The 72,089-nt window shown below is 43.6% G+C and overlaps 1 long non-coding RNA gene across 1 annotated transcript; it reads right to left on the bottom strand.

The window, feature by feature from the left end:
- Positions 1–35,450: 35,450 nt before the first annotated feature.
- On the bottom strand, positions 35,451–44,143 carry LOC131591659 (uncharacterized). Its single transcript, XR_009280432.1, has 3 exons — positions 43,889–44,143; positions 39,554–39,621; positions 35,451–35,759 (listed from the first exon to the last, which is right to left on the bottom strand). It is a non-coding gene; the product is annotated as an uncharacterized LOC131591659 (long non-coding RNA).
- Between the last annotated feature and the right edge of the window lie 27,946 nt (positions 44,144–72,089).

Below are 72,089 nucleotides of genomic sequence, written 5' to 3'. Positions count from 1 at the left end.
TAGGCAGATAAGTGAAGAATGGGAAGAGAATGAGAGTAGGCACAGAATGTTCCCTCTCAGGGAAGTGCCTACTGCTCCGGGAGTGATTGGGTTTGTGAATGTACCCCTAAACTCAGGGGATGTGCGAGCGTTTAAGAAAGAGATGAGACGATTGTTAGATGACCCGTTTGAGGTAACTGAGAGGTTGGACTTTTTTTAAAAGTAGTAAGCAAGTTGGTATCAGGGATTGAGAACGGCGTAACCCACAGGGGATGCCAGGCAGAAAAATGGCCTAGCGTAAACCCGAGCTGGAACGGCCAGACAGAGGAAGGTAGGAGAAGCATAGTGAACAAAGAATAAGAGAAGCAGTCCCCCGAGGACAGAATATTAGCAAAGTATTTGAGGAATGCCAAAGAAAAGAGGAATCACCCACTGAGTGGTTAGAGAGATTAAGGAAAAGTCTGCAGATATATTCTGGGACTGATCCTAGCCCTTCAGTGGGGGAAATTTTGCTCAAAAACCAATTTGGGGAAAAGTCATGAGAGGATATTAGAAAGAAATTAGAAAAGATTAAAAGGTAGCAAGAGAAAAGTCTCCAAGAGCTTCTAAGGGAAGCTCAAAAGATTTACATGAGGAGAGAGGATGAGAAACAGAAACTCCAGGCCAAAATACTAGTGGCCGCAGTAAAAGAGGCTCAGAAAACAAGAACAGGCACAGGGCAAATTTAAAACAGCGCCGAAAAAGCCGCAGGAGTCTCAAAAGGACGGCTCCGCCCCGCGGAAGGATTCCCCAGAATGTTTTTACTGTAAGAAAGTAAGACACATTCAGCGGAACTGCCGTCAGAAATTAAAAGATAAACAAGTATTTCAAGAAGATTAGAGAAGTCTTGGGCTCTTTCAGATAAGAATGGTAACAGCAAAAGAACCCTTGATAAAATTAAAAGTAGGTCCCCATCACCAAGAAATAGAATTTTTGGTTGACACGGGAGCTGAGAGAAGCACCCTGCAGAAATTACCCAGGGGGTGCGTGGCAAATAAAGAAAAAGTAGTTGTAATTAGTGCTAAAGGAGATCCCTTCAAAGTTTCTGTAATAAAAGATGTGGAAATCGAATCTCAAAATAGAATATGCCTAGGAAATTTATTATTAGTAGAAGAAGCCGATTACAATTTATTAGGAAGAGATATGATTGTCGCATTGAGTATAAACATTGTTGTAAAGAATTCTGAATTAGTAATAAAGATATTCCATTTAACTCCAAGAGATGAAAGGGAGATTGATCCCAAAGTATGGCATTCAAAAAGGGAGGTGGGGAAATTAGATATTACCCCCATCAAAATTGAAATAGAAAACCCAGAGGATCCGATAAGGATCAAACAATATCCCATCCCAATAGAAGAGAGAAGAGGTTTAAAATTAGTAATTGAGGACCTCCTTAGAGGGGGTACCCTCGAACCCTGCATGTCCCAACATAACACCCCCATCCTGGCAGTAAAGAAAGCGGATGGGAGCTTCCGACTGGTTCAGGATCTCAGGGCAGTAAATGCTAGAACCCGAACCAGGTTTCCGGTGGTGGCAAATCCTTATACTTTACTTAACAGACTCTCACCTGAAGATGTATGGTACAGTGTAATTGATCTAAAAGATGCATTCTGGACTTGTCCTTTGGATGAAGGGAGTAGGAATTTCTTTGCCTTTCAGTGGGAGGATTAGACCCAGAAAGTAAAATAAAAGAAAAAAATGATAATGAAAAAGAGTAAGAAAAGGATACTTTTCTTTAAAAAAAAGTGTGAAAGTAACGAATTTTTAAATGTGATAAATTATTAAGTGGGGGACTGTAATAAATTATTGTTGTATTAAAAATTCGGAGTGTATATAAGAAAGATATGTTTTGTAGGAACAAAACAAAATATAAAGCATAGAAAAGCCTCTCCTCAAAGTAGGATGAGGCTTTTCTCCAAGGAGTTGCTGATTGCCAGCAACGCCCAAGATAACTAACCCAAACCGGCCCATCAACTCAAACAAACAGACAGGACACGGACCATCAAGAAGACAATGGAACTGGCTCGGGAAATTATCTACCTCCGGACCCAAGCAACGCCCTGCAGATTCCAGTGGGTACAGAAACTGATCAGTGAAAAAGACAAGCTCCAAAAAGAAAGACTTCGCCAGACTTAAACATTTCTGTGTTGAAAAAGCAATCAGGGGAGACAAAGGAGAAAACCCGGCCGAGATACCCATCGGCACCAGCCCGGATTCCACCACCCTGTCATGAAAAACCTAACATTGCAACACACACAGAAACTCCTTTACATATGAGGAGATTCTGGCCGGACAGTAGTTAATGTCTTTATTCTATGCCAGGAAATCCATTCACTGGACAATCAAGGACACTTGGTGAATGGAACCGGCCTGGAATTTTAGCCTGAGGACTTAAAAATCCTATAAAACCCCAAGCCTGAGAGCGCTCAGACGTGGACTTGGGAAACCTACACCTCGGGTGTAGGTCCTGTCCACCCAGCGCTGCGCTGATCATTTTTATTGTGGTTTTTTTCTCTGTTTTTTCCTATGTTGTTTATTAATAAATTTCTCTTTAATTTTATCCAAAAATTGCCTTTGCATTTATAACAGTTGGGACAAATTAAGTATTTCTCAGAAGCTCATAATGAGATAGAAGTCTTCTTAACTATGAAATGGAATGCAAGCATACTGACTTCTTGTAGGTTATCTCTTCACTTCCAAAATGACACAGAAAAGTTTCTCAGCTGTCTTTGAAACAAAAGCTATGCCTATAATTATGAATATTATGCTCTTCAGATCCTTATGATCAGTACAACAACTAAATCACCTGCAGGAAACTTAACAATACCTAAATTTTCCAATTTTTCTTCACAGGAGGTGTATACAAGTTTATAAAGCCAGGCCTGGGATATTGCAACTATATTAACATTAAATTCTAAAGTGGTTTCAAAAGATACTTGCATTCTATCAACTCACTGTACAGTTATTAAATCTCTGGTAATGTCCAAGATGTGCTGAAGAGTATTGTGAATGTGTGGAAGTTGTTGAAAAGCTCTGAGTCAGAATGTGCTGCAGGGTGAGAGGTTTACTGTCTTTAACAAATGTCAACCTACAGGCTTCATTTCAGTGTGAGAGGAATGACAGGTTTGTCTTTACAAACAAGCTGTGGGTCTGCTGATAAGATGCAGCTATCAGTGAGAGACAACAGAAACAATGGGATGGATTCCAGTAGAAGATGAAAGAGGCACTGAAAGAGCACCATGAATTCCACAAAAGTTAAGAATTAAGAAAGGATTATGCATGGGGGGGGAAAAGGTATCTCAGGTATCAGGCGTTCCAGGAAGCCTGTACCTCTCAAGTACCTCAGCCTATGGGGAAAGAGAGAAGGGACAAGCGGCCGGGAATTAGGATAAAAAGGAGGCTGCACCCTCCAAAAATTTGAGAGACCCCAGGGGAATGCCCCATGGCCTCTCCCTTTATTCGAATAAAGAAGAAGGACACTTCTGTCTCCTTTTTGGATATAAACCTCTGGTGTTTGAGGATTAATTTTCCTGACAATTTTGGGGGCTCGGTCCAGGATATTTCCACCGTCCAGGGTGGCGGGCAGCAAGGGGAGCTGAAGGCGCGCCTCATCCAGTTTTGGTGATCAGCTCCCCTTGGTGGCAGCCAGCACTGGGCGATCAATTGGGTTCCCGAGACTGTCCAGGAGACAGATGAGTGGCGGACCGGGGGAGTCCGTGAAGAGTCCACAGGGAAGGACCACTGAAAATCTCACTGGTGAGTAAAATGAGATCTTCGGGGAGGAAGCCTGGGAGGGCACCCAGGGAGGGTAGCACAGGTAAAATAAGGAACCCATGGAGGGTTGCAAGGGTACAGCCGGGAAGGGGTCTCGGCAAAAGGGATGACGATCCCATAATACCCTCGGAGAGTCCCTTGGGGAGAATGCTGAGATCTCGGGACAGATTATGCATTCACCCAAAAAGTAACTATGGAGATAGTGGTACAATATTGTTATTATGTATGGCCAGAGTATAAGTTGCTAAATGGACTTATATGGCCACCTTAGAAAACAGAATTCATTTGTGTTGAGTTCTGTGAAGGTATCTAGAGGAGAATTGGAAAAGATGGATTGAAAGGTAATGTGGATTGATATGGTTTAAACAAACAACAAGAGAAATCTATGTGTTAAGAAAAAAAAAGAAGAGGAAAAAGGGGGGGAAGAAGAAAACAGTAAAGGTTAAAATGTTTTTCAGCACCTTCCCCCGTCTTGTCCTCTGGTGTTACCAGCTGACCCAGGGCCAGCTGCAGGTCCCTGTATCCTCACCTTCCAGAGCAAAGGGATCAGGGAAATGCTGTTCCTACAGCTCCACCTGAGAATAACAATGGTGTAGGGGGAGGGGAGCAGCATATCATATCACCCCCTAGAACTAGAAGGGATCTCTAGAATCCACGCCCGGGGGGCGGCAATAAGGGGAGTCAAGAAAGAGTCTTTGACAACAGGGGATGGATGGATTGTGTTGGTGTGCTGGAACAGAATTGGTTAATGGAGAGTGTGGAGAGATGTGGTTGAAGCAGGGACCAGGAGTGGAGGTGCAGGACCAGGAGCACTGGCTGGTGGCCTGTGAGGCTGCTGGGACTCAGCACTGGGCAGTGCCTGACCCCACCGGCCCCGGGCAGGGGCAGCAGCAGCTGCCGGCCCTTTGAGGCTGCAGGACGCCCTGGCCGCCTGTGGTGCTGCTGGCCATGCCCGCCGGGAGCACTCGAGCAGGGAGGAGCTGTTTGGACAATGTGGCAGGACAGGAACTGGCTCTGGTATTCGGTGTGTGGTAAATAGAGTGAGCACAAGGAGGAAAGGCGAAGGTGATGGCCTTTTTCAGGCCAAAGAGGGAAAAACCGCAAGGTCCAAGGGGTCCCCCGGGACAGAGGGGACGGGATCGGCCACAAGGAAGTGGCAGAGGCTTTCTCTCCCCAGCAGGGGAGACCCAAGCCAAACAGCAGTTGGGAAAAGATCAGTGTGCTGTCTTCAGGGCATAGGACACTGAAAACGGCAATGTCTGCAAAAAAGCCAAAAACAGCTGGATTGTCGAGAAAGTCCAGAAGATAAGAGAAATGGATTGTTAAGAGTGTCAAAAGCTCTCATTATATCCACCAACCTAGAGCCGTTGTCAACTTTTAAAGTGGATCTGGATCGAGGAGAGGTGTGTGTCTCAGTAAAAACAAAGACCTCTCGATTCACCTTAATTTTTATCCCCAAGGGGGAAAATTGCCTAAAGAATTTTTTGATCGTTCAAAGGAGTTGTGAGAATTGTAGTTTCTTCTGTGGGCTCAGAAGTTTGAACACATCTTTCTCTGAAAGAATTGTAAAAATTGTAGTAAATTAATTTGGAGATTTAATTCATTTGTCTTCATGAGGTTTTGTGCCGAGCTGAATAGCTCCAGTTTGGAGGGGACCACACCCCACTGCTTTTTGTATGTTTTGTTGTAAAAAGCCAGAATTGGCAAATTTCAGTTATGAAACCAATGCTGCAAGTCATACCTTGTGCGGAACACGCCCACCAGTCTGTGGTTTGTTGTGGCCCTAAAGCAAATTCTGTAACTGCAACCTTGTGAAAATAGTGTCCTATGGAAAGCCTGGGTATTTGTCATGCACTTCCTCTGTGGATGTTATGGGAAAACGTTAAAAGAAAGTATTTTGTTTTCTTTCCTTAATAAAAGTTTTAAATGTTAAAGGTTATAAAATGTTATAAATATTAGAGTTTCCTTAATAGAAGTTAATTTGTTAGTCACCTCCCTATGCCTAAGAAGGACTTGATGCAAAAATTGAGATAGGGAGTGGTTAGCTACTAAAAAAATAAAGAAATGCAATGTAATTGGCTTGAAGCAGTGGCATTACTTGCTGCTGAACTAAATCATGTTTATACAAAGTCACCTGTTTTGTTTGGGCAAACTTCGCAAAAGAAAAATGTTAGGACAGTTTGCTCCACCCTCAGAAGTTAAGTTGTTGCAGTATGTGGATGATTTGCTGTTATCAGGGAAACAGGAGGAAATTGTTGAAAGAGCTACTGTGAAACTGCTTAATTTTCTTGCTAAAAAAAGGACTTAGAGTGTCCGAAAAGAAAGCACAGTTGGTAGAGAAACAGGTCAAATATTTGGGGCATATTTTAACTGGAGGGTTGCGGTGTATTGATCCAGAAAGAATACAAGGAATTCTACAAGTACCATTTCCCCAAACAAAAAGGGAATTACGGCAGTTTTTAGGGTTGGTGGGATACTGTCGAGTATAGATAGAAGACTTTTCTGTTGTGGCCAGACCTTTATATGGCTTTTTAACACAAGACAGTCCTAATGTTGTGGTATGAACACCAGAAGGAGAGCAAAGCTTTAAAAAATTAAAAGACAAATTGGTTAATGCCCCAGTTCTAGCTCTTCCAGATACAGAAAATGAATTTGAATTATATGTGGATGTTAAACAAAGTCATGCAAAAGAAATTTTGGTTCAAGAGCATGGGGGAACACAGAGACCTGTTGCCTATTTTTCAAAACTGATAGACCCGGTAGCCAGAAGCTGCCCCCATTGTCTGCAGAACTGTGCAGCCACAGCTCTGATGGTGGCTGAGGCCCGAAAGCTGACAAGGGGGGGTTATCTGATTGTTAAAGTTTCACACCAGATTAAAGCTTTGTTAACTGAGAGAACCTCTAAGTGGATGACCAGCTCTCGGTTATTGCAATATGAGTCTTGTTTATTAGAACAGGAGGATTTAGACTTTAAAAGCGGGGAAAGTTTTAACCCAGCCTCCTGTTTGAATGGCCCTGAAGAGGGGAGCCAAGGCAAAGTCCATGATTGTATTCAAGTAATAGATCTGCAGACTAGGGCAAGGAATGATTTTCGAGAATTTCCATGGCCTGAGGGGGAAAACGTGTTTATTGATGTGTCTTCAAGGGTGATAGAAGGAAGACGATTTACAGGATACTCTGTCTTGAATGGAAAGCAATTAAAGGAAGGGGGGAGGTTACCACCCACCTGGTCAGCTCAGACCACAGAGCTGTATGCGCTTGTGAGAGCCTGCGAATTATACCGAGACAAGACAGTAAATGTTTTTACTGATTCTAAATATGCATATGAGATAGTACATGCATTTGAAAAACTGTGGGAAGAAAGAGGTTTATTAACCTGCAGAGAAAAGATGTTGGCTCATGAGAACTTAGTCTCCCACCTATTAGAGGTGGTGAAATTGCCAAAAGAAGTAGCAATGATGCACATTAGAAGGCACCAGGCAGGGTGCTCAGAATAGGCAAGGAGAAGCAGACTGGCTGATAGAGAAGCTCAAAAAGCTGCATTGTTGCCGGAAGTTTCTGAAATACTTCCCTTGCTGCCAGTAACTGCCCCCTTGCCAGAGAAGCTGTCTTTTCCACCAGAAGAACTTGAGATAGTTAAAAAGAGTGGGGCAGAGGAAAGAGGGGGTAATTGGTTTACAAGGGATGATAAGCAGTGGATACCAAAAGCTCTAGCCTTACAGCTGTTAAAACAGCTCCACAAAGGGAGTCATTGGAGCTCCCGAGGGACAGCAGAAGCCTTCCTCAAAATGTATGCTGCTGTGGGTCTTTTTACTCTGGCAAAACGAGCTGTTGAAGGTTGTTTGATTTGTGCTAAGACAAATAACAAAGTTACAAAGAAACTTGCCAGGGGGGGAAGGCCTTGGGCTGTACGTCCCTTCCAGAGATGCCAAGTGGATTTTACTGAAATGCCCCGGGTGGGGAGATTTAAATATCTTTTGGTAATAGTATGTCAGTTAACAGGGTAGCCAGAAGCCTTCCCAGCTGTTTCAGCAACTACAGGGTCAGTTATTAAAGTATTTTTGGAACAAATAATTCCAAGATATGGGATGGTAGAAGCAATAGACTCAGATAGAGGAACTCATTTTACTGGAAAAATTCTTAAAGGAGTAATGACTGCTTTAGGGATACAATGGAACCTCCACACTACCTGGCATCCCCAAAGCTCAGGCCAGGTGGAAAGGATGAATGGAGAAATAAAAAAAAACATCTTCTGAAGCTGGTGATAGAAACAGAAATGCCATGGCTGCGGCTCTTACCACTGGCTTTAGCATGAATAAGGGCCAGACCCAGGGAAGATATTCAACTATCTCCTTTTGAATTGATGTTTGGAATTCCTTATCCTTGTAATTCTCAGCCTGGGGCAGGGGTAGAGATAAGTGATGTATATCTAAAACAGTATGTGGCTCGGATACTGTCTCTTGTGAAATCTCTTCGACAGGAAGCTCAGCTGACACAGACCCTGCCTTTGGACTTTGCTGTGCATAATATCCAACCAGGAGACTGGGTCCTAGTTAAGGAGTGGAAAGAAGCACCACTGGTGGCAAAGTGGCGTGGACCTTTCCAGGTGTTGCTGACAACAGAAACAGCCGTCAAGACAGCTGAACACGGGTGGGCCCATCACACTCGGGTCAAGGTCTCTAAAACTCCAGAGGTTTGGACATCTCAGCTGGAGGAGAAGGATGGGAAGCCGCGACTAACACTCCGCAGGAGTGGACTGGAGCAGTAGCCGTGTGTCGACACTGGGGGAAGCCCTGAGTGCCTACCCACAGACTGCCTGCTGAAATAGTCTGTATGGGCACCCCTACTCTCAAATCTCCAGTCACTGGGAGCCAATCCATGCTGTCATTGCTTTCCTTATGTTAAGCTGTTTCTCTGCCTTCACTTGCCACAAGTGGTGTAGAAGACAATGTAAAAGTGAAAATTAGGTTAAGAAATTAGATTATTACACTATTAGAATGTTTTTCTTAATAATTTTACCTTTGTATTTTCAGTTAAGTTGGAGTCTAAAGTGGGAAAATAATTTTCTTAACCTTAGGAGAAGAAGTAGCAAAAACCTTTAACCTTAGAAATTGTTGGGTTCGCGGAGGGCCACGGAGATCTGAAAACTGGTCATAGGTGGCCAGCCCGGTCAAACCTAAATGGTAGGTTAGCACTCTAAGTGAAGTCCATAATAGAACAAAATTTTGAGACAAAGAAAGAAGTCCATGGCAGCTTCATTCTTCTGAAAGAAGCATATATTGCCTAAATAGAACAGGAAGCACATATGTAGAAAAGAGCATTTGTGACTGAATTTTATCTTTGAGTTTAGATTGTTGGATCCCAACTTCCCTCCTTATGACTGTTCCAGTTGTGGCAACTCTAATCTTTTTACCATGCATTATCCCTTGCTTAACTCATTCAACATGTGATCAGAAGAATGCAGGTAGTAGCCGTGCCTACTGACCCAGAGATGGCTACAAAAGGGCTGAGAGTGATGCCACTGCAAATAATTGCAAGGCCAAAAAAGACCCAAGAAAAAGAAATTAAGTCAATGATAACTAAAGTTTGTAAAGACAATTATTAACAAAAAAGAGGAGGGATTGAGAGGAATGACGGGTTTGTCTTTACAAACAAGCTGTGGGTCTGCTGATAAGATGCAGCTATCAGTGAGAGACAACAGAAACAATGGGATGGATTCCACTAAAAGATGAAAGAGGCACTGAAAGAGCACCATGAATTCCACAAAAGTTAAGAATTAAGAAGGGATTATGCATGGGGGGGGGAAGGTATCTCAGGTATCAGGCGTTCCAGGAAGCCTGTACCTCTCAAGTACCTCAGCCTATGGGGAAAGAGAGAAGGGACAAGCGGCCGGGAATTAGGATAAAAAGGAGGCTGCGCCCTCCAAAAATTTGAGAGACCCCAGGGGAATTCCCCATGGCCTCTCCCTTTATTCGAATAAAGAAGAAGGACTCCTCTGTCTCCTTTTTGGACATAAACCTCTAGTGTTTGTGGATTAATTTTCCTGAGAAGTGGTAACCTTTTCCACATTGCAAACACTGGAAGGGGGGAGCAGCAGGGTGGAAGCTGGTCTTTCCTTTCCTTTGAGTGCGACAAATTCTCTGCAACTCAGTTTCATTAATTAAACAGGTATTTTGCAAAGAAAAACATTCGTGGATCAAGCTGCGTAGCAGTGGACCGGCTCCCTGTGCGGGGTGGGTGTTCGAGACTCCTGAGCAGAGCATGGGACAGGCGCCGGGGCCCACCTGCCCCTGCCCCCCCCCGCTGCCCTCTTCAGGTGATGCACAGTGAGAATGCAGTGCTGGGGGGGGGGGAGGGAAAAATATGCTGCTGTCCCTGGGCGCTCTACCAGGGCCCCGGAGACACCTGCTGCAGCTGTCGCTGGGGAAGGAGAGGGAGGGGGGAAAGCGGCTACGGCGCCAGAGCAGCCCCGACACAAAGTGCAAACGTTTCTCCGCTAAGCACTGGAGGTTCCGGATACGGGGGGTAAGGGTCGTTTTAAGGGAGACTACAGGTCTGGCGTCTTTCCAAGAGTAACAGTAGCTAACAACAATACATCCTCCCCTGGTTCGTTATCAGTATCCTTTCCAGCACTCCCTGCCACAGCTACTCATGAGTTTTTAACATCAAAGCCTCGCTCATTTAGGAAACAGTTACAGGGTTCTTTAACCCGTAATAAAAGTTTCTCCAGAATCTGTTTGTTATAAATACATATTGTGATATTGGCTTATCTCAAGTATTAAGATGAATGTTATATGCATAATGTTAGAATAGCTTTTGCTATGTCTTTTTCTCCTGCTGTTAGCTAGAATTTAGTTGTAGGCAAGAAGAATTTTGGACTTTAGGGTTAAGTCCTGCCTGAACAAAGCAAGGTAACCTCCAGTGAACAGATGAATGGGGCCCAGGCTACTCAACATCGCTATCAATGCTTACCGCCTGTGGAAGAAAGAACCCCAGCCCAAATAAAAAGTTGATAAAAGAGAAATTAAAACCAAATGTGCATGCTCGTAAAAGGCGGACCCAAGGAGTGGCCTTGCAAAATAGTTCTTGGATGTCGCACTATATTAGGAACGGCGAGGGAGTACGACAGAACTCTCTTGTGAGTTGAACAGGAGAGGGAGGTTTATTACCTCCGATCTTCTTTTATAGACCAATATGCGAAAATACAGAAAGGTAAAACTCTTATTGGTTAGTGAACTAACACCTTACCATCATTGGTCAGTGGCATACACCACCCTTCGACCTTCTCTTGCAAGAAAACAAGAAACTGACAAACAGCACCTACAAGGCTGTCTTCTATCTCTGAGGATTGTTTTAATTCCTCCTTATGATTTCCCTGGCCACTTTCAGGCAAGACTGAGAAAGTTATGCAGCCTGCTTTTCCACAGGCACTGTGCTCCCTGCTTTCTGCTGACATTTAGCAACCATACTTGGAAAAGTTTGAATATGCATTAAACCCATATAGCAAAATGGTATAAAAGGAGTGTTCCCAAGACACCAGGTGTGCTCTTGGCAGAGAGCCAAGCACCCAGCCATTTTAACCCTTTGCTTTATTATCTTTGTCTCTTATTGTTTTTTTTTGTTTATATGAAACCTTTTAAATTTTATCAGGAGAGTGAACCTTGTTTTTCACATGCTGCAATATCTTTAAGCTGCAGTGACGCTCCCGAGACACCTCTCCGGTCCCAGGACACTCACAATCCTGTGGTTTGTTGTCCAGCGAATACCACAGACCTAATCTTAAAAGCTGTGATAGTACAAGGTTTTAAAATCATAGAAAATTCAGGGACTTAGAAAGAAAGTTAGACTTGGCAAGCTCTGGGAAAAGTAGGCCCTGGGAAATGTTAGGCCTTGTGCTTGCTAAAGATCAGGTGAAACTGCACCTGTGTAATCCGTATATGACAAATGATACAATTGTTAGATGTGATTAGATATAATTATTGTTTAAAGAACATGAGGAACAATGTTAGGGGGTTGAGAGGGGATCACAAGAAATTCATGCTTGGGTAAAAACAATGCATACAATAGAACAATGTAAGTTTAATAATTAATATGTAAGTTATATAATGATAGAGTATAAAAACATGTTCAGCTTAAAACCAAGGTGGGTCAGATTTGGGTATGTGCACCCCTGACACCCAGAGCTCTTAATAAAGCACCTTCATATAATCATTCCATGATTATGTGTTCCTGAATGTTAACATTTTGGCGACCCTAGATGGGACCTTGTGAGTGCTGCTGAGAAAGCTCATGACCCGATCACGCTCCAGCCAGCACTGAGGGATTCTTGGGGAGCCCATTGGCTGTGACCATCTCCGCTGCTCACAACGTCCCCGAGGGAAGAGATAAGGTGCTTTTACTTTGGTTTGGTTTGTTTTGGTTTGGGTGCCTGCCAATAAGACGCAGCGAAAGCTACGCTTGGTTGGGCTAAATGAATTCCTGTTGGTATTGTTTAGGTGCCGTCCATCAGACGACTGCGAAAGCGTCGCAGGTTCGGCATTTGTGGTGTATTGTTATAAAATGGAGAAGATTAAAGGGGTTTTGGGCAGCAATGCTCCCATACCAGGTACTTCTCCTTTGGGGTGCTTATTAGCACATTGGAAACAAGGTAACTTCGGGGAAGAATTACATACGACTAAATTAATTTCGGCGAGATCTCCCTATGGAAGAAGACCCCAGCGACCCTGTCTCATCCGTTGATAGGTATAACTCCCTCTACTCTCTCTCTTTACTTTGTTTTCTTTATCTCTCCCTCTCTCTCTTCCTCTCCTCTATCGCATAACCCTTGTTGTTGGCACTAAAATAAAGGTACATTATTGCTGTTGTGAATTAAACTGAAATCCCTTTGTATCCTTTTTGCACTCTGAGATCAAACGAACTTCTCATGACTCCAAATCACATTAGCGAATCGTGACATTTAAACTGGAGTCACAGACAGGATTTCTGACAGACAGAAGGGGCTGAAGGTTTGTTGTGCAGTCTGTATTAGGGGAAAGACGTTTTACTTCAGCTGCACCTAGCCCGACACTCCCAAAAGAGTGAGCAGTGTCTAGAAAGCAAGGGGGGGTGACTCGAATTTCCCGCAAACTGCACACACTGAGGTGAAAAGCACCCCACACTCGCTTGAGAGCTGTCTGCAGAATTTTGCAAAAGATCTCTTAGTGCAAAAGGGCGGGACTGTTTTTTGTTGTTGTTGTGTGTATGAATTTTGACTGCTTGGTGTAGCGAAGAGACAACGAGAATTTTAAACTGAAAGAGTGCCTCCCAAGCAGATTTGGTCTTTTCACCCATACAGGGAAGCAAAAAGTTGTGTGTGTGTGTATAATTTAAGTTTATACCTCCCTGTAGTGGTTTTCCTTTTGTAAAAATGACTGAAAATGGCAGTGCCGAAGTTAAAGCTCCATTTTATGCTCTGTTAACAAAACACAATACCAGACCTTCTCCAGGAGGGAAAGAGTGAGCACTTAGTTACTGGTTTAATTTGGAAAATGTGATTGATAGAGTATGTTCTTAACAACATGAAACAAAATTTAAACTGGGCAAAAATAAAAGTATACTCTGCTCAGTTTTGGGAGCTTGTCTTACAGCAGCTATAGAAACGTGCTTTAAATGAAGAAGTGAGGAAAGAACTATAATAGACTCTCTCCAAAACTGAGTTGAAATTTTGCAAAAACAATTAGATGAATAAAGGAGTAAGATCAATCTGTTGAGGGCAGCTCTCCATGATAAAAATTCAAAAAATGCTGACTCGCTAAAAGAAACAGAAGAGAGGGAAACCCCTATCATTAATCAAATTTACCCTCAAAAGGAGCTAACTCGGATAAAATTGTGGGGAACACTGCTGTCCTAGTTTGAAACCTCTAATTAAAAAAGAATATAATTATATCAATGATAAAGATCTTGATCCACATAAAACCACTAAAGAAATCCTGTACACTGCTACTGAATTGGCTAAGTTAAGATAAAAAAGGAGTATGGGTGTCTCCCTCATGAGTCAGAGACAGAATACGTATTCCTAGTGTCTCTCACTGGAGGTGATCAAATTCGATTGAGAGAACCGGAAGCCAGTGGGTACTGGGGACATGAAGTCATCTTAACAACTGGAGACAGATGTAACCCATAGTCCCTAACTCAGCACGCAGCTTATTAGGTAGAGGGGCTTAACCCCTTGGAAAGGGGGGGCCCTATAGCTATAGTTGTGTTATAAATGCAAAGGCAATTTTGGATTAAAATGAAAAATAAAAGATTTATTATAAAACAATTTTGATAAGAAACAGCAACGAGGAAAAAACCACAATAAAATAAGCAGCGCAGCGCTGGGTGGACAGGGTCTATACCAAAGGTATAGGTGTTCCCAAATCCACCCAGCGCTGCGCTGCTTATTTTATTGTGGTTTTTTCCTCGTTGCTGTTTCTTATCAAAATTGTTTTATAATAAATCTTTTATTTTTCATTTTAATCCAAAATTCCCTTTGCATTTATAACAGATTGGTGCCGTGGACTCGGATCGGGAAAACTGTGAGAGAGTCTCGCTGTCCAGGACGGGTACCCCCGCTAATTTTAGCGGCCTGGGGAGCCGAGAACCTCCGCAGTTCACTCCGACATCCGAACCAAATTTAGGCTGAGGTAAAAACCACAATAAAAGGAGGAACGGATCCAAAGAGCTCGGGAAGGCACGGAGCCTTCAAGACAGCCGCGGCTAGGTAGCTCGGAAAAAGTCAATCGTGCACGAAGACACCCTCGCAGGAAAATTGCTGTAAGTATTGTGAGGTTGAGCTGGCGATTGGGCAAGTGTGTGTGAGACGTGATCTGATCACGGGGCGAGTGCGGACTTCAAGGCCGCGGTTCCATCCTCCCGCGAGGGAATTGGCCGGCCACAAAGGAAGCGATTCCGTGTGAGAAAGACTCTCTTTCCACGTTTGTCAAGCCTGGGACTAAAGGGAGTCCCGGGGGACCGATCGCAAAGGGGTTGAAAGGGGAAGAAGACGTCCAATCGAGCTCTGGAATGAGTAAACCCTTTCAACCAAAGAACCTAGGGAAGGTTCAAGGGGAAAGGTCAAAGCGCTAAGAAAAACCCCGGTGCAGCTAACCGCGAAGGTGAGTATTGGCAGACTTTGACTTTCCAAATATAGTCAGACGAACACAACGCAGAAAACAGGTAAGATTTTTTCTTCACTATGGGGCAGAGAAAGAGTAAGATGCAAAAGAAAAATAACGAGAGAGACCCTTCTGAGAAAACTAAGGGATTGTTAGACATCCCACCAGAAAGCCCCTTGGGATGGATGTTGAAAAATTGGGAAAATTGTCCAGAAAGGAAAAAGAAATCAAAAGCGAAAATGATCTATTACTGTGCCGAAGTTTGGGGAGGGCAGGAACTGAGAAACCACCTCACTTGGCCAGTACTAGGGACATTTGAAAGGTGGACGTGTAGCGAATTAATCTCTCACGTGGAGCATAAGGTTCCCTCAGACTCCGAGGAGAAAGAATATGCCAGGCTCTGGTTAACTACCAGAGTCGGGTTGTTCCCGGTAAAACAGAAAGGTGAAACAAAGACAGAAAACTGGGAACCCCTGGATCACTTACCCCCACCATACCACGGGCTGGCAGAACCTTCTGCAGCAGATCAGGTGGTGCCGTCAGCACCCGCAGGTTCCTCAGGGCAACCAGCCGAAGCACACACATCGCGAACAAGGGAATCGGCACCAGCAGTAGTTCCGGCAGCCCTCCCTGTGTCCCCGCCTGCAGGAACCCCGGCCGCCACAACCTCCTCAGAGGCCAGGTTGATGCAAGGCTGGGGAGCACCCTATCCCCCGTTGCCCGTCAGGCCGCCACTGCTGGGACCCTCGAACGTAACAAAGGGGGTCTCTTTTGGTAATTTAGTTGCAGCGGAGTTTCCGCAAACAATAAAAGAACAGATTTCCAAAAACCCCAGTTCCCCTCCCTTGAGTCGAACTCGCTATAAGGCGAAATTAATGAATGAGAAGTAGGAAAAGAATGAGAGTAGACACAGAATGTTCCCTCTCAGGGAAGTGCCAACTGCCCCTGGAGTAATTGGGTTCGTGAATGTACCCCTTAACTCAGGGGATGTGCGAGCGTTCAAGAAAGAGATGGGGCGATTGTTAGATGATTCGTTTGAAGTAGCTGAGAAATTGGATGAGTTTTTAGGTAGCAGTATTTATACATATGAGGATCTCATGGCTATCCTGAGATCATTGTTTAGTCAAGAGGATGAGAAACAGAAACTCCAGGCCAAAATATTAGTGGCCGCAGTAAAGGAGGCTCAAAAACAAGAACAGGCACGGGGCAAATTTAAAACAGTGCCAAAAAAACCGCAAGAGTCTCAAAAGGACGGCTCCGCCCTGCGAAAGGATCCTCCAGAGTGTTTTTACTGTAAGAAAGTAGGACACATTCAACGGAACTGCCGTCAGAAATTAAAAGATGAACAAGTATTTCAAGAAGACTAAGGAAGTCTTGGGCTTTTTCAGATGGGGATGGTAACAGCAAAAGAGCCCTTGATAAAATTAAAAGTGGGTCTCCATCGCCAAGAAATAAAATTCTTGGTTGACATGGGAGCTGAAAGGAGCACCCTGCAGAAATTACCCAGGGGATGCGTGGCAAGTAAAGAAAAAGTAGTTGTAATTGGTGCTAAGGGAGATCCCTTCAAGGTCTCTGTAATAAAAGATGTGGAAATTGAGTCTCAAAACAAAATATGTTTAAGAAATTTATTATTAGTAGAAGAAGCTGATTACAATTTATTGGGAAGAGATATGATTGTTGCATTAGGTATAAACATTGTTGTAAAGAATTCTGAATTAGTAATAAAGATATTCCATTTGACTCCAAAAGATGAAAGGGAAATTGATCCCAAAGTGTGGCATTCGAAAGGGGAGGTGAGGAAATTAGATATTACCCCCATCAAAATTGAAATAGAAAACCCAGAGGATCCGATAAGGATCAAACAATATCCCATCCCGATAGAAGGGAGAAGGGGTTTGAAATTAGTAATTGATGACCTCCTCAGAGGGGGTACCCTCGAACCCTGCATGTCCCAACATAACACCCCCATCCTGGCAGTAAAGAAAGCGGATGGGAGCTTCCGACTGGTTCAGGATCTCAGAGCAGTAAATGCTAGGACCCGAACCAGGTTTCCGGTGGTGGCAAATCCTTATACTTTACTAAATAGACTCTCACCGGAGGATATATGGTATAGTGTAATCGATTTGAAAGATGCTTTCTGGACCTGCCCTTTAGATGAAAAGAGTAGAAACTTCTTTGCCTTCCAGTGGGAAGATCCGGACACCAACAGAAAGCAACAGCTAAGGTGAACTGTCCTCCCTCAGGGGTTTGTAGAATCTCCAAACCTGTTTGGGCAGGCTTTGGAGCAGCTACTCACCGAATTCATTCCAGAGGAGGGGACAAAATTATTACAATATGTGGATGACTTACTGATTGCTGGGGCATTGGAAGAAAAGGTGAAAAAGAGTACAATTTCTTTGTTGAATTTTCTGGGAAAAAAGGGTTTGAAGGTATCCAAATCCAAACTGCAATTCACAGAGCCCGAGGTAAAATATCTTGGACATTGGATATCTCAGGGGAAAAAGAAATTGGACCCTGACAGAGTGGCCGGGATCCTCGTGCTCCCAGCCCCAAAAACAAAAAGACAAATCAGGCAATTTTTAGGGCTCCTGGGATATTGCAGACAGTGGATTGAAGGATTCAGTGAAAAAGTAAAATTTTTGTATGAAAGATTAAACACTGACAGATTGAAATGGACAATGCCAGATGAAACTAAATTTCAAGAATTAAAGAATGCCCTCATAACAGCTCCGGTACTAACCTTACCGGACACAAATAAAGAATTTCAGCTGTTTGTGGACGTAAGCGGACAAACAGCACAGGGAGTTCTGACCCAGGAATAGGCAGGAAAAAGAAAGCCTGTAGGATTTTTGTCAAAAATCCTAGATCCAGTCAGTCGAGGTTGGCCTACTTGCCTGCAGGCAATTGTGGCAGTAGCCTTACTGGTTGGAGAAGCCAAAAAGGTAACTTTTGGAGCTCCTGTGACAGTGTTTACCCCACATGATGTAAGAAATATCTTACAACAAAAAGCAGAAAAATGGTTAACTGATTCAAGGCTTCTGAAGTATGAAGCCATGTTAATCAGCTCACCAGACCTAGAACTAAAAACAACTGCTGCACAAAATCCAGCACAATTTTTGTTTGGGGAACCTACAGGAGAATTGCTTCATAATTGCATTGAGACAGTAGAGCTACAAACAAAGGTAAGGCCTGATCTAGAGGATCAGGAATTGGAAGGAGGAGAAAAATGGTTCATTGATGGCTCCTCGAGAATGGTGGAAGGGAAACGGAAATCAGGTTATGCTATTATAGATGGCATAACGGGACAAATTATAGAATCAGGCCCTCTGAAAGCAAACTGGTCGGCTCAGGCTTGCGAGCTGTTTGCTCTCTTAAGAGCACTTCAGGGCCTGAAAGGGAAAAGGGGGACCATTTTCACCGACTCAAGGTATGCATTTGGAGTAGTGCATACTTTTGGAAAAATATGGGAAGAGAGGGGGTTGATCAACACAAAAGGAAAAGATTTAATACATGAAGAAATAATCAGGCAAATTCTAGAAGCAGTCAGAGAGCCACAAGAGATATCGGTTGTTCATGTAAGGGGACACCAAACGGGGTGGCAGTTCCATACAAGGGGAAACAATTTAGCGGACAAAGAAGCTAAACAAGCTGCTTTGTTGATGGTAAGTATTCCTGAGATAACTCCGGGAGAACCACCAGAAGTCTCCTTGCTTCCATCCGAGAAGGAGCTGGAAGATTTCAAAAAGGTAGGAGGTTACCTAAAAGAAGGGAAATGGTGGTTACCCGACGGGAGGGAGCTAGTCCCAAAGGGGGTAGCGAAGGGAATACTCAAAAGGTTACTTGAACAAACACATTGGGGAACCAGGGCATTGGCTGAACAATTTTTAAAATTTTTCGGGTGTAAAGGAATTTTCGAGCTTGCAAAACAAGAGGTGCAAGGCTGTGTGATATGCCAGAAAGTAAATCGATCAAATTTTAAACAATCGAATTGGGGAGGTCGGCCCCTCTCGTACCGACCGTTTGAAAGAATTCAAGTAGATTTCACAGAATTACCAAAAATTGGTAGGAATAAATTTTTATTAGTAATAGTGGATAAGCTGACACATTGGGTGGAAGCTTTTCCCAGAACAAAAGCAACGGCTCAAACAGTATCTAAAATTCTACTTGAAGAAATAATTCCAAGATATGGGATCGTAGACCATATCGACTCTGATCAAGGCACTCATTTTACTTCAAAAATTATCAAACAATTATCGGAAGCATTAAGAATAAGATGGCAATATCACACTCCCTGGCATCCTCAGAGCTCGAGACAGGTGGAAAAGATGAATCAAACTTTAAAATCACAACTGTCCAAACTAATAATTAAAACAAAAATGCCCTGGACCAAATGTCTCCCCTTGGCACTGCTGAATATTAGAACTATGCCACATTCTGAAACCGGCTTGTCTCCGTTCGAGATGCTATATGGAATGCCATATAAGCATGGGATGCCGGTGGCACATCCCCGAATTGAGGATGTGCAACTGCAACCATATCTCATTTCTATAAATAAAAACTTACAGGAACTAAGGAAAAGAGGATTAATTCCTCAGAGTACCCCTCTCGGATTTCCCATCCATCAAATTCGACCAGGAGATCGGGTCCTGATCAAAACGTGGAGAGAGCTCCCCCTGAGCCCTCATTGGGAAGGCCCATTCCTCGTCCTCCTGACCACAGACACAGCGGTTCGGACTGCTGAGAAAGGCTGGACACAGTCCTCCCGAGTGAAGAAGATTACAAACCACAGTTCATCAGAGTGGGAAGTTATTACCCCCCCAGGAGATTTGAAAATCAAGCTCCGGAGACAACACAAATGAACAGTGACGAAAGGATAAGTTGCAAAATTCTTGATTGTTACTGTTTTCCGTTTGTGCATTTTAAGTGTGCTTATTGTAAGCAGACTTGGGTGACTCATTGTTTGAGGGGGCATAGACCGAGGGGATTGTGCACTAAGTGCTACGAGAAAGAGTTAGACCAGACCAATCGATTCCTAATACTTGCAACCCGGGCGGGCCTGTTGGAACTCGACTCTCCGGAGTGGTTCCTGTTTTATCAAAAAGGATTGAGGGGTCAACTCGATTGTAAAGCGGAACCCCTGGAAATTAAGTGTCGTAGAACCATAAAAGTACCGTGCAGGTTCAACACGGTCAAGGCATCTCGGTGGGCAACCTTTAAACGAAGGTTTGCCATCAGGACTTCAAGGGCCCCTGAAGACAGTCCTTGCTGCCGAGAAGATGGTTATCCCCGCAGTATGCTCCTATACAGGCGAAGGGAATGGCAGAGGGATGCGATTGTGGGGAATCCTGATGTTCCTGAACCTAGCCATGTGCTTGGCCGAGGGAATGAAGCCCGAGGCGCCTCCAGGGGAGGGTCCCCTGGGGAAGTGTGAGCAGTGTCGGACTGCCACAGGAACCGAGCGATTGACCGTTTGTCCTCTGGAATTGCACACAGGGGTATGTTGGTTAAACGATACTCAATTCGATTTGTGCAAACTAAAAGAGAAAATTTGGTGCTCAAACCCAGGGGCAAGTGTTATGGAAAAACCCATTCGGACCTCGGAAGAACTAAGGGTTCAAGTAACCCACTTGCAGAACAAAAGAGAAATAAGGGGAATTCCCCCAATCTCGGTCTGTGGACAGTGTAACAAAACTGTCTGGATTGGGGGAAAGAAGCAGTCGACATTTTTAGCATACCAACGAGTCAACCCTTTATGCTACAATAAAGCAAACTTAAAAAACCTTGTATGATGGGTGGAAAAATGTATTGAGAAGAGAAAAATTTGAAACACGAAACAAAAATGTCATTTAATAATGAGCCTATAGTTTTAAATTTACTGAAAGCAGATGATGAAAGAGTGTGTCTTCAATTTGACCAAGTGTTCTGTTTTTCTAAGGATGAGGAAGGGTTAGACCCAGAAAAACAATACGAGCAATTGAAAAAAGAAAAAGAAAGTAAAAATGCACTAAAAACCCTAAGAGGAATTTGAAACCAAGCACATGCTAACACAGGAAAATAAAGAAAGTACGGAGGAATACTAGTATTCCTCTCCAAGTAATAATAGAATACGAATTTTTAATTAGATAAATTATTAAGTGGGGGACTGTAATAAATTATGTGTAAATAAAAATTCGTAAAGATATAAATAAGATGTATATATTGAAATAATAAAAAACCAAAGATGTGTTTGCAAAAAGAAAGAAACCCTACTCCATTCCAGAGGCTTCAAGCTGGGGGTCTAAGGCTCCTATCCTATCTTGGTTCTTCCTGGGATCCAAGGTTGAAACCAGCTCTTTGAAACACATTTTCATAAACAGAGTTTAGTTCCTATCTAAAGGGGGGCTAAAGAAGATGTGGAACAAAAAAGGGGGAATTACTTCATCACTTATGCTTCTAATTGGTAATTTTTGTCAGATATGCTAATTTTCTAAACATATAAAAATTGTATGTTCATTATGCTACATGTGCATCTTTGGCAATTTCTACCTGGTGAATTGTGCACCTAAGGAACCTTATAAAGGTAAACCCTTTTATTACCTGTGTCTTGCTCATGATTTTAGGACCAGCGAAAAGGCATCAGCGGGACCCCAATATAAGAGAGAAACGGAAGGATTGAAACTATATCAGAATTGGGTGACCTATGGGATGAAAAATGCTATTCCTAAAGCAATAAATTGGTCAAAATTATACAACATAATGATGCCAAATGTTATAAACGAGTAGCCAATTTGATTAATAAAAAAGAGGAAGAAATTTATTCTATAATCAAATTACAATCATAAAAAGGAAACCATAAGCAAAAATCAGTTCGGCGCTGTGCCAGGCGAACAGCACCGGGTGATACAGGGAGGAGGGTTTCTGCAGCACTTCTCCACCATGCTTCACAAACTGCAACTGTCCCAAGGTGCTTTTTATATGTTTTCAGGCTTTTCAGGGGTCCTTTTGAATACACTTCTTTCAGACAAATATTCATGCTGCTTTGGGCGTATATGTTGTAATTTCGTAGGGTTTCTTGGAAATACACTTCTTGCAGATGAATATTTATGACTGCATATCGTTATAATTTTATCAGATGGAGGTTTCTTGGAAATATGCCCCTTGCAGATGAATATTCATGTTGGCCTTGCTGCATATCACTATAATCTCGTCAGGGAAGGTTTCCTGGAAATATGCTTGGGTGAAATAAGTTTCAGTGATCCGCTCCCCTTGGTGGCGGCCGGCACCGGGCAATCGGTTAGGTTCCCGAGACTATCCAGGAGACAGACGAGTGGCGGACCGGGGGGTCCGTGAAGAGTCCACAGGGAAGGACCACTGAAAATCTCACTGATGAGTAAAATGGGATCTTCGGGGAGGAAGCCTGGGAGGGCACCCAGGGAGGGTAGCACAGGTAAAATAAGGAACCCATGGAGGGTTGCAAGGGTACAGCCGGGAAGGGGTCCCGGCAAAAAGGATGACGATACCATAAAACCCCCGGAGAGTCCCTTGAAGACAATGCTGAAATCTTGGGACAGATTATGCATTCACAGAGAAGTAACTATGGACATGGTGGTAAAATATTGTTATTTTGTATGGCCAGAGTATAAGTTACCAAATAGACTTATATGGCCACCTTAGAAAACAGAATTCGTGTTGAGTTCTGTGAAGGTATCTAGAGGAGAATTGGAAAGGATGGATTGAAAGGTAATGTGGATTGATATGGTTTAAACAAACAACAGGAGAAATCTATGTGTTAAGAAAAAAAGAAGAGGATAAAGGGGGGGAAGAAGAAAACGGTGAAGATTGAGATGTTTTTCAGCACCTTCCCCCGTCTTGTCCTTTGGTGTTGCCAGCTGACCCAAGGCCAACTGCAGGTCCCTGCATCCTCACGTTCCAGAGGAAAGGGATCAGGGAAATGCTGTTCCTACAGCTCCACCTGAGAATAACAATGGTGTGGGGGAGGGGAGCAGCATATCATATCACCCCCTAGAACTAGAAGGGATCTCAAGAACCCATGCCTGGGGCAGGGGTGGGGGGGCAATAAGGGGAGTCAAGGAGGAGCCTTTGACAACAGGGGTTGGCTGGATTGTGTTAGTGTGCTGGAACAGAATTGGTTAATGGGGAGTGTGGAGAGATATGGTTGAGGCAAGGACCAGGTGTGGAGGTGCAGGACCAGGAACACTGGCTGGTGGCCTGTGAGGCTGCTGAGACTCAGCACTGGACAGTACCTTACCCTACCAGCTCCGGGCAGGAGCAGCAGCAGCTGATGGCCCTTTCAGGCTGCGAGAAGCCCTGGCTGCCTGTGGTGCTACCGGCCGTGCCCGCCGGGTGCACTGGAGTGGGGAGGAGCTGTTTGGACAATGTGGCAAGACAGGGACTGGCTCTGGTATACGGTGTGTGGTAAATAGAGTGAGCACCATGAGGAAAGGCAAAAGTGATGGCCTTTTTCAGGCCAAAGAGGGAAAAAACGCAAGGCCCAAGGGGTCCCCCAGGACAGAGGGGACGGGGTCAGCCACAAAGAAGTGGCAGAGGCTTTCTCTCCCCATCAGGGGAGACCTGACCCAGACAGTGGCTAGGAAAAATCAGTGTGCTGTTTTCAGGGCAGAGGGATACTGAAAACGGCAATGTCTGCAAAAAAAAAAACAAACAGCTGGACTCTCGAGAAAGTCCAAAAGATAAGGAAAATGGATTGTTAAGAGTGTCAAAGGCTCTCATTGTATCCACCAACCTGGACCCGTTGTTAACTTTTCAAGTGGATCTGGATCGAGGAGAGGTGTGTGTCTTAGTAAAAACAAAGACCTCTCGATTTGTTACTATGGGGTTAAATTAGTTTCTGAAAATGTTTCTTAAAATCTTGTAGAGGTCGGCCTCAAGAATGCTTGGTATTAGGGATGGTCTAGCAAGCTGAAATTTTTATGGTAAAGGGAGCTGGTACTTGGGGTCTCCAAGATACCCACCCAGAGATAAGATTCGTACGTGTTCGTACAAGGATGAGCTGACTCTCATGAAGCAATATCGATAAAGTTAATGAAGATTTATTAATGAAGCAATATTGATAAGGTTGTTATAGTGATTACTGCTACAGCTGAAATTGTATAAATATGTGCACTTTGGACAGAGACGATGGAGCTAGATTTGGGTTGCTGATACCCCTAGTTCCCGTGCACTTCAATAAAGCACCTTCAAATAATCATTCCTGATGTGTGTTCCTGAACGCTAACATTTTGGCGACCCGGATGGAACCCTGTGAGTGCTGCTGAGTGAGTTCGCGACCCGATCATGCTGCAGACGGCACCGAGGGATTCTCAGGAAGCCCATCCAGCCGCGACCGTCTCCGCCGCTCACAACATCCCTCTGAGAGAGGTAAGGTGCTTTTCGGTCTGGTCTGGTGCGTGCCGATAAGACGCGGTGAAAGCTTCGCACAGTTGGGCTAGAGGAATTCCTGGTATTCCCTAGGCGCCGTCTGTCAGACAACTGCGAAAGCATTGCAGGTTCAGCATCAGTGGTGTGTGGTGTATTGTAACTGTAATATGGAGAAGCTTAAGGGGATTTTAGGTGGCAATGCCCCTATACCACGTACTTCTCCTTTGGGGTGCTTATTGGCACATTGGGAACAGGCTAACTTTGGGCAAGATTTACGTAAAGTTGATTGATTATTGTAATACATGGCGGCCAGGATATGATCTGGACAGTGGGGAAAAGTGACCGAGAAATGGATCTTTGCAGTATAACACTATTTTACAGTTGATGTTGTTTTGTAAGTGAGAGGGAAATTGGGAGGAAGTTCCATATGTAGATTTGTTTTTCTATTTGCGAGACAAGCCAGAATGGCAGGCTGAGTGTGGATTGATGGTAGTTAAAGCATGTGTGAGTGATAAATGTGAGGTTTGCGTAAAAGGAAAAAGTTGTTTAGAGCACTTGGCATTAAAAGAAAGTTTGCGTCGGGGGAAAGAGATGGATGTTGATTTACAAGTGGTTTCAGCAGAACCAAAAGAACCTGATTCTGTTTTGTCTGCCCCCACTTCACCTAATCCTATTTCACCTAACCCTATCTTGCCTAACCCCACTTCACCTTTCCCTCTTTATCCTCCTCTACTGCCTTCACGTGATCGTTCTTCTCTGGGAGATGATCAAAATCTAACTGTGATACATAGAAATGTGAAAAATGTTGGGGAGGAGGATAGCAGTAGTGGGGATAATGATAATAAATCAGCGACACCGGTATCCCATCGGACTCGGTCAAAGCTTGCTCCGGTTCTGTGTAGAACGGGAAAAGATTTGGGCAGACAAAAGCGGACTGTGATTGCCCCCTTGAGACAAGGAGTAGGAGTAGAGGGGCCAGTGTTTGTGAAAGTTCCTTTTTCACCCACAGATTTGATAATTTGGAAACAGTCAGCTGGAACTTAGAGAGAAAATCCTGATAAAGTAGCAGGGGTGGTAAAAATGATTATGAAAACTCAGAATCCAGATTGGGATGATATACAAGTAATATTGGATAATTTAATGGACTACTGAGAAAGAGATGGTGCTTAGAGCAGCCAAGGAGAAGGTGAGAGAAGATCTCAGAATTGGGGTGGTGACAGGGACTTTAGATGAGAACTTTCCAACCGAGGATCCAGGGTGGGATCCCAATGCCTTTGGGGACATGTGGAGGCTGAAGAGATATCAAGAGTGGGTCCAGATAGGGGTTCGGAATGCTATACCTAAGGCTATGAATTGGTCTAAATTGTATGATCTAAGACAGGAAAAGAAAGAATCCCCTGCTGCATTTTTGGAAAGGCTTAAGGAAGCAGCAAGAAAATATACAGATCTTCAATTAGAAACAGAACAAGCGAATGTTCATCTTGCGTTCATTTTTCTTGGGCAGTCGCAGGATGATATTAGGAGAAAATTGCAGAAGTTAGGAGAGGACTTAAGGAATTTGAATAAATTACTTGAAGTGGCTTGGAAAGTATACAATAACAGGGAAAAAGAAGCTAGTAAAAAGCAGCAGCAAAACCTTTTGGCAGTGATACAAGGAAGGGAGAATCCAGGTTTCAGAGGACGCGGCAGAGGTGGTCGTGGACTGGGGAGGGGCGGACTTGGCAGAGGATGAGGGGGATCGATTTTGCCAAGATTAGGGTTAAATCAATGTGCTTATTGTAGACAAGAGGGGCACTGGAAAAATGAATGCCCAAATCAGTTTAACCAGGGCAATCAGTTCAATCAGAATCAAGATGCTTCGAAATTAATGGTGCTGAGGGAGTACAGCAGCTGACTAGAATCAGAACAAAAACCAATACAAGAACCTTTAGTAACTATACAATTGGGAGATAAAGAAGTAAAATTTCTGATGGATATGGGGGCTACATATTCTGTGTTAAATGATTTAAAAGGGCCAATTGGAGACAAAACAGCAACAATAGTTGGAGCCACAGGGAAGGAGGAGAATCGACCATTCCTGCAACCCCTAGATTTGTGTTTTGGAAACAAAGTTTTAACACATGAATTTTTATATATGCCTGAGTGTCCAATTCCACTTTTAGGACGAGATTTATTAGCAAAACTTGATGCAGTGATAACTTTTGAGAACGGGGAACTTTTAATGAAAATACCTGAATCAAAGACAGGACAAATTTTAATGATAAAAGAAAAACCAGACCCTGCTATCCCTCGGGAAGTAGAGGATGCAGTAATTCCCTCTGTATGGGAAACAGACATACCACGAAAATCTAAATTGGCACAACCAGTACATGTAGAATTAAAAGAAGGAGCAAAAGCTGTACAGGTTAAACAGTATCCTATAAAACCAGAAGCACAGCAAGGAATAGTAAAGATTATTGAAAAGTTTTTGAAGTACCAAATTTTAGAAGAATGTGAATCAGAATTTAACACACCAATATTTCCAGTGAAGAAAAAAAATTGTGAGTACAGACTAGTACAGGATTTAAGAGCAATAAATGGAATAACTAAAGATATTTACCCAGTAGTAGCTAATCCTTACACATTTTTGACATCCGTGAAAGAGAAATATAAATGGTTTACTGTAATTGATTTAAAAGATGCCTTTTTCTGCATACCCCTTGACAAAGAAAGTAGGAAACTGTCTGCCTTTGAATGGGAAAATCCAGAAAATGGAAGGAAAACCCAGCTCACCTGGACACGACTCCCACAAGGATGCAAGAACAGTCCAACACTATTTGGAAGCCAGCTGGCAAAAGAGCTGGAGATTTGGACCGAAAACGGGCAAGTTCCAAGGGAGCAATACCTGCTGTTACAGTATGTTGGTGATATACTGATAGCTACAGAGGAAAAGACAACCTGCATAAAGGTAAAAATTGAAATTTTAAATCATCTAGGAATGGGAGGATATAAGGTGTTTAAAGAAAAGGCACAAATTGCCCAGCAAACTGTGAATTACCTGGGATGTGAAATCTCACAAGGGCAACGTAAGCTGGGTACTAATCATATTCAAGCTATTTGTGCTATTCCAGAACCCCAGAACCTGCATGAGCTGTGAGTCTTCCTCCGGATGGCCGGATGGTGCCGCCTATGGATCATGGACTATGGACTAATTGCAAAACCCCTGTATGAGGCCCAGAAGACGCAGCCGTTTACCTGGGGCAAACCACAGAAGGAGGCCTTCCTCAAACTGAAGGAGGAATTGACAACTGCTCCGGCATTAGGATTGCCTGATCTATCCAAAGATTTTCAGTTGTTTGTACACGAAAAGCTGCGTCTAGCACTGGGAGTGCTGACCCAGTGTTTGGGAAGCTGGAAAAGGCCGGTAGGCTACTTCTCCAAAAAACTTGACAACGTGAGTGCCGGATGGCCCTCATGCCTACGAGCAGTTGCAGCCACTGTGATACTGATACAAGAAGCTAGGAAACTCACAATGGGTAGACATATAGATGTTTATGTGCCACACATGGTGGCCACTGTTTTAGAACAAAAAGGGGGCCATTGGCTATCTCCAAGCAGAATGATGAAATTCTAGGTAATCCTAACTGAGCAGGATGATGTCACACTAAAAACAACTAACCTTTTTAATACAGCTTTGTTCCTAGGTACCACAACTGAAGAAAGCCCATTGGAACACGATTGTGTGGAAGTGATAGAACACACCTGTTCAGCTAGAGCAGATTTGAAAGACGTCCCACTGGAACAAGCAGACTGGGAGCTGTTAACAGATGGAAGCAGTTTTGTGGAGAATGGGACCAGATACGCTGGATATGCGGTAACAACAGGTACAGTGGTGGAGGCAAAGGCCTTACCAGCAAACACATCTGCCCAACGAGCAGAATTGGTTGCTTTAACCAGGGCATTAGAGCTGAGGGAAGGGAAGAAAGTAAATATCTGGACTGATTCAAAATATGCTTTTGAAGTGGTACATGTACATGGGGCACTGTGGAAAGAAAGAGGACTGCTGTCTTTTCAAGGCACACACATTAAACATCAAGATACAGTCCTGCAATTAATAAAAGCAGTACAAAAGCCTGAGCAAGTAGCAATCATGCACTGCAAAGCTCACCAATCAGGAAGCTCCAAAATTCATGAGGAAAATCGGAAAGCAGACTGGACAGCCTGGCAAGTTGCTCGAGAAGTGCAAACTGCAATGGCATTGATACCTTTAAAAACTAATGTATCTCAATTCAATTTACCTCCAGAACCAAAATATTCAATAGAGAATGAGAAATTGGGATGCTCACTGAATGCACAGAAGAATTCAGAAGGGTGGTATGTAACTACACAGGGACAAATAGTGGTACCCCCCTTGATAATGAGAGAAGTTCTACAAATTAAACATAACGAATGTCATTGGGGTGCAGAGGCATTGGTGAAATTGTTAAAGTGAAATTTAATTTCAGTTCAGATGTTAACAATGGAAAAATCAGTAATGTCAAAATGTGAAATTTGCTTAAAGAACAATCCAGTGGCTAGATGACAGGCACAATTAGGGAAAATTCGGGTAGGAGTAGAACCAGGAGATTATTGGCAAGTAGATTTTGTAGAATTACCAAGAACTCGAGGATACAAATATCTATTGGCAGGGGTTGACACATTTTCAGGATGGTCAGAAGCTCTTCCCTGTCGCACAAACCAAGTAAAGGAGACAGTCAAGTGGTTACTGGAAGAAATCATTCCAAGATTTGGGGTGCCTCTAGGAATATCATCAGATAGGGGCCAACATTTCATAGCCACAGTAGTGAGGGAGGTAAGTAGGTTGCTGGGAATAGCTTGGGCTCTCCATACACCATGGAGACCCCAATCCAGTGGACAGGTAGAGAGGATGAATCAGACCTTGAAGAGGCAAATTAGCAAAATATGCCAAGAAGCTAAATTGCAGTGGCCACAAGCTTTACCAATAGCACTGCTGAGGATTCAGATAAAGCCTAGAAGCGGGGTGTCAGTCAGTCCTTATGAGATATTGTATGGGAAACCATATGAATCCCCTGAACCTAATCCAAATGTACATGTTACAGGGAAGCAAGAGGTGTATAATTATGTTCTGTCTCTTGGAAAAGCTCTAGCTCGACTTCGGAGCACCTTTGTGTGGAATAGGCCGCTGACTCTTGAGAATCCAGTTCATGACATCCCCCCGGGAGATGAAGTGTACGTTAAAACCTGGAATGAAGAACCATTAAAAGAAAGGTGGAATGGACCTTATCAGGTACTGTTAACTACCTTTACAGTGGTCAAAGTAGCTGGACTGGATCTCTGGATACATTACACCAGAGTGAAGAAGATTTCCCTTGCACTGTGGACTGCGCAAACTGTAGGACCAACGAAGCTGCAGATAAAGCGGGTTTGATTGTTTCAAATGTCTAGGTTGCTAGTGACTGTAATGGTGATTATTTTATGGCCTTTAGTGCCATCAGTTGGAATCAATGTTACTTTGGGATGTGAAATGCAAAAGGATCAGCTGACAACTCTTCGATTTAGAATGAAGAGGGATGTGGGGGTGCAGCCAGAAACACAAGTGATAAAAGTCTCTAATACTATCCAGGCAGAAAATGTGATGATTGGATTAATTAAAGATTTTGCCAACATGCAAAACACCAGCAAAATAACTGCCTGTCTGCCAATACCAAAGGCAGTAGGAAACCAAATAAGTTTGGGAATTATAACATCGAAATTACCTGAAATACAAAAGAATAAAAATGAAAATGTGAGCTGTGTATTGCAAATAGATTACGAGTACCGAAATAAGACAGTGTATGAAAATGCTGTGAAGCCAAAGTATTCATCTATATGGGATTGTCATGAGAATGGAGGAAAGTATGAACCAAAACGAGGCTGGTATGGGGGATTAGGGAATTATGGATGGTGTTATGAAAAGATAGCAAAGGTTATTATAGAAAAGATTCCAGTGTCAAAATGGAAGTATGAAGGACAGGAAGGAAAAGATTGGGATGAAGCTTGGGACAGTGCATGGTCAGTGAGTGTGCTTCAGAAATTCCAATATATGGCAGATACCCCTTGGTGCATTAAGTGGGAAGGCTCTGAAAATGAAACAGATCCAGGGGTATGGAACACTGCAACCAGTAGCAGAATGGAGGCAGACAAAGTGAATTGGTGGGCATGTAACAAAACTTATTACTGTACTTCTGATGATGAGGAAATAAAACAAATGCCACCACTAGTGGCACTAGTCTGCAAATTGGATGTGCCTGCAGAGGAATCAAACATAAACAAGGTGAAATAAATTACAAGATAGGACAAGTGATCCAAAAGGTAGTATGTAGCAGAAGTACAATTCAGAGTCCAGGCCAATTTTTATGGGCAGCAAGCGATGGCACCTGGACAACACATTTGCCTGTAAGTGGAAAAGTAAAAGAGATTACTTTAGGCCTCCCCATCTTATGCCCAGTTTGGAAAAGGTCCCCATTTAAAGGAGAACATGAACTTCTGCAAATAAGGACGAGACGAGAAGTTCAAGAAAACAAAGCTGAGGATGAAGAAAATGGCAGGAACCCTCCAGTAGTGTAAAATTTGAGTGGGCTCTGGAATCCTTGTTTGGTCCAATAGCAAATTATAATAGAAAGATGTTGTACAAACTTACAGGTCAGGTAGAAAGATTGGCAAGTTACCAAAGAAGTGTAATGATTGTGTAAGTAGAGATCCTTTTGTTCGCCTAAACATACAAGATACGATGCTTTGTAAAGCTATGCTTTGTGGAATCAGGATGAGGTTGAAGGCTGCTTCTGACGGTTGCATAAATTATTAATGCCCTTGCGAGCTTTCTTGAATTCCAGAAAGCAACCGAGATAAGCCTTAAAAAGAAAAACAGTGAGAAAAGGTCAAAGGGCGGACTGAGGAAGACTCTGGATCTTCATATCGCTACCACCAGGAGGCAGGGAAAGACCCCCGAACAGCCGGAGACACATGCACAGAGACATCCAAGAAAGGACACGTAACCTGGAAGCTGGATAGCTTAAAAGGGGGAATATGGAAACTAGTGGTGCGGCAGTTTCGCGGAGACGGAACTCCCCTGCTCCCCTGTCGCCCAGCGCTGATCTTTTGCTTATTGCTTGCTTGCTGTAATTAATAAAACTTTTCTTTGATTGAACCATATCACTCTCTTGAGTGCATTCATAACAAGAAGGATTTAGAGAGCTAAATGTACAATTACAAGCCACAACTAAAATGACCCTGCAAAACAGATTGGCTTTAGATATGTTACTGTTGAAAGAACACGGAGTATGCGGGTACCTAAAAGGACAAATTGATCACTGCTTCATCCACATCCCAAATGTAACTGCAGATGTAGAACACGACATTAATCAATTAAAACAAATTGAACAGGAAGCACAGAAAGAGAGGGAAGATCTGACCACAAGTTGGTTGGATAGAAGTTTTGAAGGGTTAGGATGGAATGTGAGTTCATGGATCAAATCTATTATTGAGAGTTTGAAAATCCTACTAATTGTGTTCTTAGCAATCTGGTTAATCCATGCAGTTTTGAAAGGAGAAATAAAGAGTATCCTGGAACCAGAAGATAATAAAGGCACTGACACGGGACAGAGATCCACATCCGCATTTGTCATCTCCAAGTCCTCCAGAGTGTAACAACGCTTATGACAACTGTGGATTCGAAGATGAACATCAAGTATAAACTCAGAAGAAAAGACTGTATATAGTGAAAGCATTAAACTTATTATAGTAAAGTGAAATACTTTCAAAGGGGGGAAATATGTTACTATGGGGTTAAATGTTTCTGAAAATGTTTCTTAAAATCTTGTAGAGGTAGGCCTCAAGAATGTTTGGTATTAGGGATGGTCTAGCAAGCTGAAATTTTTACGGTAAAGGGAGCTGGTACTTGGGGTCTCCAAGATACCCACCCAGAGATAAGATCTGTACATGTTCGTACAAAGATGAGCTCTCATGAAGCAATATCGATAAAGTTAATGAAGATTTATTAATGAAGCAATATTGATAAGGTTGTTATAGTGATTACTGCTACAGCTGAAATTGTATAAATATGTGCACTTTGGACAAAGACGATGGAGCTAGATTTGGGTTGCTGATACCCCTAGTTCCCGCACACTTCAATAAAGCACCTGCATATAATCAATCCATGATTATGTGTGTTCCTGAACGCTAACAGCATTGTATAATATAAAGTTGTATATAAAAATATTATGCATATACATATATATAAGGTGATCACCAAGCATTACTACTGTAATTACTATCAGTTTCTGCAAAATGCATTTCTTTAAAATGGAATTGAAAAATTACATAATTAACCTTGTGCAAGTTTCTTTCATTCTTTAACTTTTTCCTTCATTTGCACAAGTATGTTGTAGATTTAATTCAACAGAGTTTTCAGTAATCTCAAAGTTAAGCTGAAAGAGATCCAGGTAGTGGATGGTTGATTAAATTCTAATTTTTAGGAATTTTGTTTAAGGACAGTAAGCTAAGGATATCCCTCAAGTTTAAAGCTGAGGCCCTGGCCAGGCCTTGACTTTACCTGGATGGAGAATTTACCAATAAGCCCAGATGTTTTCTGCATCAAAACAATGTTCAGGTCAGTTTGACTTGGCAATCAGTAAATTAATATAGCAGCTGAATCTTTACAGTGAGCTTGGAGAATTGTTATCCAGACATGATTTTCCAATCTGCCACTGATTTATCAGCTGTTGTAGACTCTGGGATGATGATACATTTAGTACATTAAATAATCTATACTATAGATTGGTTTGGATCATTATAATATCCCATGATATCAATTGTACATCTTCTTAACATGTTCTGTTAATTGCTGTTTGATAAATTCTGTTAATTCTGTTGATTGCTGTAAATGTGTTATTTACTACATGTATACATGTGCATGTGTTTTGATGATTTTTCATGTTCATAACAAAAAAACAAATATCTTACCTTCAATTACAAAAAAAGGGGGGAACAGAGGCTACGCCTCAGAAGTATAAAAACCTTAAATACTTTAAATTTTCGAAAAAAAGTGTAAAAAATCTTATATATACTGCTAATTTTATGAACAGTTCTTTCTGAACAGTTCTTTTACAAAACCAACTCCGCCAATTATTAGGCATTCTTCTAACAGTACTCAAGTGAAGTTGGGAGAAAATCCTTTGGTTCTAGTCAAAAATCCAAAACCAACATAAATCAAAAATCCATTTCAATTAATAATTTGGAGGAAAGTGTATGTTTGTGTATTCACAGGTTCAAAGCAGAAGTGACTTCCTAGCGAAGAACGGGGAAACTTATCAGCCACAGAAACAAGTAGACAACCCCAAGAGCAAGAGAGCGAACACGCAGACGTGAACTGCATCAAGACCACAGTTAATGGCGGGCGGCTTTTGTTCCACATGCACTAGCAGTGGACTTCGGGTTTTGTGTGGGGGAAATTGGTATTGTGACGCCTCGTTTGTAAAAGCATGGTATGAATTGTGTTAAGATTCAGAATCTTGCACGGGAGATAAAGGCATTGAATATGAAAGTGAATCAGGTATCACCCTTGAGCCTTATCACTTTGTTGATCGCTTTAAGTGATGCGATCTTACCTGCATCACTTTTGGTCAACTCAAAAGAAAGTGTATGAGTGACTCTGACCAATTAAAAAAAAAAAAAAAAAAGTATCCCTCCAGAGACTTTCATAGTTCATTTTGAATTTTACTAGTGAATAGGGTATCAGGCTGTGATTCCCCCTTGAGGAACCCTATAGACCTAGAGAATTGAAAATCCTTACCTCAGTGAGGATGAATTTCTGTATAATATTCAATTTTTCTATATCAAAGCAGAACAAAGATAAAATGATAAAAGTCACTCCAAAACATGCTTTATACAAAGAGGCGACATCTTGGTGTAATTCTACATCAGTTTTAGTCACACCACCCAATCATGTTCCATTGCAATTACCAAAAGAGTATTTCCTCATTTGTGAAAATAGCGTTTGGCTCGCCATTTCATCAAAAGTTAATGGTAATCCATACAGCAATGAAAACTCTCTGCTGACATCCAACAGAAAAATGATAACAGAATGGAGTCACAGAGCGAAAAGATTTGTCAATCAGTATACACGTGATTGTGATGAGTTGAATTCATAAAATTTCAGACAAAGAGATAACAGCTCTCCTTTTACCTCAAGTAGCTTCAATAGAAACCTTGAAGCAATTAAACAAATTAAGCTGCTAGTTAAGCAAACAATTTAGATCCACCTCTCTCACTTTGAGTGGGTAGTTAACTGATACTCAAAGTGTGAAAGTGTGAGACATGCCGCTCTGCAAAACAGCAGCAATCTCTTTTCTCTTATTAACGTATAAACATAAGTGAAAAAAAAAAAAAGCCAAACATGGAGTTAGAAAAGTCAAGGCTGAATGGTTTCTTCAAACAGTTGAATCTTATACCATCATAAGATCATAAAAAGATAAGTATATTCATATTAATTGTTATTGCAATAATCCTTGTGTTTGTATCTGGTCTATTTCATTTCATCCAACAGATAATAGACAAGACCGCTAAGGAAGTGCTCTTAATTCAAAACAGAAGGGGGAGATGTTGGAGTCAGAGGCACACAGTGTGTGCCCTTATCTCTGATACCTGGTTCTGACATCCAAGAAAGCACTGAATTTCATATAACATCCTGAAAACAACTGTTAAAGTTAAATAGAAAATCTAGAAGTGTGAATGTGTAAATTAGAAAGTTTTCTTAAGTCACTGGGTGAAAAAGTTAAAGTTTGGAGTTTAAGTTACTTTAGAGAACAGAAGACAAGATGGAGGATTTAGGGCATTGTCTCTTGTGCTTCTTCTTTTTCTTCATCTTCTTCTAGAGGTTTTTCGGCAGTAGTAGGTGATTGGATAAGAGATGCCGCAGCGCAGCACACAGGTGTTGAGTCATTGGGTCACTAAGAAAAATAATTTACTTGGCATCTGTTAATTGGGTAAATGGACATGTAAAAGACCTTGAAGAAAATCCTTGTTAGCCATTTTGCGCCTTTCTATCTTCGTGCACATAGCTCCTTGTACCTTGTATACATGTAATGCAGATAAGAAAAGAATAAACAACCAATTCCGAACAAGAGAAAAAACTGCCTCCTTCTCATCAATTTCAGTTCAAGGGGAGAAAGAACCTAACCATGAGTGTCCAATAGAGACAAGCCTGCAGTGGGATTCCTACCAGACAGGTGGACATAGGGTCTTTTGCTGCTGCAGTGGACAGGCAGATATTGTCTTGTTAAAGTGTGTGTGCCAGGGTCACCCAGTTGTTCTGTCGTGGTTGAGGGACGATCCAGGCAGCTGCTAGGCAGCTCAGCGCAAGCAGGATGACAGCTGAGGTAAGGCTCATGATGTGTTTGACTGTGAGGTAGGTTTCTTCTAAAAGAAAAGAAACAAACATTTTTTAAAGCATATTCACAGTCAAGGTAAGCAGGTCAGAGAATAGCCAGAGGTTAGGAAGGTTTCTTCTTGTTTTTCCAAGCGGCATCTTCGTTTGGAAGAGACTGCCACTTGTCTCTCTTCTTCTGCTGGGGCTGGGTTTTTGGGAACAAAAGGCTTTACCCATTTCTGAGGTATCCATCGGGGGCCTGTAGGGGTGGATACACATGCGTAACCATGCCCCCAGGCGACAAGTTCATAGGGGCCCTTGGTTTGCCAAGTTTCAAGGTCCCTGATTAAAACCAGTGGATGCTGCGATAATTTAAACTGATCACCACTGTTAAAATGCCGAGTCACTGGGGGACTAATGTTTTCAAATGAACAGTGCAGGAAATTGATGGTAAACATAGCTTTGCAAAGCTTTTGCTGTGGAGACATCCACACTGTCCCATTACCTTGCCTGGCTAGGATGTGTTTGAGCGTCTGGTGGGTATGGTCAATCACAGCTTGACCTGTGGAGGAGTGGGGGATGCCAGTTTTATGGTCCCCTCCCCACTGCTGGACAAATTCCAGGAACTCCTTAGATTTATACGCTGGGCCATTATCAGCTTTAATTTCGCTAGAGATCCCCAGCACTGAAAAGGACTGTACTAAGTGTTGTTTGGCATGTACAGATTTTTCTCCCACATGAGCAGAGGCCTACACTGCTCCTGAGTATATATCAATACTCACATGTACATACTTAAGGCAACCAAAACTGGGAATGTGTGTGATGTCTGTCTGCCACACCTCACAGCTCTTAAGGCCTCGAGGATTAACCCCGACGCCTAGTGATTGTTATAAATACACTCGAGAGAGTGTTAAAGTTTAATCAAAGAAAAGTTTTATTAATTATAGCAAGCAAGCAATAAGCAAAATACAGCGCTGGACAGCCGGGAAGCGATCCCGCTTCGCCGCGGCCGTGCTTCCGTTTTCCGTGTGCCTCTTTTTAATCAGTCCGGCTCTCCGGGCTCTCCGATGACGTGTCCTTTCTCGGGTATTTCTGCGCATGCGTCTTCATTGGTCTAGGGGTTCGTTTTTTACCTTATCTTCCTTTAACCTTTCTTTACTGTTCTCTGTAAAGGCTTAGCTCAGTAACTTTCTGGAATTCAAGGAATCTTAGCAAGGACATGATAATTATACAAACGTCAGTAACTATGCGTCAGTAACAATCTTGATTTTACAGAACATAGCATTACAGAGTATCATATCTGCATGTTTAGTCGAACAAAAGGGTCTCTGTTTATCACAGTGATGGCACCGCCTGGAGCTGGCAACTGGGACAGGTGGCCACAATGGCTTTAGCCTGACCTTGTGTCAGCTGGAACTAACGCATCAGTCCTGGCACATTTTGATGGTATTGCTGGTGACTCAGCTTAGCCTGTTGAAATACATCTGGGAGATATACCTTTTTGGCTGGGGCAGCAAGGGAATCCGCCTTCCGGTTCCCCTCAGCGATTTCACCTGGTAATTCGGTATGAGATCTTATGTGCATCACATAGAAAGGATGCTCTCAAGTTGAAGCCAAATAAACCAGTTTTGAGAGCAGTCTAAAGAGGTGTTCATTCTCAATGTCCTTGAGAACTGCCTGCTCTGCTCTGGACACCACCCCTGCTCCATAGGCTGAGCCAGTAACCAAATTTATCAATTCTGAAAACTTCTCAAAGGCTCTCACAGCCGCAGCCAGTTCAGCTATCTGGGGTGAGCCCTCTACAAACTCAACATCAGCTTCCCAAAGCTGAGTCTGTGGATTTCTCCAAGTCATCACTGACTTGTGAGAGGTTCCAGATGCATCAGTGAACACTGTGAGAGCCTTTCGGCTGCTTTTCTCATGAGGAATGAGGTGGAATTCCTCATGAAACAATATGTGTGATGGCACGTGGACTGATATTTGCCCACTATAGCTGTCCAGAGCTAACTGAAGGTTAGCATTACTCTGCAGCAGGTGATCAAACATCTCTTTGGTCAGTTTCTCAGGAGAGTGTTTGCCTTCTCTAGAGTCTGACTGGGAGGTGAATGCACATAAAGTCATAACCTGCCAGTTCCTACAGCCTTACCCTGGCCTTTTAGATCAGCTGAGCCATCAGCTCTTTGTGGTTTGGTGATAGTTTTGGGTCTTTGATGGGACCGGAAGACCCACTCTATGATTAAGAGTGCATCTCTCTGCCCCTTGGCCCACTGGAATATCAACCCATGTAGATGTGGTTGGTTTCCCAGGACAATAAATTTGAAAGGCAGCTCAGGCTTGAAGCGATGTGCCTATCTTTCTGTCAAGGCCCTTTGTGCTTTTTCAATTGAGGTTTTTGCTTCTGGAGTCAGTTCCCTGGGCAACAGCAACTCTCTGTCTCCTTTCAATAAATTGAGCAGGGGTCTCAGGTCTTCATTAGTAAGACCTAGCCAGGGTCGGACCCAGTTCAAGGACCTGCACAGGGAATGAAGATCTCCTAGGTTTTTAGGATTACTAATGATTTCTAATTTCTGCGGCATAACAGTCTGTGCAGTGATCTCCAGGCCCAGGTATTTCCAAGGCGGCATCTTTTGAACTTTGTCTTCCTGCATTTGGAACCCAGAAGAGGTTAAAACTTTAACCACTCAGTCAGGGGTGTCATGCAGCATGTTGTTATCGGGATAGCACACTAACACGTCATCCATGTAGTGCAGGATGATGGCATCTCTTTTTTCAGCACAAACAGGGGATAGCAATGACCCCACATACCACTGGCAGATGAAGGGACTGGCTTTCATCCCCTGAGGTAATACTGTCCAGTGGTATCATTTCATTGGGGCTTCCCGGTTAACTGTGGGGATTAAGAAAGCAAACCGTGGTGCATCTGCTGGGTGTAGTGGAATTTGGAAAAAACAGTCCTTAATGTCCAGGACTGCTAGTTGCCAATTTTTTGGGAGCATTGTAGGAGAGGGCATCCCTGGTTGGAGAGATCCCACGTCTTCAATCTTTTTGTTTATTTCTCTCAAATCCTGCAGGAGGCGCCACTTATCCTTCCCTGGCTTTTTTATTACAAATACTGGGGAATTCCAAGGGCTGGTTGTTCCTACTATGTGTCCCTTGGCTAATTTTTCTTCCACTAATTTTTCGAGTGCCCTGAGTTTCTGTTTACTGAGAGGTCACTGTTTCACCCACAGTGATTTGTCATTTAGCCACATTAACTTTTGGGTAGGGCGCTCTACAGTGGCCCCCTCTAAAAATTCTTGGGGGTTTTAGGGATGGTTAGTTTGATTCCCTACTGGGACATGGTGTCTCTCTCCCACAGGGGGCACTTGCAGTCAGCGACAAACGGATGGACACAAGCCAATCTTCCATCTGGCCCCTCAATCTGAACAATGCTCTTAGAGATTTTTGCCAATTTCACCCCTCCAACACCCTGTATTTTGCCTACCACGGCTTGCAATTCCCAATGTGAAGGCCACACCCTTTCAGGTATGATAGTCACATCTGCCCCAGTGTCAATCAACCCTTCTACATGGAGATGTTCTGATCCATGTGTCAGGCTGCACCCCATAATGGGCTTGTCCTCGCCAACCACTTCTGCCCAGTAAACTCCTGGTGCTTTATCATTTACTGGGACTTCTGTTGGTACAGGGACCACTTGGGCTATTATTTTCCCCTTGATCAAATAGAATGGTGGTTGTGGACATCTTGCTAGAAGAGTGAGATGTGTTAGTCCTCCCTTAATTGTCATGGGGGCTATTTCTATTTCTAGGGGTGTGTGCTGTGTTTCCAATAACAAAATACCTACTATCCAGTCCTGCAAGGTCTTGTGAATTGTCCTGTAGATCCACTCCAATGACTGTCCAACAGTCAGATCTGAAATGAAAAGCTTCAGCAGTTACAAATCTGGATTGCTTTTGCGGTTGCCAGATCTTATTAGGCATGTGTTCCCCACAATTATGTTTCTGCAGTCCTCAACCCCGATCCCCCTTTCCCCCTTTTTATTAAAAGAGAATCTTTTTTCTGTTTCAGGTCCATCATTTTGGGTCTTGGCGCTTGATGGAAAAGCACTTTTTTTCTAGTTTTTCTGTTGTTTGGCTACAGCTTCTTTCTGGTGTTTCCCTTGTTGGTGGTTTTGAGGACAATTTTTTGCGAAATGTCCTGGCTGCTTGCACTGGAAGCTGGTGATGTGCTGTAGCTGTTCTGGTGAAATCTGTGGCTTGTTCATTCCTGGTGTTGCAGCTGCCACAGTCCTTGGATTTATTGGTCCTTGTTTCTTGTCATGTGCACTGTACAGATCTGCTTTCTTGGCACAGTCCTGAATCATGTCTGCTATGGTGGGTGGAGGATGGATGGGCAGATTTAAAATCACTCTGCGGCAGGCCTCGGCATTTCTTTGAGCCATTTCTTTAATCGGTTCTGCTTGTACAACTGGTTCTTGTACCTGTTGTATATGTGTTCTAAGCAGGTCAACAAACTGCAAAAAACTTTCTGATGGAAACTGTTTAATATTAACATAACTGACTTGGGTTTCAAGTGTTGGTAATTTATTGTAAGCTTTTTCTGCTTCATCACAGATCTTATCTAAAATAGGTTTTATTAGAACTTGCGCCTGGTCTTCAGGCTTGCTCTACCTCTCTTCCCCACATAGATTCTCAAAGGTAATTTCATTATTTTCTGCATCTTTTGAATCCTGCATGCTTTGTTTGAGTTCCTCTAGGAGGTCTTTTAATGACCTTTTCCATGAGCTTTCCCAAAAATCAAATTCAGTGGTGGTTAGGAGGCACCTGAAGAAGTCTTTGAGGTCAGCAGGAATTAACTCCTGAGATTTTAAGGTAGCTTTAATCATTCTTTTTAGTATTTCACTATTTTTGCCAAATTCACATTGTATTTTGCATATCTCTCTGATATCATGGTAAGAGAAAGGCTGATATTGTCTATTAGTTATTTTTTTACCAGTAAATACCACAGGTGTAGCTGTAGGTATGTCTTTGTTTTCCCCGGAGCCTGTATCTCTGGGGTTTCCCCACCCAGCCCCTCTCCCACTGGGCTCTGGGAGCTCTGCTTCCCCACCAGGTCGGTGAAGGGACCCAGCCCCACCCCCAGCAGGCCCAGGGGGTCTTGCCTCACCCCCGGGTCCATGGAGGGACCCACCCACACCCCCACAGGGGCTGGGCAGGGACCCATCTCCCCCCCTCCCCGTGGGGACAGGGGGCAGGGGAATGGGGAACAGGGTTGCAACATTTGGATGTGGGACTGCAGGGTGATGTCATGAAGGGCAGGGGTGTGTTAGAGTGAGCAGAAATGTGTGGGGGCAAGAAGGGGTTATGGGAGGAGTAGGGGAACTGGGCGAAGATAGGTGGGTGGAAAGGGTCATGGGAAGGGGGAGGGAGATATGAGGGTGGATTCTCTACATGGCTATCTGGCACATGGTCAGTGCCATCTTGGATCCCAGACACGTGGAGATAGGGGGGTTTAATAGTTGGAATATGGGGGTGCAGGGAAAGCTCTCTGATAGCTTGCGGGACAACATCAGAGATGGGGGGCTGAATGAGTCACATGGAACCAGCAATGGCATTGTTACAGTGCATTTCCTGAGTTTCTGGATCTGTTCTATGTGTCTTTTTCAGCTCAGGGGCAGACGGTTTAGGGGAAAAAGTAGGGGAAACTAGTGGGAGTTGCAGTGGCTGTTTTTTTATTTCTTTTTCTCTGTTAATTAATTTTTTTAGAATTATAAGAAAAACTGGGATATATTTGAAGCAGTTTTGTCTCTGTTTTCTACTTTAAGTGTTAAGAAATTGCCAATTTTATCCCATGCAGAGATAGAATTTACTTCTGACAAATCGAGCTGTCAAATGTTATGGGAAAGCCATGAGATAAAATGTTTTAACTTTTTTCTTGAAACTTTAACATTTATGGTACTTAAAAATTCTTGCAATTTGGATTTTAAATTTGGTTGGGGTGTAGACAGCTTGGATCCCACTTCTCCTTTTAACAATGTATTAGCACAACTCGTTTTTATCTTGTTTTACTGCAAAATTAACTAACTCAGCAGTGGCAGGCTTTCTTTAGCTCACCCCTACACACACATACACTGGGGTAAGATACAAATTGCAAAGCTTAGCCGCGGCTACTTTGTTGAGATGCTAAAAACCATGTGGCTGAAGCTGTGGAGGGGCAGAATGCTGCTGCCTGTTCCCCACGCAGCGGCTGCCGGCCCCGCCGCTGCAGTGTGTCCGTGCCGCGCGGCTGTCATGTGTAACATGCTGCGGCCGCCTCTGTGCTGAGCCCGTGGCTCGCACAGCCCCGGGCCACCCCCCACTGCTGCAGCCAGGCTCCGCACGGCTCTCGCAACTCCAGCTGCCCGCTGCTACCAGCGGGGACACTCCTGCTGCCAGCACAGCCTGCATTTGTTACAGCCGCTGACCCAGGCACGGGCCCAGCTGATCCGCTGGCTCGGCTCCTGCATGCTGCTGCACGGGCCATGCCTGGGACCCGCTCTGCCCGTTTCACACTCCCCACTGCCGTCGGCCGGTCTGACTCACCACTTTTACATTGTTGAGCAGTAAAACTGTTCTTCTTTGTGAAATCAACTCTCCCTGGGCTTGAGAAAGCTACCGATTTCTCCCTTGTAAGCTATACCTGTGTTTTAGCTTTTCAAGGTAGTTGACATGTCCAGGCTTCTGAAATGCACACGTCTGTTTCCAGCCGCTTTTGGGGGTCTCTCAGAACCCCACAATTGGGTGCCAACTGCTATTATTTCTATGTCCCCTGCTTCTCTGTTACCACTGTCCGCCCAGCTGCAGCCAGGGAAACAGGAGAGATAGTATAGCATGGAACAGAGGAACTAAAAATGAGGCTCTTTCCCTTGCTGAGATGGAAGTTCAGCTTTATTCTTGTTCTTAGGATCCCGTGGAGAAGGAGAGCAGGAGGAAAAGAGGAAGAATATTGATAAGCGCGTCTTTTTGAAGGCAGGGGGAAGAGGGTAGCTTACATTCACACAGCCAATAAGGGGAACTGGGGAGAAAGAGATAAGAGGGGAGAAGCTTACATTCTACATTTTGGGGGTACAGTCTCAGGTCATACCATTTTTCTAAATGCATTATAACACAGACCCATTCCTGCCCGGAGTGTTTGAGCTTATCAGTCGTTTCATGGGCATTGTGGAGGAAACCTGCCTGCGATGTGAACAGGTGAATGATCTCCTTTCACTAGTGGCTGAGCTTAGGGAAGAAGTTGAAAGACTAAGGAGTATCAGGGAAAATGAAAGGGAAATAGATTGGTGTTCAGCCCTTCCATCTTTAAGGGAGGCCCAACAAAATCAGAGGACTCATGCCTCCCACTGTCAGGCCATAGAAAGGCACCTGGTAGATGAAGGGGAGTGGAAATGTGTAGAGAACATTTTAACAGAAGGTGGGCATGATATTTTAGTAAAGGCCTGTCTGTACAAACCAGACTTTGGTATAAGTCGTGATATTAAAGGCTAATGTCCTTGAAACTTTCCTGCAGGAGAGAGGATGAAGCAAAACAATATCCTTGTGTATGAGAGAAAAAATGTAAACCTGTGTGTATTAGCCAATGGTAACTTGCTTAGCCCACGGACCCTGTAAAACCCTATAAAAGGTGTGCTAAAGATAGAAATAAATGGCGTTCACTATATTTCTGTGAAGACTCGTGAATATCTGGCGCTCCAAACAAGGACCCTCTGCGGGCAGAGGCGACGGAGTGGATCTGCATGCGGATAGACGCGGGAGCAGATCAGAACCGGGTAGGCAGGCTCAAAAGGAGCCTAGATGAGGAAAGCCGAGGGCGGAAAAGCTGGGGCGCGGATCGAGGGCGCATCAGGCGGAGGGATCGCTCTTCCGTCCCTGTCCGTGGCCACACAAAAAATGGAAGTGGAGTTTGCGGCAGCATGGAAACTGCTTCTAAGCATTATCGTTAAATGAAGCGAAGCAGTCAGGGAAAAGGACCTGGAAAGGCTCGTTGTATGGGCTAAAGAAAACGGGTGCTTGGCGGTGTCCCCACCGCTTTTTGCAGTTGAAGAATGGAAAGATATAGGGGATCTGATGCAGGAAAAGGCGATTACGGGAAAGAGCAAAGACGCGGTAGCGCTCAGTTCGATCTGGAAAATTGTGTTGAATACCTTTAGAGATATGAAGGTGGAGTCCAGGGTCGCAGCCGCTGCCTTAGAAGCCATGGCTCAGCCCGAGACGGACCTGCCGCAGTCACCTCCTGCCACATCAATCAGCTGTCTGGGTGCTTTCTTTGGGGTTGGGCACGTTCGGCCAGTGAAGGGGCTCACAGGAAGGCAGTGTAGCACCGTATCAAAACTTTTAAAATCTCAGGGGTGCTCCGGGGCGGCTGAATCCGCATCAGCAGAGCCCAAACCGAAAGTTACTCCGCTGTATGCGGATGTAGAAATGATTCATATCCGGAAGGAGACGGCGCCAGCCCCAGCTGGGCGGAGCCTCATACGTCATCAGAAATCAGAGACCCAGATTTCCAGCCCCCATCTACTGTTCACTGGGGAAAGCCGCAGGACATCCCTCTCCCCCCTAGGCATGTCGATGCATTCAGCAGACAGGCAACCACCGGCAGGAGATGAATCAGTAAATTGTAATGATGCATGGAAGAAAGATCTATTAGGGTGGCAACAACAAATAGAACAGCTTGTGCAACAGCTGCAAACTCAGATGGAGCAGACCCTACGTGCAAACGGAGCACAGCGTTATCAAGAGAAAACAGCTTTGCAGCAAACACCGAAGCAGCAAGCAGAGTCAGTTCAGCAGCTGCAGGACATAATGCGTCCTGAACCATCTGCTCCACTTGTGGAGACACTTTTATCACTACAATCTTATCATAGTTCCAACTTTACTACCCTGGAAGAAGAGAAGCCAGATTTAGAATAGTTTCCACCCGAACCAGGGGTACATGGGGGAGCACTGAGGTGTGCGCAGAGAACAAAGGCACCCCCAGGGCAAAGGCAGTGCAGAAAAAGCTCCAAGGCTACGCTGGACAAATATCAGCAATTACAGAAACAGTTGACCAGAAACAGGTGGCTCAGACAGCTTCAAAGAGAGACAAAATAGCCAAAAAATCGCTAACGATGTGGTATCTAGTTTGAAATTCATCACTGTAACTAAAAGTTGATAAGCTGCAATGGTCACCTTTGTTACCACCTGGCCCTGAGAGACTTTTTGTGAAACATCACTTGTTTTTGTATAATCGTGCCCTTTTCCCTCTATCTGCGAAAAACGAGAGAGATATTATTGAAAGACCCCCGAGCTGTTCACCAGTCTTCACAGAAGTAAATGTGAATGCTGTTTATTTCTATCTTTAGCACACCTTTTATAGGGTTTTACAGGGTTTGCGGGCAGAGCAAGCTACTATTGGCTAACACACACAGTTTACATTTTTTCTCTTACACACAGGGATATTGTTTTGCTTTACTCTCTCTTCTGCATGAAGGTTTCACGGACTTTAGCCCTTAATATCACGACTTATTTCAAAGGCTGGTTTGTGCATACAGGCCTTCACTAATATATAAAATATAGCAACAAATCCCCCTTTCTCTTTTTGCACAAACCAGGCTTTGGATAAGATAACATACAACTTAGACTGTCATCCCAATTAACATTATAAGTAAAGTCCGTCCCCCTTCTAGCATAAGAGACTTCAACCATCCAGTGATGCCTCAGCTGGCGAACCAATTTCCAATGGGATCACTATCTTCTTTCAGGGCATGTAACCCATCCTGTAGCTGTTGTAGTTGCTCATGGATGGAAGCTGAATGATCAGTAAGATCCAAGCAGCACATGCCTTCAAACTCTCCACAACCATGTCCTTGTGCTAAGAGCAAAAGGTCAATTGCAACTTGATTTCATAGTACTGCATGATACACACTACTCACATCGGCTGAAAGCTCACTTAACATTGTGGATGTTAAGTTTAACTCTTTCCTAGTCCAGCAAGCGAGCCTTTTTAGAGTGGCTAAACTTTAATTCATTCAGGCTTCGCTTTGACTGTTTGATGTTCTTCATTTTGCTAGCTATATTCAACAATTGATGTAAGCTTGGGTGGAATAAAGTGAGTTTCCCAAGATAACAGGGTCTTCTATGTGGATTAGCAGGAATCTAATTCCATGCTCTATCTCCACAGATTAGGAATATGGAACTAGGTGATCATTTTGGTAATTGTCCTGTGAGATTGCACCACGAATAAAGGCTTTACTTACAGTGGTAGTAACGAGATCAGCTATAGGGTTGACTGCAACCCAGTGCTGCACCACTCCGTTAGAATGACTTTTTGTCGGGGGTTCAAACATCATCCATCCACCTGAGGTATTGGTGGAACATAACAAATCTAATTCTTCTGAGGGTTGTAACATTAAGAACTTTGGTAATTTTTGCTTGCCAACAGGCTTCAGGTTGTCTTAATGTGAAGCCAGCAGTGCGACTGCACTCTTGCAACACTGCCAATCGATTCAGTTGAGTCTCATTACTAATTAAACCTTTAAATGCTGGAGGATCCCATTCAGGGACTCCTACGAGACAGGTGCGAAAGGATCTCCAGGTGTGGCTAGGCTCAAACACATTGACCTTTGGCCAGTTCAATGTGCCAGAGTGACCCATATGTTCTGTCACTTTTGGATGTTAGTTAGCAGACAGTTGGTCATGACTATACACAACACAATTACCATAAGAATTTTACCATGTAAATGACACCATATTTGCAAACTCACAGCTAGAACTTCAATTGTTAAATGAACTTTCAAAGATGCTTACACTACCTCTTGAAGAGGGAATACTTATACTTTATACTAACATAACAATTACTACACAAGCTAAACACTTAAACTATTATCTAACTACTTTTAACACAGGTGCTCTGGTATATATGTAGTCTAAGCGTGAAAGCAATTTGCTGAAAGGGTAAACACACAACTACAGTTTGCTTTATATACAGTTAAATGGAGTCTCTTCTTAGATCTTCCACAGAATTTCTCCAGCATGATTCAGTCCTGGAATGTTCACTGCTCCTGTGATGTCAGCTGGCAGCTGATCGGTGACTGAGGGCTTTGATGTTCAAGTGTTCTTCAGATCCTTCTAAATCTTAAAACAAAGGATACCTGAAAAATTGGTAGAGACACAACATCATAATAACAACATAAAATTTCTGTTGGCAACTGTCTATATAGTGTTCAGACACAACTGTGTCCTGACAGGTCCACTTCTGATCCATGTCTGGAGTACCAAGGCTGTGTGATGACTTCTCTGTTCACTGGATCTCGTGTTCAGAGGCAGACAGTCTGGTCAGATGGACAGGTGACCTTTCTGAACCTGCCAACAAAACACAGACACTTCTCTCCTTGAAGTTAATGAATTACACTAATTAAATGCTTTTAGGGCATCAATTTCCCCCGTTTTCTTAAAAAAAATAAAAAGGAGATGTACTTCTGTCATGCACATCAACATCAACACAAAACCATATGCACAATTAATAAGAACCTATACTAGTTAAAAATCAATTAAATCTTAAACATTATTAATAAGGTATATAATATAAAACTGCTATTAATTACTAAAACACTGCACTAGCATCCCATAGTTAGCAAACAAACAGAAACAAAAAATCAGTGAAGGATTGGGTAATCACCTCCAGAAATGATTCTCCAAGCCCACTTCAAAATTGATCCAGCTGTCATATTAATAGGGTCAAATTGCTGAGTCAAAAAGTGACTCAAATACTGATTTGGGACAGAAAATATCTGGATCTGCTGGCAAACATTCTGTCCAGGTAAAGTCAAGGCTTGGCCAGGGCCTGGCTTTAAACTGGAAAGATGCCTCTTAACTCATTTCTAAAACAAGGTTCTCAATAGTAGCAGCTATGAGATGCTTACAGCATAGCAAACTGTTAAAATGCACTTGTACAAAGCAAATGATCAGGAGCCTCAGGTACCAGACCAATTAAACCATGCAGCAGTTGGTTTAATCTGAAGCCTCTCCCCAATGGCAGCTGATCCTCAGCAATGATACATCTTCTTAAAATTCTGGAAACACTGAAAAATAAGAAAACTATGACAAACAAAAACTGCAGAGATTGCAACAACCAATAGAACTCCTGATGAAGTCAAGGGTGTCACAGACTGTATCCACTTCCATTCACAAGCAGGTGTTCATCAGTGTTTCATCACAGCTGTCTCAGCTGTGGCCGTCCTCCTCTCTCTAGGAAAACAACTATACTTTGCAGTTTAAACAAGTGTCTCCAAGAAAACATAAAACAATTTCAATCAAACAATATCTAAACTCAACAATAATTATATATGACAAAAGGAAATAACAAACTTAACCTTAAAAGAATATCTAAGTTAGAAAACTTAACTTAAAAACATTCAAGCCTAAACATTATAAAACTTGACTATCCTTAATTCTATTAGCACTTAATCTATATTAAATGAAAACATAACTTAATCTTATTCTGTTACTACAAAAAAGCAACTAAAAGTTTAATATATACCTTTTAAACACAATATAACAATAGCATGGATTCACTATAGAAATTATAAAGATGTAGCAAACACAACACAATTCTATGTCATCTAGCTTTGAGAATAACCCACAATAACTGCAAATGTTACTAAAAATACTTGTTCATAACAGGAATTTGCCTAGTATATGTTTAAATTGGTTAGGATTTTAAAGTGTAGTTTTCCTAGAGAAAAACCACCACAACAACACGGGATTTGGCAAGTTGCCATCCAGCTTTTGTAGCACTTTTCAAAAACATCAAGTCCAATTTTTAAACTAAAATCTAAAATCCAAATTGGTATATATGCAGTTATATGCGTTTTATATAGCAAAGGACTCACATTAAAATTCCCTTATTAAAATTGTGGAAAAACCAAGCAAATGGATAATATATACCTTAACTTAACTTTGTCTTGTACAGTAAAGTTCTCTTAACTAATTATTTTTTAAACCACAAATCTCTTCTGTAGATAACACTAATTGGAAGAAGGTTTTCCTAGAAGTTGTAAATCACACCATATTTTAACCTTGGGTTCTAAAACCAATTATTGCAAGGCAACTTCTGTTAAGCACTTTTTTCCCCTTTTTTTTTTTTTTTTTTCCAAACCTTCAAAGAACCACAATAATTCCTCTAGTAAAACTCTAAAAACTGCAATTGCATAAACTCATAATTACTTAAAACACAAAATTAACTCTAAAAGGGTATACAAAAACACTCCGAAAACCCAATAAATCACGACCCTGCAACAAACCAGGCACCATCCCAGTGCCCCCCCCCGAGAGAGGGAGCGGGGGGGTCAACCGCCCGCCCCGCCGCTGCTGCAGCTCTGCTCTTATCTTTCTTCACATTCTCCACATACTCTCGCAGTGAGGAAAAACGGAGAGAAAGAAAAAAAAAGCCTCACAAAGTTAACTTTAACAAATGCAGTTTTTTCTCTCAATCTCTCTTGTTGTTCGCCGATAGAGGAAAAAAGGGCATGATTTTGCAAAAGCAGGCGATTTTACACGAAAAGTCTCTCACGGCCAGGTGCTAACAATGGTGATCATTGCGGCTTATCAGCTTCTAATTACAAGGATGAATTTTGAACTAGATACCATATAGTTTGAGATTTTTTGACTAGTTTGTCTCTCTTTGAAGCTGTCTGAGCTACCTGTTTCTGCTCAGCTGTTTCTGTAATTGTTCAGAGTGGCCTTGGAACTTTTCTTGCGCTGCTTCTACCCCCAGGGTGCCTTTGTTCTCTTCGCCCATCTCGCTGCTCCCGCATGTCCTCCTGGTTCGGGTGGATACCAAGCTAAATTTGGCTTCTTTTCTTCCAGGGTGGTAAAGATGGAACTTAAATAAGGTTGTAGTGCTAAAAGTGACTCCAAAAATGAAGCAAATAGTTCTGGATGTATCACATCCTGCCATAACTGAATAGATTCTGTTCGTTGTTTCAGCGTTCCCTGTGGAACTTTTTTCTCATTATTTTCTTCTCCCTAACTCACCCTCCCTCTCTCCATGGGCAGCATAGATAGGAGTGTTTCCCCAGCAGTGGGAGGTAAAGGCATCTGCCGCTGTGACGCAGGTAGAATTACAGGGCTCACATCCTCAGCATATCTCACTTTTCTGTTTTTTAAGGTATTAATTACAATCTGCCAAGTTCGACCGAGAAACACAGTGTCCTTGCTCTTTTCCGTAATTGCCGTTTCCCACATCAGAGCCGAGATATCAGTCCGTTCTTGCATTGCAAGAAGCAGTGAGCACTGCAAATGCTCATGACAATTAGCCCATATAATGAGCATATTCAGGTCCTTTTCCCTGGCTGCTCCGCCTCGTTTAACGAGGATGCAGAGAAGCAGTTTATCTGCCGCCGCCCCAAATTCCATGCTAGCGGCTCGGCGGCAGGGGGGAAGGTTGCGAGCCTTCTACCGCGCCCCTGCCTTCGGACTCCCCCAGTGACTCACCCCCGTTGATTCGCAAGCCGCCTATCTGGTACCGATCCAAGGCAGCATCTATCTGCACTCAGATCCGCTCCACCAACCTCGGTCCAAGGCTCCGTCCCACCGTGTGTGGATCCACTGAAGCCCCCCTGCCCGCAGGGTGTCCCTGTTCGGGCGCCAAATATTGAGAGACCGCCAGCTCTTCACCAGTCTTCACAGAAGTAATTGTGAATGCCACTTTATTTCTATCTTTAGCACACTTTTATAGGGTTCTACAGGGTCTGCAGGCAGAGCAAGTTACTATTGGCTAACACACACAGTTTACATTTTTTCTCTTACACACAGGGATATTGTTTTGCTTTACTCTCTCTTCTGCATGAAAGTTTCAAGGACTTTAGCCCTTAATATCATGACTTAGTTCAAAGGCTGGTTTGTGCATACAGGCCTTCACTAATATATAAAATATAGCAACAAGATATTGAGAGAAAGAACTGCATTTGTTAAAGTTAACTTAGTGAGGTTTTTTTTTTCTTTCTCTCAATTTTTTCTCTCTGTAAGAGTATGTGGGGGATGAAGGAGACATTACTCAAACCTTTTAGAGATAACAGCAGCAGAAAGCAGCAGCAAATTGGGCAGTTCACTCCCCCCGCTCCCTCTCTAAGAAAAAGCACCAGGATAGTACCCAGTTTGTTAAAAAGTCATGATTTATTGTTTTTTTAAAATGTTTTTATATACCCTTTTAGAGTTAATTTTGTGTTTTAAGTAATTATGAGTTTATGCAGTTGAAGTTTTTAGAGTTTTGCTAGAGAAATTATTGTGATTCTTTGAAAGTTTAAAAAGCCCCTTTTTAAAAAAGTGTTTAAGGTGAACATTAACAGAAGTAAAAGTTACCTTGCAATAATTAGTTTTAAAACTTAATGTTAAAATATTGAATGATTTACAGCTACTAAGAAAACAACCTTCCAATTAATGTTATCTACAAAAGAGATTTATGGTTTAAAAAATAATTAGCTAGGAGAACTTTACTGTACAAGACAAAGTTAAGTTAAAGCATATATTACCCATTTGCTTGTTTTTTCCACAATTTTAATAAGGGAATTTTAATGTGAGTCCTTTTGTTATAAAAAACATATATAACAGCATATATACCAATTTGGATTTTGGATTTTAGTTTAAAAATTGGACTTGATGTTTCTGAAAAGCGCTACAATGGCTGAATGATAACTTGCCAAATCCTGTGCTGTTGTGATTTTTCTCTAGAAAAACTGCACTTTAAAATCCTAACCAATTTAAGCATATACTAGGCAAATTTCTGTTATGAATAAGTCATTTTAGTAACATTTGCTGTTATTGTGAATTATTTTTAAAGCCAAATGACATAGAATTGTGATGCATTTGTTACATTTTTATAATCTTTATAGCGAATCCATGTTACTGATATATTGTGTTTAAAAGGTATATATCAAACTTTCAGTTGCCTTTTTGTAGTAATAGAGTAAGATCCAGTTATGCTTTTATTTAATATAGATTAAGTGTTAATAGAAGTAAGCAAAGTCAAGTTTCATTATGTTTGTTTGAATGTTTTTAAATCAAGTTTTATAACTTCGATATTCTTTTAAGGTTTTGTTACTTCTTTTTGTTATAATTAATTTTTACCAGGTTCAAATATTGTTTAATTTAAATTGTTTTATGTTTCATTGGAGACATTTGTTTAAACTGTGAAGTATAGTTATTTTCTTAGAGAGATGAAGATGACTACAACTAAAACAGCTGTGATAGAACACTGATAAACCTGTGTGTGGATAGAGTATTTCCAGAATTCCAAGAAAATGTACCATTGCTGAGCGTTGGCTGCCATGGAAGAGGCTTCAGATTAAACCAACTGCTGAATGGTTTAATTGGTCTGTTACCTAAGGCTTCTGATCATTTGCTTTGTACAAATGCATTTCAACAGTTTGCTGTGCTGCAAGCATCTCATAGCTGCTACTATTGAGAACCTTGCTTTGAAAATTAGTTAAGAGGCATCTTTCCAGTTTAAAGCCTAAGGCCCTGGCCAAGCCTTGACTTTGCCTGGATAGAATGTTTGCCAACAGATCCAGATGTTTTCTGCACCAAATCAGTATTTGAGTCACTTTTTGACTTAGCAATTTGACCCTATTAATATGACAGCTGGATCAATTTTGAAGTGGGCTTGGAGAATCATTTCTAGAGGTGGTTATCCAATCCTTCACTGATTGTTTTTTGCTTGTTTGCAGACTATGAGATGCTGGTGCAGTGTTTTAGTAATTAATGATAGTTTTATATTACGTATGTTATTAATAATGTTTATGATTTGATTGATTTTTAACTGCTATAGGTTTTTATTTATTGTGTATATAGTTTTGTGTTAATGTTGGTGTACATGATGGAAGTACATCTCATTTTTTATTTCTTTTTTTTTTAAAAAAAAAATATGGGGGGAATTGATGCCCTAGAAGCATTTGATTAGTGTAATATGTGCATTAGAAATTTGGACCACGAGAATGAAATATTTATATTGAAAGTTTAGAAAGATCATATAATCTAAATTTATAATTGGGTGTACCACAGGTAAGCCAAAATGATTTATTAACTTTACGGGGAGAAGTGTCTGTGTTTTGTTGGCAGGTTCAAAAAGGTCACCTGTTAATCTGACCAGACTGTCTGCCTCTGAAAACATGAGATCCAGTGAACAGAGACATCACCACACAACCCTGATACTCCAGGCAAGATCAGAAGTGGACCTGTCAGGACACAGTTGTGTCTGAAAACTACACAGACAGTTTGCCAACAGAAATTTTATGTTGTTATCATGATGTTGTGTCTTTACCAATTTTTTTAGTTATTCTCTGTTTTAAGATTTAGAAGGATATGAAGAACAATCAGAACATCAATGCCCTCAAGTCAGTCACCGATCAGCTGCCAGCTGCCGTCACCAGAGCGGTGGATGTTCCAAAACTGAATTGCGTTAAATCATTGTTTGTAAGAAGAATTTTTTAGAAGATCTAAAAGAATATAGAGACTCCATCCAACTGTATATAAAAACAAATTGTAACTGTATTTTACTAGTTAAACTAATTGTTTTCACGCTTAGATTGTGTAAATACCAGAGCACGTGTGTTAAAAGTAGTTAGATAATAGTTTAGGATACAGAGTTTAGCTTGTGTGATAATTGTTATTTGTAGGTTATTGATAAGTTTAGAAAAGACATTAGTATAAATTGTAAGTATTCCCCCTTCAAGAGTTAATGTGAGCATATTTCAAAGTTCATTTAACCTTGAAACCTAGCTGTGATTCTGAAAGCATGGTGTCATTTGCATGGAACAAACTGCTTATGGTAACTGTGCTGTGTATAGTCCCAACTGTCTGCTGACTAACATCCAAAAGCAACAGAACATATAGGTCACTCTGGCACATTTGACAAAAATCAGTGTGTCTAAGCCTAGCCACACCTGGAGATCCTTTTTGCACCTGTCTCATAGGAGTCCCTGAATGGGATCCTCAAACATTTAAAAGTTTAATTAGAAATGAAATTTGATTGAATCAATTGGCAATGATGAGAGTGCAATCACACTGTTGGCTTCACGTCAAGACAACTTGAAGCCTGCTAGCAAGCAAAAATTATCAAAGTTCTCAATGTTACCATAGGGTCCCCAGAAGAATTAGATTTGTTAGGCTCCACCAATACCTCAGGTGGATGGTTAATGTTTGAGCCTCTGACAAAAAGCCACTCCAACTAAGTAATGCAGCACTGGGCTACAGTTAACCCTATAGTTGATCTTGTTACTAACACTGAAAGTAAAGCTTTTTATTCACGGTGCAATCTCACAGGACAATTACCAAGGCTATTACCTAGTTCAATATTTCCAGTCTGTGGAGATAGAGCATGGAATGGACTTCCTGCTAGTCCACATGGAAGACCCTGTTATCTTGGGAAACTTACTTTGTTCCATCCAAACTTACATCAATTGCTGAATATAGCTGATAAAATAAAAAACATCAAACGGTCAAAGCGAAGCCTAAATGAATTACAATGTAATGATGTTAGAGACCCAGACTTTTGGAATTGTGGTATAATACGGCTAGCCTCCTTTTTTATTCCAGGAGCAGCTGCCGCTAAAGGCTTAGCAACTCTAAAAAGGCTCGCTTGGTGGACTAGAAAAGAATTGAACTTAACATCAACAATGTTAAGTGAACTTTCAGCTGATGTGAGTAGTGTACGTCATGCAGTATTGCAAAATCAAGCTGCAATTGACTTCCTGCTCTTAGCACAAGGACATGGTTGTGAGGAATTTGAAGGCATGTGCTGCTTGAATCTTACTGATCATTCAGTTTCCATCCATGGGCAACTACAACAGCTACAGAATGGGTTACATGCCCTGAAAGAAGATAGTGACCCCATTAGAATTTGGTTCGCCAGCTAGGGTATCACTGGATGGTTGAGGTCTCTTGTGTTAGAAGGGGGACAGATTTTACTTATAGTGTTAATTGGGATGATGGTTTTAAGTTGTATGTTATCCTGTCTTCGTAGAAGTGTAGAACGAGTCGCATCCAAAGCCTGGCTTGTGCAAAAAGAGAAAGGGGGAATTGCAGTAAATCTTTTTAACAGAAGGTGGGCATGATATTTTAGTAAAGGTCTGTCTGCACAAACCAGACTTTGGTATAAGTCGCGATATTAAAGGCTAATGTCCTTGAAACTTTCCTGCAGGAGAGAGGATGAAGCAAAACAATATCCTTGTGTATGAGAGAAAAAATGTAAACCTGTGTGTATTAGCCAATGGTAACTTGCTTAGCCCACGGACCCTGTAAAACCCTATAAAAGGTGTGCTGAAGATAGAAATAAACAGCGTTCACTGTACTTCTGTGAAGACTCATGAATAGCCTGAGCGGCTTTTCAATAGAAATGGGTCCCTATTCAGGGAGGCAATAATAAAAATTCCTCCCTATCCCCATCCCCTAGCCAGGTGCCACTTCGGAATAGGTATGAGCCCCTGAATCTAGAGAGCCAGCCAGATGATTTAGAAGAAAATTATCTTCCCAGTGAGCCTCCCAATTATGATTCATCTGTAAGATGGATCACCACCTCTAACATCAAAAAGAAAAGAAGGGTTATTGTAGTGGGTGACTCCCTTCTGAGGGGAACAGAGGTCCCCATATGTCGACTGGACCCATCCCACAGGGAGGTCTGCTACCTCCCTGGGACTTGGGTATGGAATATCCCTGAGAGACTTCCTTGGCTGATTCAGCTCTCTGATTATTACCCACTGCTGATAATCCAGGCTGGAAGTGGTGAGATTGAAGGGAGGAGTGTCAGAGCAATTAAAAGGGACTTTAGGGCACTGGGTCAAGTGGTTGATAAGACAGGCACAGGTAGTGTTTTGCTCAGTCCCTTTGGTGACTGAGAAAAACAGTGAAAGGAATAGGAGAACTCACATCATTAACAAGTGGCTCAAGGGTTGATGTCATTGGCAGAATTTCAGATTCTTTGATCACTGGGCAACTTTTACAGCACCTGCCCTTCTGGAACCAGATGGGTTACATCTCTCTGTTAAGGGCAGAAGGTTTTTAGCTCATGAACTGGCACACCTCATTGAGAGGGCTTTAAACTAGGTTTGGAGGGGGAAGGGGATACAGCTGAGCTCTCTGGAAGCAGGCCCAAGGGTGATAAGCCTGTGATAGTAAAAGGTTCTAAAATCTTAGAAAATTTGGAGACTTAGAAAGAAAGTTAGGTTTGCCAAGCCCTGAGAAAAGTGGGCACTGGGAAATGTTAGGCCTTGTGCTTGCTAAAGATCAGGTCAAACTGCACCTGTGTAGTCAGTATATGATAAATGATACAATTGTTAGATGTGATTAGATACAATTATTGTTTAAAGAACATGAGGAACAATGTTAGGGGTTTGGGGCGATCACGAGAAATCCATGCTTGGGTAAAAACAATGCATACAATAGAACAATGTAAGTTTAATAATTAATATGTAAGTTGTATAACAATAGAGTATAAAACATGTTCAACTCGAAACCAAATGGGGTCAGATTTGGGTATGTGTACCCCTGACACCCAGAGCTCTTCAATAAAGCACCTTCATATAATCATTCCATGATTATGTGTGTTCCTGAACGCTAACACCTGAGTTAGAGGTGAAATCAGTAGCCCAGCTGAGGTGTGTGTATACCAATGCACACAGCATGGGTAATAAACAAGAAGAGCTGGAGGCCATGGTGCAACAGCAAAGCTATGATGTAGTCAGCATCACGGAAACATGGTGGGATGACTCACATAGTTGGAGTACTGCACTGGATGGCTACAAGCTTTTCAGAAAAGACAGGAAAGGGAGAAGAGATAGAGGGGTGGTGTCAAGATGTGACACTGGTGGCTGGGTTATTTTCCCCCTTGGACTGAGATTGATGAGAGAGGCAGTTTTCTCTTGTTCAGACTTAGTTGTTTATTCTTCTCTTATCTATATTACATGTATACAGGGTACAAGGAGCTACATGCACTAAGATAGAAAGGTGCAAAATGGCTAACAAAGAACTTCTTCAAGGTCTTTTATATGTCCATTTACCCAATTAACAAATGCCAAGTAAATTATTTTTCTTAGTGACCCAATGACCCAACACCTGTGTGCTGCACTGCGGCATTCTCTATCCAATCACTTATTACTACCCAAAAACCTCTAGAAGAAGAAGATGAAGAAGGAAGAAGAAGGAAAAGAGACAACGCCCTAAGTCCTCCATCTTGCCTCTTATTTTCTAAACTAGCTTAAACTTTAACTTTTCTACCCAGTGACTTAAGAAAACTCTCTAACTTATACACTGATATTTTCAGTTTCTCTACTTAACTTTAACAGTTGTCTCCATGGTGTTATGTGAAATTCAGTGATCTCTTGGGTGTCAGAGTTAGGCAGCACAGATAAAGGCATATATCTGGCATCTCTGTCCCCAGCAGTGGCCTTTTATATTAGGGAGGCTTTTGATGCCATAGGTATTGAAACTAATGATGATGAAGTTGAATGCCTATGAGTAAGAATTAAGGGGAAGTCCAACAAGGCTGACATCCTACTGGGAGTCTGTTATTGTCCACACAACCAGGAAGAAGAGGTGGACAACTTATTCTATAAGCAGCTAGATAATGTTTCAGGATCATCAGCCCTTGTTCTTGTAGGCGACTTCAACCTGCCAGACATCTGCTGGGAACTTAACACAGCAGAAAAAGGCAGTCCAGGAAATTTTTAGAGTGTATGGAGGAAAACTTTTTGTCACAGCTGGTGGGTGAGCCCATCAGGGGAGGGACTATGTTAGATCTGCTGTTTGCAAATAAAGATGGTCTGGTGGGAGATGCGGTGGTTGGAGGCCGCTTGGGGCATAGTGATCATGAAATTATAGAGTTCTCTGTATTTGGTGAAATCAGGAGGAACATCAATAAGACTTTTACACTGGACTTCTGGAGGGCAGACTTTGGCCTATTTAGGAGACTTATTCAGAGAGTTCCTTGGGAAGCAGCCCTTAAAAACAAAGGAGTTCAGGAAAGGTGGGCGTGCTTCAAAACAGAGATCTTGAGGGCACAGGAACAGACTGTCCCTGTGTGCCGAAAGGCAAGTTGACGAGGTAAACATCCAGCCTGGATGGGCAAGGAGGTTTTGGAGGAACTTAGGAATAAAAAGACGATGTATCATCTTTGGAAGGAGGGTCAGGTCTCTCAGGAAGTATTTAAGGGGGCTGCTAGGTCATGTAGAAAAAAAATTATGGAGGCCAAAGCTCAGTTTAAACTTAAAATGGCGACTTCTGTAAAGGATAATAAAAAATGGTTTACAGATATATTAATGGTAAAAGGAAGGGCAAGACCAACCTTTGTTCTTTATTAGATATGGGAGGGAACTTAGTAACTGCAGATGAGGAGAAGGCAGAAATGCTCAATGCCTTCTTTGCCTCAGTTTTTAGTGGGAAAACAACTTGCCTTCATGACAACTGTCTTCTTGGGTTGGTTGATGGTGGCAGGGAGCAGAATGGTTTGCCTGTTATCCAGAAGGAGGCAGTCAGAGAACTGCTGAGATGCTCAGATGTTCATAAATCTATGGGACAAGATGGGATCCATCCCAGGGTGATGAAGAAGATGGAAGATGAGCTTGTGAATCCATTCTCCATCATTTACCAACAGTCTTGGCTCACTGGTGAGGTTCCAGATGACTGGAAGCTGGCCAGCGTGACACCCATTCACAAAAAGGGTGGGAACAATGATCCTAGTAATTATAGGCCAGTCAGCCTGACCTCAGTACCTGGTAAGGTAACAGAGCAGTTTATATTGAGTGTTATCACGCAGCACTTACAGAGTGGCCAGGGTATCAGACCCAGCCAGCATGGGTTTAGGAGGTGTAGGTTCTTGAAAAACCGCTCAGACTATTCACGAGTCTTCACAGAAGTATAGCGAATGTCATTTATTTCTATCTTTAGCACACTTTTATAGGGTCCGACAGGGTCCGCGGGCTTAGCAAGTTACTACTGGTTAATACATATTGTTTACATTCTTTTCCCCAGTACACAAGGCTATTGTTTTTCTTTACTCTCGCTGCTTCAGAAAAGTTTCAAGGACACTGCCTTTAACATTGTCGCCTAAATTAAAGGCTGGGTTGTGCAGACAGACTTTTATTAAAATATCATGCTTTTACTCTATTAAAATGTTTCTCTACAGTAGATCATGTTTGACCAACCTGATCTCCTTTTATGACCAGGTGACCTGCCTGGTGGATGTGGGAAGGGCTGTGGATGTTGTCTATTTGAACTTCAGCAAGGACTTTGACCCTTTCTCCCACAGCATACTCCTGGAAAAGCTGGCAGCCCTCAGCTTGGACAAGAGCACTCTTTGATGGGTTAAGAACTGGCTGGATGGCCAGGCCAAGAGAGTGGTGGTGAACAGTGCTGCATCCAGCTGGCGGCCAGTCACCTGTGGTGTCCCTCAGGGGTGTCACTAGAGGACATGAAATAGAAGCATGGGTTCAGTCACAACAGCCAAGGTTTTAATCCCAAGGAGTCAAAAACCTTTGTTTTGGGGGTTTCAGCACCTTTTATAAGGTGTCCTGATACAGGTTAACCTGATTGGTACAAGGAACAACACCTCTCCTGTCCCATTGTTGGAACAAGAGAAAAACACACTCACACATCTGTACGACATTGTTTTGAGAACCAAAACCTATTTACAAGAAAGAGTCCTTGAGAGAGAAAAGTTTCCCAAAAGATTTTCCCTTGGGAAACAGATCAGCCACTGACAGGCTGAAAACTCTCTCCAGCTCAGAAAATCATGTCCACACAGGGGTCTGTACTGGGGTCAATTCTGTTCAATATTTTTATTGATGACATGGATGAGGGAATTGAGTCCTTCATTAGTAAATTTGCAGACGACACTAAGATGGGAGAATGTGTGTTGCATTCTGGGGCTGCAGAATCATGTCCAGGGAGGCTACAGTTGCCAGTGACTGACACGGGACTCCAAAGAGATGGGCTTCTGCTCAGGAAACCATTTATTCAGCACAGGAACAAACTCAGCTTAGATACAGAGACAGAGAGCCCTGAACAGAGGCAGGGTGATGGGTTTTGTGGGACAGAACCAGGGTGGAGTTTAAGGTCAGGGACTAATAGGGGCAGAGCAAAGGAGAAATCCCAGGGTCTCGAACCCAATCAGAATACCCTGGGCTGCCTCCCCAAGAGGGGTCTGGGGTGGAGCAATTCTTCCTGGGTGTCTTGGGGTGACTACACTGGGCTCACAGGGCCCATCCCCTGAGACAGAGGAATGGAATTCACACTTCCTGGGATTTAAAGCCACGCCTCTCACTTGAACAGTGCTTATCTGAAACTAAATCTTTGCCTCCCTGGGCCGGGGTCACCTCACACATGTGTTGATCTGTTGGAAGGTAGGATGGCTCTGCAAAGAGACCTGGAACAGTTGGATGGATGGGCAGAGTCCAACAAGATGATGTTTAATAAGTCCAAGTGCTGGGTCCTGCATTTTGGCCACAATAACCCCCTGCAACATTATAGGCTGGGGACAGTATGGCTGGACATTGCCCAGGTGGAAAGGGACCCGGGGTTACTGGTCAACAGCTGGCTGAACATGAGCCAGCAGTGTGCCTTGGTGGCCAAGAAGGCAAATGGAATCCTGGCCTGTATCAGGAATAGTGTGGCCAGCAGGACCAGGGAGGTCATTCTCTCCCTATACTTGGCACTGGTGAGGCTGCACCTTGAGTACTGTGTCCAGTTCTGGGCCCCTCAGTTTAGGAAGGACGCTGAGATGCTTGAATGCATCCAGAGTAGAGCAACAAGGCTGGTGAGGGGCTTGGAACACAAGCCCTATGAGGAACGGCTGAGGGAGCTGGGGTTGTTTAGCCTGGAGAAAAGGACACTCAGGGGTGATCTTATCACTCTCTACAACTTCCTGAAAGGTGGTTGTAGTCAGGTGGGGGTTGGTCTCTTTCACCAGGCAGCAACTGACAGAACAAGAGGACACACTCTCAAGCTGCATCAAGGGAAATTTAGGTTGGATGTTAAGAAAAAGTTTTTCATGGAAGGAGTGATCAAGTACTGTAATGGTCTGCTCGGGGAGGTGGTGGAGTCACCATCCCTGGACGTGTTTAAAAAAAGACTGGATATGGCACTTGGTGCCATGATCTAGTTGAGGTGTTAGGGCATGGGTTGGACTCGATGATCTTGAAGGTCTCTTCCAACCTAGTGATTCTGTGAATTCTCTTTCCCTTCCTCCTTGTGTAGAGATGGCCCACAGTGGGCTGGGGGTCAGACAAAAGTCGACAGAAAGAAGCCAGCAGGATTCCTGTGTGTCCGTGAGAAGAAGAGAAAGAAGATAAAGGTAGAAGAAAACAGAGAACATCTGTGCTGCGAAAAACACCATGGAAAAACAGGATTTATCTGTATTTTGGATTTTTGGGGATGCTTTCTCAAAACAGTGCTTCCACCAATGGACTTGAGTGGTGGTGTGATGATGGCCAATGGGATGGGGTACAATATGGGTCAGAAGGGTATAAAAATGCTATGTATGGGCACAATAAAAAAATAACTTGAATGAAGTTTCTTAAGGATCTGCTTTGTGTCATGTCTGTTCTGACAACGACACCCTTATATTGTTGTCAGTGGTCGGGACATTTGGGGAAGGCCGGCTTGTTACTAGGAGGCGCTGCATGGCAACACCTGACCTTCAATCTAGTTGTAAGAAAATTATCTCCACCAATGGACGGCAGAAAAGGAGTTGACTGACAAGACTTCGGGAAGAGCCAAGAGTATAAAAAGCAGAACATACGTTGTGTAGACAAGCAGATGGTGGTTTAGTCTTACGCTCCCAGTGCTGTTCTTCTCCTTATTCAGTATTTTGTCATATTTTGTTAAGGTTTAATAAACCTTTGAAATTTTAAAAGAGAGCATAGCTTCTCACAATCTGTTCCATAACCTTACCAGGAACCAAAGTCAGGCTGACAGGCTTGTAGTTTTCCATATCCTCCTTCTGGCCCTTCTTACAGATGGGTGCCACAATGGCCATCTTCCAGTCATGCAGGTCCTCCCCAGTGAGCCAGGAATGATGATAAATGATGGACAGTGGCTCGGAAAGCTCTTCTGCCAGCTCCCTCATCACTCTAGGATGGACTCCGTCTGGTCCCATAGATTTGTGAGCATCTAAGTGGCTCAGCAGGTCACTAACTGCTTCCTCTTGGATTACAGGGGCCCTATTTTTCTCCCTGTCCCTGTCTAGCAGCTCAGAAGGCCAGTTGTCCTGAGGATGACTTGGCTTATCGTTGAAAACTGTGGCCAAGAAGATATTAAGTACATTGGCATTTTCCTCATCTTTGGTAACTATATTCCCCCCCATGTCCAATAAAGAATGGAGGCTTTCCTTGCACCTCCTTTTGCTATTAATGTATTTATAAAAACATTTTTTATTATTCTTTACAGAAGTGGCCAGTTTAACTTTAAGCTTTCGTCTCTAATTTTTTTCTGCATTGACTTAGTGACATCCTAAAACACTTCCTGAGTTGCCTGCCCCTTTTTCCAAAGGTGATACACCCTCTTTTTTTCCCTGAGTTCCTGCAAAAGTTCCCTGCCCAGCCAGGCTGGTTGTTTTCCCCACCAGCTCATCTTTTTAGCACATGAGGACAGTCTTCTCCTGTGCCTTCAAGATTTCTTTCTTGAAGTACGTCCATCCTTCCTGGACCCTGTTGATTCTAAGGGCTGTTTCCTAATGTACTGTCTGAATCAGCATCCTGAATAGGCTGAAGTCTTCCTTTTACAAGTTCAGTGTGTTATAAATGCATATTGTGATGTTAGCTTTTTGCAAGTATTAAGATGAATGTTATATGTATAATGTTAGAATGGCTTTTGCTGTGTGAATGTAGTTTTTTTCTTTTTCTCCTGCTATTAACAAGAATTTAGGTGTAGGTCAGAAGAATTTAGGTGCTAGGTTCAGGTCCTGCCTGAACGGGCAGGATAACCTCCAGTGAACAGATAATGGGGCCCAGGCTGCTATCAACACTCACCGCCTGTGGAAGAAGGACCCAAAGCCCAAATCAAAAGATGATAAGAAAGGAATTAAAACTGCAAAGCCAAGAAATGTACATTCTCTAAAAAGGCGGACCCAAGGAGTGGCCATGCAAAACAGTTCCTGGAAAAGTTTGAATATGCATGAAGTCCATGCAGTAGAAATGATATATAAAGGGTGTCCCCAAGACACCAGGTGTGCTCTTGGCAGAGAGCCAAGCACCCGGCCATTTTAACCCATTGTTTTATTGTCTTTGCCTCCTATTGTCTTTTTGTTTTCATTGAACCTTTTAAATTTTATCAGGAGAGTGAACCTCGTTTTTCACAAGTGTAGAAGTTTTGTTGATGCCCCTCTTTGTTTCACTGAATATTGTAAACTCTATTATTTCATGGTCACTGTAACCCAGATGTCCTCTGACCACCACATCTCCCACCAGCCCTTTTCTCTTTGTAAACAGCAGGTCTAGCAGAGCCCCATCCCTGGTAAATTTGCTCACCAGCTGTGCCAGGAAGCTCTCTTCCATACACTCTAAGAACCTCCTAGACTGCCTCTTGTCTGCTGTGTTGAGTTCCCAGCAGACATCTGGCAGGTTAAAGTCTCCTACAAGAACAAGGGCTGGTGATCCTGAAGTATCTGCCAGTTACTTATAGAATAATTAATCCACCTTTTCATTCTGGTTGGATGGTTGTTCTGGGTTTGGTTTTTTCAGTGAATTTTTCTCCCACCTGCTACCTCGAAGAAGGACAATGTGGGGCGTCGCCCTGACAATCAGGCCTTTTGATATTGTTTTTCACAAGTTCTAGCCACTTTCCCAGGAAAATAACTATAAACATAGGTGTTTATACATTCCATTAAAGATATGCCTTTTGATGGACGTCTCTCACGGCCAGTGTGGTTGGGAAGGTGTTAACCTGACTATCAAATCCCTGGTGGTGGTTGAAAACGTATAAATACTGAAAGAACAAATAAATGAGAATTCTTCTTTCACTACACCTCGAACTGCATCCGTGTGAATCATTTTGTGTCCAACAGTGACATCTGGTGATCACGACGTGTATCGCAGGTGACGGTTGCAGGGTAATGTCCAGCCCTGGGGCCATGGCTGCCTTTGGGTATTCTCCTATGGCAGTCCGCAACCACAGGATCATGTCCAGGGAAGCCACAGGTTCTGGGGACCAGCATGGAACACCAACGAGATGGGCTTCTGTTCATGAAACCATTTATTCAGCATGGGAACAACTCAGATCCAGAGACAGAGAGCCCCAAACAAAGGCAGAGAAGGGGTTTTTGAGGGACAGAACTCTTGAGGGTCTCCACCTTTGAGGGTAGAGTTCAGGGTCAGGGACCACTAGAAACACAGCAAGGGAGAAACCCCCAGGGACTCAAACCCAATCAGAACTCCTGGGCCGCTCTTCACAAGGGGTTTGGGGTGGGGTAACTTCATCCAGGGCTCACACTGCCCATCCCCCAACACAGGGGGTCAAAATTCACACACATGGCTTACAGCCATGCCTCTCCTTTAACAATGCTTATCTAAAACTAACTCTTTGTCTCCCTGAGGCACTTCACAACAGTTGTGGGGGTTTGGCGAGCTGTTTTTGATCAGAAACGGATTGATGTTTCGGATGCTGCTTTTCAGCAACTGTATGCTTATGGGAGAGCTGAAGGGTTATTTCCTGTGGTTGAGGCGGTTTTTTTGAAGCCAGCTTGAGATGTGTTAGGCAATTCCCTGATCCGGGCAGTGTCTGTAGCATACGATCGCCACCTGGCCCAGCTTCTGCTGATCTGGTGGCAGAGTGACTGCGCTCTGAACAGCTGCGCGTCCTCTTCTGCTGGATCGGTAGCTGCTTTCTCTGACCTGGATGAGAGGCACGGCTCTGACTCCAGCTGTGGGAGTGGGGCGGGGCTCTCCCTCTCCCCCCATGACGCGGAACCAAGGGGACAGCTGTGTCTCGGGTTCCGAGATCGGCTCCCCTGGGGTTGCTGGGGCCCCCGGCAGGTTGAGTCCTGGCCAGCGGGCTGTCGGGGGTGCCACGAGGCCGGTGAGCGTGACCTCGCCTCGCCCGGTGCCCCAGCGGTGTAAGTCTGGGGCGGAGTTGCCTCCTTTGTGTGCCTTCCCGGCACAGGCCAACGGGGAACTGCCTGAACAGGGGGCAGCGCCGCCCCTGGGGGCGGCGTCAGGGACTGTCCCATGTCCCCGTTGTAGCTGGGCTGTGCCCTACCCTGCGGTGGGAGATGGGACAGGCCCAGGCTCCATGCTGGCGGCCGCGCATGCGCACCCTGCTCCAATGGATTTTGCGCCCCCAAGGGGCGATTCTGAACACTGCTCCTCCCACGCTGGATTTGTGGGGCATGGGGACGGGTGCTGCGAGTGATGTGGGTGGCGGGCTGGCTTCTGCCGGCTCCATGCTGCAAGTTTCCCCTCTTACAAGCCCGGGACGCCCCCTGGCAGCGGAGCGAGATGGTGCCGCGGTTCCACGGGCCGTGCCTCTGCCTGCGCCTTGGTTCCCCCCTGCGCTGGGGGAGGGTCATGCTGAGCTGGCTCCAGCCCACCTTGCCTCGGGTTCCTGGGCATCGCCCGAGCCTGCTGCTGGAGAGGGGACGCCCCTGCCATCTCCTACGGCTGAGGCGGCTGCGGCAAATCGGAGTCCTGTGTTGTTTACTATTGGCTCAGGTAGTGATGCCGCGTGGGCAAAGCTGGTGACCCTCAAGGGCAAGGGGTCCCGGGCTGCTGGAGCTTCTTCAGCTGGCCTGTGGACTTTCCCCCCCTGCCAGATGACTGTGCAGCAGCAGGATCAGGCACAATTTTTGGGGCACTGTGAGGGCTAAGGTTGACGAGGTAGCTGGCTGTGATTCTGAGCGCAGCCCTCTAGACGGCAGGGATGGCTCCTCTGGTTCTGCTGGTGTTACGATGGCTGTGGCACCGGGCACTGTTGTGGTATCTTCCTGCCAGGTGCCTGGCCCTGTCTTGGGGGACTCTGAGTCAGGACTTAGCAGGCGAGGCCGCTCCTCTGGATGGGTATCAGGCGTTCCCTGTGCTTCAGGATGTGACTCAGAGGACTCATCAGCCGTTATCCTGGAAGGCCTTGGAAAATCTCCGGGAGACGGCTGAGAAACATGGGTTAGGGTCAAATGAGGTTATGCAGGCTCTTCGGGACCTTGTGGGTGGTGTCCTGGTACCTTATGATATCCGGAGTACAGCCCGTGTTCTTTTTCAGCCGGGGGAGTATGGCGTTTTTGAGGCGGAATGGACTCAGATAGCCTGTCGAGTGGTGCAGCAGAATACTGCCTTGGGTGAGCGGGATCCCAGGCGGGTGATCGGCTCTGATGCTCTGCTGGGTAAGGACGGCTTTGCTGACACTGGTAGGCAGGTTGGCCTTGACCCTATTGTGCTTGAGCAATGCAAGGAGACAGGCATCGCAGCGTTAGTATGGACCATAGAACTTTTGGGACAGTTGTCCAGCGGGCTGACGAGTCTTTTCTGCGTTCTGCGAATAGGCTGACTGCTTCTGTGGAGAGGCAGGTGCAAGATAGTGTGGCGAGGCAGCTTGTGCTCAAGAGTCTCGGGAGGTCTAATTGTAATGTTGTGTGTCGGAGGATCATTAGGATGCTCCCTGGTGATCCCTCGCTGATGCCAATGGCACAGGCTTGTGTAGAGGCAGGTGTCACTGCTGAGGAGCACCCTGCTGTGCTGCAGTCCCTGGAACACTCCCGTTTTCTGTATCAAGAAGTCCAGGAAGTGGAGGTTGCTGCAAGACCTCCAGAAGGTTAACGCTGTGATGGAAAGCATGGGGATGTTGCAGGTTGGCATGCAGTCACCCACCATGCTTCCCGCTGGTTGGCCAGTCCTTATCGTGGATCTGAAGGATTGTTTCTTTACAATTCCTTTGCATCCCAATGACAGACCGAAATTTGCCTTCTCGGTGCCAGCTGTCAATAATGCTGAGCCCGCACAGAGATATCAATGGAAGGTTTTGCCACAGGGCATGCGGAATTTGCCTGCCATTTGCCAATGGTATGTGGCTTGAGCCCTGTCTGGAGTTTGCAAGCAGTTTCCTGATGCTCATCTCTATCATTATATGGATGACATCTTGGTGGCTGCACCCACCCAGAATGAATTGCTGGAGATTCAGCCTTGGCTGCTCAGTGACCTGCATTCTCATGGGCTACAAGTGGCTCCAGAAAAGGTTCAGCACCAGCCTCCTTGGAAGTATTTGGGGGTCAAAATTTTGGAGCGAACAGTCCAACATCAAGAGGTGCAGTTTGTGCATTCGGTGAGGACACTGAATGATGTCCAAAAATTGGTGGGTGTCGTTACTTGGTTGCGTCCCTATTTGGGACTGACCACGGCACAGCTGTCTCCCTTGTTTGATCTGTTGAAGGAAGAGTCTGATTTGAAGTCGCCTTGGATGCTGACGCCGGACGCACAGCAGGTGCTGGAGGAGATTCAGTGGGCAGTTTCTGCTCATCAGGTCTATCACACTGATCCTTCCATTGATGTCGCTGTTTTAATTACCACTCCAGATTTGCATCCCACAGGTATCATTGGCCAATGGAATGACAAATGGTGTGATCCCTTGCATGTCTTGGAATGGGTCTTCCTGCCCCATAAGCAGCAGAAAACAGCAACTGCACTGTTTGAGCTGATAGCTCGCTTGATTGCCAAATGCCAGCAACGGTGTTTGCAATTGATGGGTGTGGATCCAGCAAAGATTGTGCTCCCAGTACCGCGGGAGGACTTTGACTGGAGCTTTGCTAACAGTATATCTCTGCAAAGTGCTCTGGAGAACTTTTCTGGGCAGATCACTTATCATCTACCCAACAATCAGCTGCTGAAGGTGGCAAAATTCACTGAAATTTTTTTGCCACCCAAGAATAGTCAGGAACCTGTGCAAGGCCCCACCGTCTTTACTGACGCTTCAGGGAGGACTGGGAAGGCCATTGCTACCTGGAAGGATGGATCTGAGTGGCAGGTTCCGGAAAGTCGTGAGGATGGGTTGGCCCAATTGGTGGAATTACAGGCTGCCATCATGGCTTTTCAGAAATTTTCCCAGGAACCTTTCAATCTGGTCGCAGATTCCGCCTATGTGGCCGACATAGCCCAGTGGTTGGGTCATTCAGTTTTGAAGGAAGTCAGCGATCCTGACTTCTTTTGTTTACTGAAGACCCTGTGGTGTGCCATTCAGGCTTGGGTGCATCCATACTACGTTCTGCATGTGAAGAGTCATACCAATTTACCAGGGTTCATTGCAGAAGGTAACGTGAGGGCTGACAAGTTAGCTAACCCTGCGTGGGTTACACCTCAGCCTGACACACTCCAGCAGGCTAAAGCATCACATGGGTTTTCCCACCAGAACGCACATACTTTGCAGAAGCAGTTTCGGTTGACGTCTGCTGAGGCCCATGACATTGTGGAGTCTTGTGACGACTGTCATGCGCTTTCTGCGCCTTTGCCAGCAGGGGTAAACTATAGGGGACTTAGGGCCTTGGAGCTTTGGCAGATGGATGTCACCCAAGTTGCCGAGTTCAGTCGGCTTTGGTATGTGCATGTCAGTGTGGACACTTTCTCCTCTGCAATGTGTGCTTCCACTCACACAGGAGAAATGACCCGTGATGTCATTGCCCACTGAAGGCAGGCCTTTGCCGTTTTGGCCATACCTTCTGTTTTGAAGACCGATAATGGTCCTGCTTACGCCTCTCAGAAGGTGCAGCAGTTCCTGAAGTTGTGGGGTGTGTCACACAAGTTTGGTATCCCTCCTTCTCTGACAGGTCAGGCTATTGTGGAACGTGCTCATGGTACACTAAAATAAGTTCTACAGAAGCAGAAATGGGGAATGTGCGGTGAAACCCCGCACAGTCGGTTGGAAAAAGCTTTGTAAACCCTCAATCACCTCATGGTGCTGCAGGACTCTGATAACCCGGTCATGTTGAGCCATCACCTTTTATTGCGGGCTTCGGATGAGCCGCATCAGCCTCAAGTGAAGGTTTGAGTGAGGAATTTGGTCACCAAGCAGTGGGAAGGTCCTTTTGACCTTATCGCTTAGGGGCGCGGGTATGCGTGCGTATCCACAGATACTGGGGTACGCTGGGTACCTGCAAAATGCGTTCACCCTGACCTGCGACTGCAAAGGCAGCATCTGGCCAACGAGCAGATTGAAAGCCATCCGATGGATGGGCCATCGGATGATGACTCAGATGCAGATGACGTGAGTGATCACCCTGATGGCCCATCCATGAGCAGACATTGATGCCGGAGATGTTTTCTTTTTTTTTTTTAATGAGAGGGGTGAGATATCACCCTGAATCTAAAAGCCTTCTGATATTGTTTGGAACATTGTTTGTCTTTGTTATTTTTCTTTGAGTGTTTAAGATATTGTTCGTTTTCTCTGTTCATTTTCTTTTCTTTTTTTCTTTTTAAAAAAGACAGGGTGAGATGTCGCCCGAAGAATCAGGCCTTTTGATATTGTTTTCACAAGTTCTAGCCACATTCCTAGGAAAGTAAGTATAAACATAGGTGTTTATACATTCCATTAAAGATATGCCTTTTGATGGAAGTCTCTCACGGCCAGTATGTCTGGTAAGGTGGTAACCTGACTATCAAATCCCTGGTCGAGGTTGAAAACCTATAAGTACTGAAAGAACAAATAAACGAGAATTCTTCTTTCACCACACCTCTAACTGCGTCCACATGTCCAACAGTGACAGTGGGGTGAGGGTGTTGCCTGAGAGACAAATGGGGCAATTAGGAAACAAAAGTTGTAGCTGGATGTTGCAACATTCCATTGAAATAGTCCTGGCTGGGGGTTGGTTGCCGGTGATCCCATGAGAAGAAAAGGGAGTGGGCTACCGGAGGCTTGGCTGGAGTTTGCTTTGTCCTTTTTCCGGGTTCGGGGATCTAGGAGCTGTTTGCCTGTTTCTCTACTGCCTGGCCATTTGGAGTTCAGAACCAGCGCGTGTGGTGCTGAAACATCGAGACTGGCTCCTGCCTGATCCTCTGCCCAAGGCGTGTTGCTACGGTTACTCCTGTGTATTGGACTCCGAAATCCCAGTCTGCTGTGGTTTCCTGCACTGCAAGTTTGCTTAATTTTTTTTTTTTTTGTTTCCCGGCCGTTTGGGAGGTCCAGAGCCAATATGTGGGGTGTCCCCATACGAGTCACCTCTTGGCGCGATAGCCCAGCAATCGTGACCAGCTGCCACTCGTGACCTCCTGTATTGGCCAAGCAGTCATTAACCACGTAGAGTGGTCTTCAAATTCACACTGAAGTGCCTTCTGCAGCTGCAGGGGAATCATCACACCTGCACTGCCGACGGGGAGCCACCAGTGCCCCGGCCAGCTGTGACCATCGCTACACCAAAGGGGAAAGTGCCTGCAGCTAAGAAGGCTGTTACTGGGTTCATGATTCTGTTGTCAATGCCGTAGTTGTTGTTGTTTGCTTGCTTTATTATACATACTAGTAAAGAACTGTTATTCCTATTCTCATATCTTTGCTCGAGAGCCCCTTAATTTCAAATTTATAATAATTTGGACAGAGAGGGTCATCATTTTCATTCCAGGAAGGTTCCTGCCTTCCTTGGCAGACACCTGTCTTTTCAACCAAGACAGTGGTCTATAACAGGCCACCAGGATGTTGGCCTTACCCATGATTCTTACCCATAGACACAACGTTATCTTCATTGACTTCAAGTTCTGTAGTATCAAGAGACTCCCTGTCTTGGTTTAGGGCTGTTGTATTACTTCTACTAGTACTACTACTTGTTGCTGTGGGATTTTGGTTTCTTCAGGGCTGAGTCCCTCTGGGATACCTTCTCAAAAGGGAGTTTCCCTTATCCCAGTTCTGTTTCAGGAAAGTTCTCCAAAGGCTCTTTTGCTTCTTGTTTCTTGTGTTTATTCATATATAATTAAAAGACCTGTCAGTCCTCCCTGGACTTTTTGCGCAAGTTCAACCCCCCCATAGCCTGGCTTAAGTTGGCTTTAATAGCACAAAATGGCCCCGAAATACACAGTTATTTTATCTTTATACTTATTTTTACTCAATTAACAATAGACACGTAAATTATTTTTCTTAATGACTCAAAGACCCATCACCTGTATGCTTCAATGTGGCATTTCCTATCCAATCACCTGTTATTACCCAAAAACCTCTAGAAGAAGAAGATGAAGAAGAAAGAAGGAAAAGAGACAACGCCCTAAGTCCTCCATCTTGCCTCATTTTCTAAACTAGCTTAAACTTTAACTTTTCTATCCAGTGACTTAAGAAAACTTTCTAATCTACACACACTTTTAGTTTTTCCATTTAACTTTAACAGTTGTCTCCATGGTGTTATATGAAATTCAGTGTTTTCTTGGATGTCAGAGCTAGGTATCAGAAACAAGGGCACACTGTGCCTCAGACTCCAGCAAGGGCAAATTTTGGGAGGAAACTTTTGAAGTGGTCATTTCTAGAAAGCAAATTCAAGCTGCCCCACTTTCAACCTGTTTGGGAGAAAATTCTCTTTTGAGATAAGTGGAAAAAATTTTATTTAACAAGAGAAGTACTCACAAACATGAAAAAATGGATAATATTGAACAATGAAACTTCTTGTTGCTCTGAAGAGATGGAAAATTTAGGAAGTTTTGTGCAGATCAGAAAGAGAGTCTTTTTTGTGGGTGTGTCTTCAGCTTTCTCTTAGTCTCTCTGTGGCTCGGGTCTCTCTCTCCAAGGGCTCAGGTCCAGTGTCCTGGCTGCAGTGCAGCTTGGGGGGCCCCCGGACGATAGTCTTGGTGTTCCTGGACTGAACAATAGCTGAACAGTTCCAAAAAGCTTCTGGCCTCAGCTAACTAAAAAAACTAACTAAAAGCAAAAGAGAGCTCTCTCCCGCTGTCCCTGCTACAGACAACAGAGTACATGAGAAAGAATGCAGGGGAGCAAATGCAGTTTATGCAGATAAACTGCCTGCTTCTTCTTCCCCCCCTTCACTCTTGGAACCACTCTTAAAGGTGCAGAACTTAATATCCAGCAAAAGCAGAACAGATGATTTGGGATACAAGAGTCATGAAGTCACCTGTTGGGGGTTAGGTGTCCTTCCTTTAGTTCTGGCTCACCAATGGAATTTTAACCCATTAGTTGCCAGGAAAACCTGATTGCTGGGACTTAGTAGGTTGCTTGAGTAACACAAAGAGTTTAGATGGGCCCAGGGGGGAAGGAGGGGGGGGCAGGAAACAGGGAGGGTGGGGGCAGCTGGGAGATGGCTGGTTTCTTCAGCTTCAGAGAAGGACACTTTGCTGGGAGCTGTTGCTGCAGAGAGAAGGGAATTCACCATCACCCAGACTGAGCTGCTGCTTCTTCTCCTTCTTTCTTCTTCTTCACTGG

Source organism: Poecile atricapillus, chromosome W (assembly GCF_030490865.1).
Source record: "Poecile atricapillus isolate bPoeAtr1 chromosome W, bPoeAtr1.hap1, whole genome shotgun sequence".
Lineage (NCBI taxonomy): Eukaryota > Metazoa > Chordata > Aves > Passeriformes > Paridae > Poecile > Poecile atricapillus.
Note: the sequence above shows the minus strand (reverse complement) of the source record. Positions and strands in the feature narration are given on the sequence as shown.